General features: G+C 41.0%; 1 protein-coding gene across 3 annotated transcripts; it reads left to right on the top strand.

Annotated features, from left to right (window-relative positions):
- Positions 1-13,498: 13,498 nt before the first annotated feature.
- PNPLA4 (patatin like phospholipase domain containing 4) lies at positions 13,499-62,448 on the top strand. 3 transcript variants are annotated; one of them, XM_030572336.1, is made up of 9 exons: positions 13,499-13,661; positions 15,580-15,917; positions 17,437-17,554; positions 26,694-26,878; positions 33,608-33,702; positions 33,877-34,012; positions 46,228-46,293; positions 54,191-54,343; positions 60,691-62,445. In XM_030572336.1, exons 2-9 carry the CDS (start codon positions 15,759-15,761, stop codon positions 60,820-60,822), a joined length of 1,044 nt encoding a protein of 347 aa, XP_030428196.1. In that variant the 5' UTR covers positions 13,499-13,661; positions 15,580-15,758; the 3' UTR covers positions 60,823-62,445. The 3 variants fall into 3 exon arrangements, with proteins under 3 accessions (XP_030428196.1, XP_030428205.1, XP_030428213.1); XM_030572345.1 differs by lacking the exon at positions 15,580-15,917 and having other exon boundaries at positions 13,500-13,661; positions 60,691-62,446; XM_030572353.1 differs by lacking the exons at positions 13,499-13,661; positions 15,580-15,917; positions 26,694-26,878 and having other exon boundaries at positions 17,506-17,554; positions 60,691-62,448.
- Positions 62,449-72,089: the final 9,641 nt, after the last annotated feature.

Raw genomic sequence — 72,089 nt, 5'->3', positions numbered from 1 at the left:
ATCCTTTTTGTAACAATCTTTTACATGTTTGAAGCCTGTTGGTACTGTCCCTCATCAGTCTTCTGTTGACTACACATGCCCAGTTCTTTCAACTTTTCTTCATGGGTCATGTTTTCTTCACCTCTTACTTTTGTTGATCTTCTCTGGATTCTCTTCAATTTGTTCATATCTTTTTAAAAGTGTGGTGCTCAAAACTGGACACAACACTCCAGCTGAAGCTTTTCCGGTGTTGAGCAGCGTGGAACAATTACTTCCTGCATCTTACTTATGACATTCCTGTTAATGCATTCCAGAATGACATTTGCTTTTTTTCCCAAGATAACTTCACACAGTTGAGACATTCAATCTGTGATCCACTACAAGCTCCAAATCGTGTTCTGCAGTATGACTACCTAGACAGTTATTCCTCATTTTGTATTTGTGCATTTGATTTTTCTTTCCATAGTGTAGCACTTAGCATGTTATTGAATTTCATTTTGATTTCAGATTAATTCTCAAATGTTCCAAGATTGTTTTGAATTCTAATCCTCTCCTCTAAAATTTCAGCACCCCACCCAGCTTGGTATCATTCAGAAATTCTATAAGCATACTCTCCAATCCACCATCCAAGTCATCAAGGAAAATATTGAATACTACTGGACCCAGACAGACCTCACTTGATACATCCTCCCAGTTGGACAGTGAACCATTGATAACTACTCTTTGAGTACAGTCTTTCAAACAGTTTTATATTAATTCGTCTACACTATATTTCCCTAGTTTGCATATGAGAATGTCAGACTGGACAGGGTCAAAAGCCTTAGTGCACTCCAGATATATCAAGTCTACTACTTTCCCCCTATCCACTAGGCTGATAGTAGGGTTCAAGTGAGCTTTGCATTATTGGTCCATAATGCAACACTTCATCATGGAGAAGATAACCCCAAACAATTAAATTTGTATCTCAAAGTTACTGAGAGAATATGTCTGCATGAAGAAAGTAATACACCTTGTAAAAAATAACCCCAACCATCCATACAAAATGATGGGCTCTAAGTTAGCTATTACCTCTCAACTTCAACATCTTTCTTATCTTGGAGAGTTCTCTGAAAACATCCGGTCACTGTGCTTTTTTGACTGCCACAGCAAACAGAACATTAGGAATCATTAGGAAAGGCATAGATTATAAAACAGAAAATATCATAATGCTACTATGTAAATCTATGATATACCCACACCTTAAATACAGAGTACAGTTCTAGTAGCTCCATCTCAAAATAAATATATCCAAATTGCAAAAGATGCGGAGAAGCGCCACACACATGATTAGGGGTATCAAACAGCTTCAACACAAAGAGAGATTTTAAAAGACTGGGAATGTCCAGTTTAGAAAAGAGATGAATAAGGGAGGATATGAGAGAGGTCTAAAAAATTATGAATGGCATTAAGAAAGTGAACAGGGAAGTGTTATTTATGCCTTCATGTAACACAAGAACTCGGGGTTACCTGATGAAATTAATAGGCAGCAAGTTTTTAAAAAATCCACACCGCACAATCAATCTGTGGAGCTTGTTTCCAGGGAATGTTGTGAAGGCCAAAAATATAACTGGGTTCAAAACAGAATTAGATAACTTCACTGAAGAGAGGTTCATCACAGGCTATTAGCCAAGATTTGTCAGAGACGCAGCTCCGTGCTCTGGGTATCACTAAACCTCCAATTGCCAGAAGCTGGAACTGGATGTCAGGGGACGGATCACTAAAAATTTCCGTCATGTTCATTCCCTTTGCAGCATCAAATGCTAGCTAATGTCTGAAACAGGATACTGGGCTAGATGGACCACTGGTCTGACCCAGTATGGCTGTTCTTATGAATGTTTTGTACACTTAGCACATATAAATATTGTTTTGGCCATTTAAAGGCTTCCAAGGGAAGTTACTACCTATAGCTTCAGTGGTTGGTAGCATTATTTATTATTGAATTAATATGAGAAAACAAAACAACCCATTACTCAGCAGTTGGACTAGTCCAGTGGAGTTACCGATATAAAATGCTGTCTCTGCAGGCATGAAGAACAGACACAGACTCTACCCAGGTGATGAATAAACTCCACCAACCAGACACTTTCTTCAAAAAAAAAAAAGAAAGGGTGCCTCCAATCTGCACTTGATGCAAAAGGCTCTTCACTCCATCACACCACTCCTGTGCACCATTTATTCTCAGCCACGTACAGGTATTTGAGTTTAAGATGCAGATACACTGTGCCCAGTTACCACTAAGGACTCCTGCAAAGTTGAGACAATTTCTTGAATCCTGACTACAGCCTTTAATATTATAAACATCAAATCAGTATATATTGGGACACCCTTTGAACTAACTGCTAGGCACATTTGCTAGATGTGACAAAAATGGCAAAACCAAAAATAATCACTGGCTCATGGGCCAGTTGGCAGTGAAGGAAAAAAAAATTCCTAGCCCCAAGTGGTCAAACACAGTTCAAAGTATGCCCTGAAGCATGTGAGAGCCCTGATCCCACATTAGGCAGTAAACTTGGGGAAAAAAATCTTGGAGGATAATGGTACAGTTATAGGGAAGTTAGCTGACAGGATTTTACCTTTTGGTTGTATGTGGCTATAAATGTTGGCACTAGCAGTGCACTCATTGGGCTTGGATGATTTTCTTAGCTAAAATTCATTAATTTTTCTAGCTTAGGGACCACATACATAACTGCCTCATGGAATAACTTAATATAATATCTGAAAAATCACTTAAATGACCCTCTGGTAACCTATACCAAAATGTTAATTTTCAAATTGTCTCCCTCACCACCACCTCTCCATTATCAGTTTAATAAACTTTCCAGAGTGTATTTCAGAAGAGCTCCTGAACTAGGGAAATATAATAAGAATTGATAACCTTTTGGACATTTCTAATGGAAAAGTCAAAACTGATTGACATTTTGAATTTTTGTTCCTATACTTACTAGCTTATAATGAATGTGTACTTAATTCCAAGATATTATTCAATGGAAACATTGAGACACTCTGGCAGTTAGCCCATTAAGGTGTCTGTGCAACAATAGATAATTATATGCGATGAAATTCACCACTATGCAGAGGGCAGCACAAGGACTACACACCATTTAAGCCCTGCTTTTAGGACTTAAATGATGCAGAGGCCTTATGCTAGCTCTCTGCATAAGGGAAAATTTGACTCAGTGATTATGCAAGACACTTCACTCCAGTTGATAATTATGGTTATCAGTTAAGGGTTTCAGATACTGTAAAGGACACCTACAATCAACCAGCCTAAAGGGAAATGCATAATAGAAAAATGAAGTTATGAGTCAATAATGTACAACATTCCTACACTTCCGGTGACAGGCAATTTTATTTCTGTAAAGTACCAGTTATATTCCCTTTCCTTTTCTTCCTCAAAATATTTGTAGATTGTTATCATTTCTCTACCTTCCCCCGCCACCCTTAGGTAAATATTAGGTCTGTCAAGAGATTAAAAAAAATTAATTGCAATTAATTGCATTATCTTTTTAACAAGCATCATCAGCATGGATGAATATCCTCTGGAATGGTTGCCGAAGCATGAAAGGGCATATGAATATTTAGCATATCTGGCACGTAAATACCTTGCAACGCCAGTTACAAAAGAAGCATGTGAATGGCTGTTCTCACTTTCAGATGATGTTGTAAACAAAAAGAAGGCAGCAGTATCTCCCATAAATGTAAACAAACTTGTTTGTCTTAATGATTGGCTGAACAAAAAGTAGGATTTGAGTGGACTTGTAGGCTCTCACTTTTTACATTGTTTTGGTTTTGAGTGCAGTTATGTAACAAAACCCACTACATTTATATGTTGCACTTTCATGATAAAGAGATTGCATATAGTATTTGTATGAAGCGAATTGATAAATACTATTTCTTTTGTTTATCATTTTTACAGTGCAAATATTTGTAATAAAAATCATATAAAATGAGCACTGTACACTTTGTATTGTGTTGTAATTGAAATCGATATATTTGAAAAGTAGAAAAACATCCAAAATATTTAATAAATTTAAATTGGTATTCTATTGTGCAATTAATTGCGATTCAATGTTTTATTTTGTGATTCATTTTTTGAGTTAATCAAATGAATTAACTGTGATTACTCAACAGCTCTAGTAAATATACATTTAGCTTCTTTAAACTTTGGCTTCAAGTCTATCCTTCTAGGCCCCCTACCTCCTATTTTTTTCTGCTCTTCTCTGATTACCAGTTTTGTCTCTCTCATCCTGGCAATGGAGAGCCTAAATCAGAATGCAATGCTCTAGGTTCAATTGGCCTATAGCGAGAAAAAGACAATGACTATGATCATCCGGATCTGTGAAAAGATGTCTTTGCATATGACACTCAAAATTTCATTGAGTTCTTTTGCTGCTGTACTGCATTGTAAATTTGTATCTAATTTTATGTCTATCATGGCACTAGGGCTCTTTGATTTACTGCTTTCTATGATTGTTTTCCAAATTAGTTCCCTCCAGAAGAACAGTATATAGACCAGATCATCAGTCTTAATTCACAGGAATAAAGGATGAACGGTCATTCTGGAGCTTACATTTTAACAAGTTGAACCTCATTTTGTTATTTTTTCCTTTTATCTAATATTTCAGCAGTCCTTTATATTATTCTTCTGACCTCACTCTTGCTGGCAACTCCCAAGTGTGTCATCTGTGAGTTTCACTGGTGTTATATCTCCTCTTGTTGAACATTTACTAAGGAATTAAATAAAACAGGATCAACACTGATCCTTCTAATACCCCACAAGTCGTCTCTTCACATTTTAATACATTACCATAAATCCATATACTTTTTATGGTCCTTCAGTTTATGTATCAGTATTTTAATCCAAGCTAATGTGAATTAATGTTGCAAGACACTGTATTTAATCTTTAACTAAAATCCCAAATCATGTATATTACTTCCACTGTATGTAGATTTACTATGCAGAGTTCATAATAAATAGGAGCTCAGTGGATGACAGAATGTAAATATATTCACTTCTGAATAATATGCCTAACAGTTGTCAGCAAAAAAGATTTTCAAATTAAGTCTTTCCCCACTGATTTTCTCTTTATATCCCTCTTCATTTTCCACTTGACATCTTGAAACTTCTGTATACTTGATGCCAGCTCTTCGTATAAATTTCATTCTTGAGAAATGGAAAAGGTATTGTGACCAAAACTACCCCTTTATTTAGACCCCACATGCTCTTTTACTCATCTTTGTAAAAAAATGCCTTCTGAGATATCATTTGAAAACAACTCGCTTATCAATAATATCATGGTGAAATATATGTAGCAAAATTATATGTAAAGTTATGAATTCCCTGATAAACAGGTCTATCCTAAACACAGGAATGTGTGTTTACTTCAATTTACATATATGTAGTAAATAGGGTCCTCAAGACAAAAGGGGAAGAGATGGCAGGGAAGAGAACAATTTGCATTTTAGCAAACAAGTGCCTGGGGTGAGGGGGAAAGAGCATGGAGCCTCCTTTACCACCATGTCACCTTTCTTCCTGTTTGGATAAATTTTACTCTGAGGGCTAACTTTCAAAGAATCCACTTCAAATGTCCACTGGACTGTAAAAAAGAAAAAGAAGGTTGAAAACCCTGTTATCTCTTTATCATATGAGATGACAAAGGCACTAGCACCTTTGGGCCTCTGGGAGAGATCCTAACCAAGGAGAGGGTCAGTCATCATCTTGCTTGAAGATTACAGGTAAGAAAGGCCATCTTAAAGCCTTGAACCAAAATTTGCTAGATTAAGTTTGAGACTTTTAGGTGCGTGCTTTCACTTTTATTTGCTGGTAACCATTTCTAACTTTCTCTCTTATTCTTGAATTCCCTTGAAATCCTGTCTTCTTTTGTTAATTAACTTGTTTTATTTTTAATCTAAATCAGTCCAGTGCTGTGTTTAAACTGAACTGTTTGATCATTCCACTTAAAGTAACACATTGTTGAATAATGGCTCCTCACAGGGGTAACAAACCTTACTATCTGAACCATCCAGTAGAGGGCTGAACATTGCAGAACATATTTTTGGGAAAATCTAGGACTGGGAGTATGCTGGGAGCTTTCCTCCCCCCCCCCACCTCCTTCATGGATAGCACTTGCCCCTCCCTGCAGCTTCCAGCTGTTTCTCCTGCCTTTGCCTCTCCCTGCCTGATGCAGCTCATAGCTTGCCTGCTTAGCTGTCCCACAGGTGTTATCCCAAAATGTGGACCCAAGGCACCCCAATAGTGGCCTGCCTGTAATTGTAATCCAATTATCAATTTGGCCTGCTTCAATGAGTAACAGGAGGAGTGCCTGCTCTAGAGGAATTGCCAGGGTTTTACCAAGGGTTTGTCTCTGATCCTCAGAGGACTCCCCACAGCAGACTAGTTCTGTTAACCTGTGAGAAGACACGGATACAGCCTTCTGCTCAAAGGATTGACACTTAAGCATAATTCTTCAAAAACGAAATAACATTTGTCATAAACAGATAGCTAAGGGTTAATGTTCTTTTACCTGTAAAGGGTTAACAAAGGGAACCAAACACCTGACCAGAGGACCAATCAGGAAACAAGACTTTTTCAAATCTGGGTGGAGGGAAGTTTTGGGTGTGAGTCCTTTGTTCTTGGTCTGTTCTCTTTCTGGGCTCTGAGAGTTACCACAGGAATCTCCAGGCTTTCTAATCTTCTGTTTCCAAGTTGTAAGTACAAGGATAGTAAGACAATTGGTTTATATTGTTTTTTTTGTATTTACATGTGTGTAGTTGCTGAAATGTGTTAAATTGTGTTCTTTTTGGATAAGGCTGTTTATTCATTTTTTCTTTTAAGCAATTGACCCTGTATATTGTCACCTTGATACAGAGACCATTTTTATGTCCTTTTTCTTTCTTTTTATATAAAGCTTTCTGTTTAAGACCTGCTTGAGTGTTTTTCACTGGTTAAGGCTAAGAAACGAAGGGAGGGGGAAAATCTCTTTGTGCTAGATTTACTAAGCCTGACTTTGCATACCCTCTGGGTGAGTGGGGAGAGAGATTAGATCTCTCGGTACTTGTGTTTCAAGGACTTGAAGCAGGGAGTATCCTAGGGTCCCCAGGGCGGGGAAATCTGGGAGGATGTAAAGAGGATGGAATCCCTTTGTTTAAATTCATGGAGCTTGAATCTGTATATCTCTCCAGGAACCCAGGGAGGGAACCCCTGGAGGGGAAGAGGGAGAAAGGAAGTGAGTTATTTCCCTTTGTGGTGAGACTCAGGGCATCTGAGTCTTGGGGTCCCCCAGGGAAGGTTTTGGGGAGACCAGAGTGTGCTAGACACTGGAATTCTGGCTGGTGGCAGCAATATCAAATCCAAGCTGGAAATTAAGTTTGAAGTTTTCATGCTAGCTTCTCATGTTCTGAACTCTAAGGTTCAGATCTGAGTAGGAGAGTTATGACAACATTTATTCAAAGAAAATAATCAGTTACAATACTCTTAATAATCAAGAAAGAATACACTATAATACATGACACACAGCATAACACAACTGTATTGCATTTAGGAATCATATAATAAGGCAACACAATAGGCTACACAGACCATATAGCAGATACAACGTTGCATAATATGGTACACATTGATTCCCTAATACATGTTTATAAAACCTTATTAGAATGCTATTACATCTATTACAATGTAACACAGATTTTCCATACATGTGTGTAAAGCAACATTACAATGTTATAGCTTAAAGAACTTGCTGAACTTTATTTCGCCCTAATCTTCTGTCTCCTATTGGTCAGTTCAGTCTGAATCCTCCTTTAGATGTCTCTAATATAAAATTATTGTGGTTGCTATTTTGGATTTCTAGCTATAAACTATCATTATTTATTTCTTATCAAAAACCTTAAATCTCTAACTACATTTCTATTCATGTTTAAGCATTATGACACTGTCACCACCTTTGTTTTGTTAATTGGGAGAAGTGATTTCTACAATGTTTTCTGCCCCTCTTTGGCTGTTTAGAGTTGCCTGGCCTGACTGCTTTCCACAGGACTGTTGATTTCCTTACACAGCATAGAGCAGCTATGTATCACAGAGAGGGGGCCAAGCTGCACTATGTGACTGAGCAACCTGGTGGTGGGGGATGGGGACATGACCCTGCATCCCCCACCCCACCCTATGCATCACCTCTGACTTGAGGATAGCTAATGTAACACCATTTTTTTTAAAAGGCTCCAAAGGTGATCCTGGAAATTACAGGCTGGTAGGCCGAACTTCAGTACCAGGTAAAATGGCTGAAACTATAGTATAGAAAAGAATGATCAGACACACAGATGAACACAATTTGTTAGGAAAGAGTCAACACGGCTTTTGTTAATACAAATCATGCCTCATCAATCTGTTAGAATTATTTGAGTGTGTGTGGGGGGATCAACAAAGTAGCGGACAAGAGTGATCCAGTGGATATAGTTTACTTAGACTTTCACAAAGCCTTTGACAAGGTCCCTCACCAAAGCCTCTAAAGCAAAGTAGGAAGTCATGGAATAAGAGGGAAGGTCCTCTCATGGATCAGGGACTGATGAAAAGATAGGAAACAAAAGGTAGGAACAAATGGTCAGTTTTCACAATAGACAGAGGTGAATAGCAGGGTCCCCCAAGGATCTGTACTGGGACAAGTGCTGTTCAATCTAATCATAAATGTCCTGGAAAAAAGGGGTAAACAGTGAAATGCAAAGTTTGTAGATAATATAAAATTACTTCAGAGTCAGTTTTGGACTTACTATCTTAAGAGTTACAATGTAATCTTACAAAACTGGGTGACTGGGTAATAAAATGGCAGATAAAATTCAATGTTGATAAATGCAAAGTAATGCACATTGGAAAACATACTCCCAGCTATACATCCAAAATGATGGAGTCCATATTAGCTGTTATCTCTCAAGAAAGAGATCTTGAAGTCATTGTGGATAATTTTCTGAAAACATCTGCTCAATGTGCAGTGGCAGTCAAAAAGCAGAAAGAGTTAGGAAAGGGATAGATAATAAGACAAAAATATCATAATGCCACTATATAAATCCATGGAACACCAACACCTTGATTACTGCATGCAGTTCTGTTTGCTCCATTTAAAAAAATGATATATAAGAACTAGAAAAAGTAAAGTCGGGCAACAAAAATGTTTAGGGGTATGGAACAGCTTCCAAATGAAGAGAGATTACAGACGGGGACTGTTTATCTTCGAAAAGAGATGACTAAGGAGGGACATGATAGAGGTCTATAAAATAATCAGTGGTAAGGAGAAAGTGAAGAAGGAAGGGTTATTTACTCCTGCAAATAACACAAGAATCAATGAAATTATTAGGCATCAGGTTCAGAAGTACTTCTTCACACAACTCAAAGTCAACCTGTGGAACTCTTTGTCAGAGGATGTTGTGAAGGCCAAAGGTATAACTGGGTTAAAAAGTAATTGGAGAAGTTCATGGAAGATAGGTCCATCAATGACTGTTAGCCAAGATGATCAGGGACTCAACCCCATGGTTTGGATGCCCCTAAGCCTCTCACCAGACTAAACTGAGACTGGAGAATACAGAGCTAGATGGACCACTGGACTGACCCAATGTAGCCACTTATATTTTAAGAATGGGCACATATTTTAAGTGGGAAATATGCCTTTCAAAAACAACCTCAGCTGTTGAAAAATGTGTCAAATTAAACCAAATATAACATTTCTCAAGAAGCTTTTAGCATTTCTCTCAAATAAGAATTTACATTTTTCTAGGCAGTTCAAGTTCATGCTTAATAAATGTATGGTAAATTAATTTTCAACCATTCCTTAAGCATCTCTATTATGTTTAAAATAATTACTCCTTAGGGAATTCTGCAGCACTGCGTGCATGTAGAATTAACAACCCACACAGATTTCTTTGATCCCCTACAGAAAAATGACTTTCTGAAAGGGAAGCAAAGGGAAGCAACAAGAGCAGTCACGCGCCCCTCCCCAGCAGCACAGGCATTTAGGGTGCCCAGAGCAGCCAGTGGAGAGGTAAATCACTGTAAAGTGAGGGACAGGATGTCCGGCCAGGGTCAGGTCAGATGTCCACCCAACCCCTGTGTATCCAGACCCCCCAAACCCAGACCACCCCCACCGAGCCTCACTCCCTGCATCTGGAGTCCCTCAGGATCCAGACCCCCCTGCTGATCCCCAGCCACCTTCACCCGGACTGCCCTCCACCCAGATTTGAAAAAGTCTTGTTCCTGATTGGTCCTCTGGTCAGATGTTTGGTTCCCTTTGTTAACCCTTTACAGGTAAAAGAACATTAACCCTTAGCTATCTGTTTATGACAAATGTTATTTCGTTTTTGAAGAATTATGCTTAAGTGTCAATCCTTTGAGCAGAAGGCTGTATCCGTGTCTTCTCACAGGTTAACAGAACTAGTCTGCTGTGGGGAGTCCTCTGAGGGTCAGAGACAAACCCTTGGTAAAACCCTGGCAATTCCTCTAGAGCAGGCACTCCTCCTGTTACTCATTGAAGCAGGCCAAATTGATAATTGGATTACAATTACAGGCAGGCCACTATTGGGGTGCCTTGGGTCCACATTTTGGGATAACACCTGTGGGACAGCTAAGCAGGCAAGCTATGAGCTGCATCAGGCAGGGAGAGGCAAAGGCAGGAGAAACAGCTGGGAGCTGCAGGGAGGGGCAAGTGCTATCCATGAAGGAGGTGGTGGGGGGGAGGAAAGCTCCCAGCATACTCCCAGTCCTAGATTTTCCCAAAAATATGTTCTGCAATGTTCAGCCCTCTACTGGATGGTTCAGATAGTAAGGTTTGTTACCCCTGTGAGGAGTCATTATTCAACAATGTGTTACTTTAAGTGGAATAATCGAACAGTTCAGTTTAAACACAGCACTGGACTGATTTAGATTAAAAATAAAACAAGTTAATTAACAAAAGAAGACAGGATTTCAAGGGAATTCAAGAATAAGAGAGCAAGTTAGAAATGGTTACCAGCAAATAAAAGTAAAAGCATGTACCTAGCATTCCTCTATTCCTACCTCCTCAAGTTCCCTGCCTTCCACTTTCCCATCCCCCTCTTTTTGAGGGACTTCCTGAAACTCCCTCTAGTCTCCCCCTGGCATGTGCTCCTCATTCACTTTTCCCCCATAGACTCTCCATTTTTCCTTACACGTATTAAAAACATAATGGGAAATCATTGCAAGCATCTCTCATCTGCATATTGCAGATCAAATTTATGTTGGGAGGGGATGGGGCTTGTATAAAATATCACCTGCACCTAAAGTGGCCTCTAAGAAGCCTTGTTTTTGTCATTAACTGATAACAGAATTTAATTAGTTCAGAACAATATTTTAGGGGCTGGGTTGCCTCCAGTTGGTGGGGTGGAGCCAAGGAAACGTTCCTTCACATTACATTATGCAGCAGAGCAATTTAAAAATAAAATTGTACTGAGTGCACTGATTCAAGGCGCGTGTTGGGAGGCTGCTTCCTCTGCGCCAGACTGACTGTCCTCAAAGGGCCAAGGCAGCAGAATAACACAAAAACGGCTGTACCGGGTCAGACCAAAGGTCCCTCTAGCCCAGTATCCTGTCTACCGACAGTGTGACCAATGCCAGGTGCCCCAGAGTAGACCGAATAGGCAATGATCAAGTGATCTCTCTCCTGCCATCCATCTCCATCCTCTGACAGAGGCTAGGGACACCATTCCTTACCCATCCTGGCTAACAGCCATTAATAGACTTAACCACCATGAATTTATCCAGTTCTCTTTTAAACGCTGTTATAGTCCTAGCCTTCACAACCTCCTCAAGCAAGGAGTTCCACAGGTTGACTGTGTGCTGTGTGAAGAACTTCCTTGTATTTGTTTTAAACCTGCTGCAAATTAATTTCATTTGGTAACTCCTAGTTCTTGTATTATGGGAATAAGTAAGTAACTTTTCCTTATCCACTTTCTCCACATCAAGCATGATTTTATATACCTCTATAGTCTCCTGTTTTCCAGCTGAAGAGTCCTAGCCTCTTTAATCTCTCCTCATATGGGACTCGTTCCAAATCCCTAATCATTTTAGTTGCCCGTTTCTGAACCTTTTCTAATGCCAGTATATCTTTCTTGAGATGAGATCACATCTGTACTCAGAATGACTCTACAAAGCTGAGAAAAAACTGCCATGAAGCGGGGAGATTCACTGCCCTGCTGAAGGGGCACAAGTGCGGTGTTTAGATGCTGCTTGTATTATTAGAACTGGGAGCACTGGCTGTTGGGAGCCTGAAAGGACAGGAAACAGGAAGGAAGGGGGAGGAGTTGAGGCAACTGAGTGAGAGTTACAGAGGGTGCAGCAGCAGCTTGGTAAAGAGGTTTCCACTGTAAAAATAAAGTCCCATTGAAGCTTGTTAGTACCTTGCCTGCTTGATACAGCATTTTGGCGATGAGGATGGATCTTCTGCCTCTGAACCCACCTGCACCCTTTCTGCAAAGTCCACGTGAGTCTCCAATTGCTTTTACTGTCTGGATCTATATGTTTGAGACTTACGTGCTTGTAATCAGTGCTACAGAGATTTCTGAAGTAAGAAAGCGTACTCTGCTAATCCACTGCCTTGGCGTAGAAGGGCAGCATATATTTTACACTTTTCCCCTTGCAGATGATAAATATGAGACTGCACTCACTGCATTAAAGAACTTTTTTGTGCTAATTGCTACAGATTTTGCCAGCATGAGCAGAAACCAGGAGAGACTATAATGCAGTATATTGCTTCCCTGGGGAGTCTGATTGTGACTTAAGGAATATGGTAGATGAGATGATTAAAAACCAAGTATTGCGAAAACAACCATGCTTCGTGTAAGAGAACACTTACTTCTAGAAGCACAACTTATACTAGAAAAAGCAATAACTATTGCTACTCAGATTGTCAGCTACAGCTGAAGCCAGACTAATGACCAAAGATACAGGAGGCACAGTCCACCCTGTGACTCCTTTGCAGAAATGTTCACTATTGCTGCAAACAGTTACAAGGGGTAAATTGAAGCACCTTCCCCGCTCTGCACATACATTCTGGGCAGGACACCTGGCACCCAACAGACTGGAACCCCAACCTTAAGCAAGAAGTTTAGGGTGACTCATTCCATTGCCACCCGCTCATGGACTCCACCCTTCCTCGTGGCTGCTGCTGTTTTGCTCAGGCCCGGGGCCTCCAGGGCCTCGCACGTGCTATAGCTCGCGCAGGATCCCAACCAGCCACCCACCCTCTGGGCGAGTGAGGGGAGGGCGGGGGCGCGCACGATTATGCCTAGACCGTCTCCGCCGCAAAAGCCTGCGTGCCTCGTCCCAGCGCCAGCACACTGCACATGCGCGGGGGAGGGGAGACGCGTGAGTGACGTACACTTTTTCATCCGTCCTCGCGCACCATTCCCGTTGTGAGCCGCGCGAGCCTGAGCCGGGCGGAACTGCACAAAGAGGCGGTTAATTCGGCCCCGCCCCTTTATGCGTCACATGCGTGCGACTCGAGCTCCAGAGGCACTCGCCCTCCCAGCGAGTGGGAAGCGAGATCTCGCGAGGTTTCGACAAGGAGAGGGCGTCGCTCGGTTTGTTGGCGCTGAGTTGATAGAACAATAGGCGCGCGAGCGGCGGCCGGCGCGTGCCGGGAGAAGAGGTGCGTGGGTGTGCGAGCTTCCCGAGCGCCCTTTCTCGAACCAAAGCGCTGTGCCTCGCGAGGCCGCCCCGCGCGGGCTCTGACGTTGGAGCCACCACAGCCCCGCCCCCTCATAAACGCTGGGCCTCTAGGCGGACCCGGCAGCGGCTGCTGCGTCCTGCAGGACCGTCATCGAGCCCTGCCTCAGCGTGTGGGGTGGACGGGTCCCCCCGCCCCACGTGTCTATGCTCCCCCCGGGCCCGTGGGGGGGAGAGGTTGCGCCGTGGTTTGGCGGGACTCTGCCCTTACACAGAGCTGGCTTAGCTGCCTTTGCAATGTTAAAGCGCCGCTCAGACTAGGATTAGCCCGTGTCTCTCTCTCTCTCACACACACACACACACACCCACCCCGACGGCTTGCGGCGAAATGGTACCCTGGGCTAACTTCTGTTTTGGTGCTCCTAGCCCCCTTGGGTGTGGTGCCCCCCATTGCCCCAGGCCACCGTGGGCTCCCCACCCTCCCTCGCCCCTAACGCCTGCACCCCCTCTTGCACCCGTGTGGGGAAACTGACCTGCATGCAGGGAGCAGAGCTGCTAGGTCGCCTTGAATGCTGGGCGGGCGGCGGGGAGCAACATCGGGACTCCCTGCATCCAGGTCACTTCCTCACCTGCCTGCCTGAGAGAAAGGCAGAGAGCAGCAGCAGTAGCTCCTGATGCTCGCCTCCCAGCCCAGGTGAGGAAAGTGATCTGGATGCATGGAGCACTTGGTGTTGCTCCTCATTCTCCCCCTCACAGCCCCCTAGGAGGGCATGAAGGAGCACTGGGGGCGGGGCACTGCACTGCACTTTGGGCAGTAACCCATCTCCTCCCAGTCAGCCCTGGTATTGGGTGATACTGTGTAGGTAGTTGTACAGTTTCTATACCATAGTCAGTGCAGGTGTTTGAGGCAATAATAAATTTCTCCAAAATTCTAAAAGTAAGACAAATGTGATTGGACTACATTGGAAGGGGCGCTGATGGGCAGGTGTAGTGACTTTTCCCTCCCATTTAAGCTGCCTTTCACTCCTATTTGAAATTGAGTACATTTCAAGCTGATGGTTTCCTTTTATGGTCATGGATTATCAGGCTCCCACAGTGTTTTATTTGAAGCAGAAATCAAGGCAATCTACCCTCCTAGATTTTTTTTTTTTTTTTTGGACACTTAGCATTAATGAACTTCCAGACAAGGAATGTGTTTTCAGTTCTTCTTTGTAATTGTCTAGAGCTTGTATTTCTAATGACATAGCTGTGTTGGTCTCAGGCGGGGGACCGTGGAGCAGGGACACAGGCCAGTGGCTGCTCTCCGACCCGTACGCCAGACAGGTTGTGGGTCCATGGCATGGCACCCAACAACTGCCCAGGCTCCCCTGCTGGGCTCCAGCTGCCACCTGGCTGAAGGGGGGCAGGGGAAGAAGAGGGGCCAGGGCAGACCTATGGTGAAAAGGGGATGGATCAGGCTCATTCCACTTTCAAAAAGTGGGGAGGCCATGGCCTCCTGAGGCCCCTACTCCTGTTGCAGCACCCCTGGTCCCAGGATATTAGAAAGACAAAGTGGGTGAGGTAATATCTTTTATTGGACCAACTTCTGTTAATGAAAGAGACAAGGTTACACAGAGTTCTTCAGCTTGAAAGCTTCTCTCACCAACAGAAGTTTGCCCCCAAAAAGGTATTACTTCACCCACCTTGTTTCTCTAGAGCTTGTATTGTCACCTGCAAAATATGGCCCAATCCTGCAATCTAATCTGTGCAAGCAGAGTCTTTATGGATCAGTTTGCATGAGATGTTACTGATTACCTTCTACATGGCTCCCATTGTAGTGTCAGGGCCTTAACATATAGCTTTTCTTTTTTTTTTTTTTTTAATCACTCAACTTGGTTTTGGCTTTCTGTGTTTTCCGCCAGGTATTTTAAATATTTTTAGTGGATGATGGAACATCTCTCTTATAATGTCCAGCAATAAACTCATCTGGTGGTGTCTAGCTACCTCGTTCACTAGAAGTCTGTGGCAGTAAAATGATCCTGTTCTGAGCAAATCCATTTATTGTTACACCATCTGGATTCAGGGGCTACTTTGCAGAGAAATGTGGGCCACTAAACGCTTGTGTAGCATCCAAAGGCAATGGCCTCCTTTGAAAGAGGATGGACTGCATGGTAGCATATTTTTTAAAATTCAGCAGTTTTGGACTGGTGTTCTGGGTTACTGCAATCTAAGAGCCACATATGTTAAATCCACATATAATGTAAGTATTTACTTACTTTATTTTTTTCTATAGTGTTATAGGTATTCATAGTGCTCTTTCAACAACGGGACCAGATCCCTTCCTCTAGAGTTTGCTGTTTTAAGGTTTGATGAATTGAGGACTACTGGCATAAGGGATTGGAGGTTTGGACGTTAACTCAGAAAAATGACCAGACTGGGGAGTGGAGGTTGGGAAGTAACAGGATACGTGACTTGCCATATAGGTTTCTTGTTGTTCTAGCTTCTTTAAGAGAAAAATAAAACCTCCGTGTAGTTATAGTGTAGGAAAAATAAGATGATTACTGATGTGGAAGACTAGCTAAAAGAAAGAAATGTTTAGGAGAGACTTCAGGAGGGCATGGACTGAGGTGATTTGTTTTACTGAAGAAGGGATTTAGCCCACGTCCAGACTAACCCGCGGCATCGGCGGGTTAAAATCGATTGCTCGGGGATCGATATATCGCGTCTAGTCTGGACACGATGTATCGATCCCCGAGCGCGCTTACATCGATTCCGGAACTCCATCAACCCGAACGGAGTTCCGGAATTGACATGGAGAGCCGCGGACATCGATGCCGCGCCGTCTGGACGGGTGAGTACCTCGCTGAAGTTGCGTATCTAAAATCGATTTTAATACCCTAGTCTGGACGTGGCCTTAGTCCTCGTGTGTGTGGGGATGAGGCACAAAGACCAGAAAAAGAGGTTAAGGATTTGTTAAGGTAGGATAAGAGCCTAAAACTTGACTATCACTAAGGCCACGTCCAGACTAGGGTATTAAAATCGATTTTAGATACGCAACTTCAGCTACGTGAATAACGTAGCTGAAGTCGAATTTCTAAAATCGAGGTACTCACCCGTCCAGACGGCGCGGCATCGATGTCCGCGGCTCTCCATGTCAATTCCGGAACTCCGTTCGGGTTGATGGAGTTCCGGAATCGATGTAAGCGTGCTCGGGGATCGATACATCGCGTCCAGACTAGGCGCGATATATCGATCCCCGAGCAATCGATTTTAACCCACCGATGCCGCGGGTTAGTCTGGACGTGGGCTATGGAACGTATGCAAGGAGAAAAGCCTAAGGCTCTGGAAACACGACTGAAGCAGTTCACAAGATCATTTATGAAATACAAACTTAATCTTGGTGTTTGCACATCATATTCTACACATAATGCCTGTAAGTGGCATAGCCTATTGCACCTAGTTTTAGACATCCACTTAGATTAGTTTCAGCTTTGAAAGTGTAAATTATTGCATGCTGTTGTTTATTATAAATAATAGCATATAAAATGTTATATATGGTAGTGTGTTTAGACACTGTACAAATATGCAAATGACATGGAGCTTTTATTCACCTTTCTAAGGAAAACATGCCCAGCTAGTTTTAAAGAACACATCATAATTTTTCACCGTATTATTTTAAATACTTCAGAAAAAAATCAGCTGAGATTTTCCTGCAACCATTCCTTTTATTCTTTCCTTCAAAAGATTAACCTTTGATTGTCTTAATGTGGGTGTCCCAGGTACAGAATGAATGGCTGATAATGGACATGGCAACCGCTGTTGTTGCTGAGGAAGTTAAAACAGCCTATGGGAAAGGGCCCAAAGCAACGTACGATGGAAGACAACTCATGATGGAAGGTATTTAATACTTTTATTCTCAGTTAAATCTCAAGTATCTTGTTTTTATCATCAAGTTACTGTATAATATGGATTTAAGTATTTTGGGAAAAAAAGCAACATACAGGGTTTTGTGTTTTTTTTCACGGTGCACTAAATAATAATAATTATGGTTCACTGCAGTACATTCTGCAATTTAAAAAATAAATTTTATTCACCCAATACACTATTGGTCCAAGAAGTTGAAGTCAGCAGAAGTCTTTCTGTATACTTTATTGGGACTTGGCTGATGATTCAGAAGAAGCTTTTTTTTTTATTATTATTAAATATGTGGAGATATTCCTATCTCATAGAACTGGAAGGGACCCCAAAAGGTCATCAAGTCCAGCCCCTGCCTTCACTAGCAGGACCAAGTACTGATTTTGCCCCAGATCCCTAAGTGGCCCCCTAAAGATTGAACTCACAACCCTGAGTTTAGCAGGCCAGTGTTCGAACCACTCCATCCTGGAACAGTCTACTGAATAACTAGGACACAATCAGGTATTATTTTGTAGTCCTTTAGCTTGTATGGTGGTATCATGAAGTGACATAGTAATAGAGTCTTTGTGTGCGCTTTGGGCTCAATCCAAAGCCCATTGAAATCAATGCAAAGACACTCTCTTGACTTCAATAGTTTCTGAATTAGAACCTTTGTGTTTGATACAGCTCACCCACTTGGGGTTTTTGTGGTCCTGAAGATACACCAAAGGCAGACTCTCATAAGTATTTACCCCTATCAGGTTTCTTGATGCTTATTAAATTAATAGTTATTTTACAATCCCTGGAAAGCTGCCTCAGTGTGAGTATAGATTTGTAAATACCTTGCATCTCTTCCTTTTATGCCCTTTCTTATTTTCTCAAGGTAAAGTCCAAGTTAAATTGTAAGCTTGTTTATTGAACTAGCAGTGCATCGTAGCTAACCATCCAGTGTGCTAAAGTAATATTTTAAGGCTTTTCATTTAATGCAAATATTCATATCTTATCTAAACTGCTTGGTAGCTATCATTCAGTATATTTTTGTTCATAAAAATGGCCTATTTGTTGGCAGTTCCTTTTTGTTAATTCTTGTTAAAATTTTTGGTGAAATAAGTTTATAGCAAATGTTAGGCTGTAGATTGTTATTTTTAAAATAGTTTTTTTACTCTTATTTGTGTAACGGTATTTCCCAGAAGCCCAACAGACATAGAGGCCCCATTGTGTTAGCTGCTGTACATACACATAGTAAGACACAGCCCTGCCCTCAAATTTTTAGTGCGAGGTTACAGTCCTGCAGTACATGCAGACTCAATGAGTGAGCAAACATCTTTCATCCACCCACATGTATTACATTGCAGGATGAGGGCCTAAATAGACAAGACAGATTAAGAGAAGAAATACCAACTATATAGAAATTGATTTTTCTTTGGCTCTTTGTTATACTAATTATATTAGACCAGTAAAAACCAGCAGGATCTTATTAAAGGGGACAAGACAAAGATGCCACATTTATTATGATAATTTGATTTATGACTAATAACTAATGTCTTAATTCTTATACACACACACACATTATATCTAATACCTATACACACACAAACACATTCACATTATACCTAATACCTATACACACACACACCCACATTCATAAGGTGTTCTGCAGCTGCTGCATAGTTACCAGTCCTGAAGATAGTTTAAGTTCATGGCTTGATTTTGCATCTTGGGTTCGTAGCTTGTGGCGGCTAACTGGCCAGGAAAGCCGGGCACAAGGCCGAGCTGGATCTCTGTTGGGCAGGCACCGATGTTCTTCCATGTTGGCAGCAGAATGTTAACCAGAGTCTCTCATCTCACTCTTCTTTTTTATAGGCTTTTAGTTTGGATTCAAAGTCTATAGGTCTTGCTGTGTCACGCTGCCTCTGGGTTTAGATTGATCACCCATCAATTGCAGGCGTGACTTTCAGCCTTGAACCTGGCTTTGATCTTCCTTCTGTTGTTCTGTTGTCCTTTTCTTTTTAGGGTGGATGCTTCTTACTTTGTTTAGGGCTGTTGTCTAGGTCTTCAGCCCTTGGTATTTGAACTTTATCTCATCAGGACAGGCTGGGGCTGGAGGTTGATTCCATCATTCATACATACCTCATTCACACATCTAAACTAAACTAATAAGATTACAGCAGGGTTTGCAAAAATGAAGGTTGGAGGAAGCTTTTACAAAATGGAGTGAGTTTTTTAAAATGGGGTTTGAATTACAATATGGAACAGAAGTTACAGTGTAGGCAAGTATAGTGAATGGTGAACAGAAGTTACATTAATAAAGTGAACAATTAAAAACAATTTCATTTATCAGTTCTACATCTTAAAATAATTAAAATATATTTTCAGTTCAGATGAGTTTGCACACATAAGTAGATGCATCTTCACTACTGGTTCCACTTCATTCAGGGTCTCCACAAGTCTTTAAACAGCAGTTCTATGGAACACTTAAGAAGGCTCTTGGGCCAGTAGGAGTTCAAGCAGTTCCTTTATGCTGCTGACATTGAACTCTCTTGTCTGCTTGAGAGCCTTTTATTTGAAGCACTGGAATTCTGAACTAGTGACCACCTTTATTGGTCAGTGGTCCAGTGTAATCAGCAAACAGGCCAGGTAAAATTGTTGCTGTTTTTATAAAGGAAGTTTTACATGGTTGTGGGGGAAGGGTTAGTTCTAAATTTGAATAGGTTTGATACATAGCTTTTTGGGGCAGAGGGAAGGGGACAGAACTTTAAAAAACAAATACTTTAGTCATGACTGTTTTTCATTTTAACTATTCGAGTGCTACAGATTTATAAATACCTTTATTTTTTTGGCTTTCCTCTACCCAGAGCTGTACCCTGTGCCCTTGCCCACCTGTTCAGAATGCCAGATTTGCCATTGCCTAAGGACCGTTTCTCATTAGCTAAGTTAATGCAAAGAGCTGGTATATTGGTGTAAACCTATCCCAAAAATATCCCTTGTACAGAAGCCTCTTGCTTCAAGGCATAGAGTTTTCTCTCTCTGCTCTGTTCTTGCTTCACAGAAGATGCAAGAAGGATTTCGATGCATGAGACATGGGTGAGCCAGAGGTCAGAAAGATTGATTTGAGAGTGGTAGGGTGTGTGTCCTAGGCAAGTTTGTCTCCTTGCCTTTGCAATGGCCCATAAGCATTCTGTATAACCGGGGCACCAGTTAGGGCAGCCCTTGGGCTTGCCCTAGTTTGTGCCATGTGGCGATCTAGCCCCTAGAAGTCTCTGAACGGGGGAGGTGGAGCTATCCTCCCTCTCTTCCCACAAGAGCACTAAGACCTTATCTATGCTACCACTTTACAGCACTGAAACTTTCTCACTCGGGTATGAAAAAACACGCCCCCCCCCCAAGCGCTGGAAAGCGGCAATGTAGGCAGTGCACCAGCGCTGGGAGCTACTCCCCTCACGGAAGCACTTTAACATTGCTAGTGAAGACATACCTTAAGATGAATCTGCACTTAAGTCATGTTTACCTGTTTGTGCATGCCTTAAATGCACAGTTATGTTCTCTTTGAAAACACTGGCAAGCAGCAACTGTCTGATGTTCCCAGATACAACAGTCAATGCCAAATTCAATATAAATTAAACAGGAGAGGTTTACAGACTAAAGAGAAAACAAAAAATGTTTGGTGAAATGTAAATACTTTATCTTGGAAACTAAAATAAAATTCTGAAAGTTGCCACTAAAGTTATGGAGAAATGTAGAGGAAAACAGACTCTCTCATTGAGCTCCATAACAGACCCCAGCTTTTGGTTTTAGTCTGTATCATTTTTTATATTTATTTTTCTACATCCTTGCACTTCAAAAATCATTGATGTCACCATTTCAGTACACGCTAGGCTTAGATTATCTCTTACATACGTAGGTAGTACCAAAAAAACCTTCTGATTTCAGAACAAATCTTAATTTTGCTCTCTCCCTGTTACATTTTCTTCTTAAAATACACTTTCTATGGCATTTATTTTGTCTTTGTATTTTCTCAGCAATTCTGCATAAAATATTCATATATATTCTCCAGTTACTTTTCTCACATATCACTTAATTTGCTTGTTATACAACTAATTGGTTTACAGTATATCTCATCTTTCTTGAAATAGACATCTATTATTTTGTAAATTACAGTTTCGCACTGGTGCTTTGTGGCACAGAGAATAAAGTTCTGTGAATTAAATATGACAGTTATAAATAAGTTAGTTCTGTATAGGAAAAATAGAGATTAAATATATAGATAATTATCACACAGTCTTCTTGATTTCTTCCTGTCATTAAAATCAGAACCAGTAGACAAACAGGATGAAATCATGGTGCCAAAGTCAATTTGAATTTGCCATTAATTTCAGTGGAGCCAGGATTCCATCTATGGTTTCCATATAGGAAATGAGAACAACCGGAGTAGTTAAACTGAAATTGGGCGGGGGGGGGTTGGAGAGGACCCTCAGGGGATTTTTAGTAATGTTGTGTGTTGTTAAATAGCTGCTCCCTCCTGCCAGGGAGGAGGGTTCTGTACAGCAGTAGTCATTGTGGATTAAGTGATCCTTCTGTATATTCCCACACAAAAAAATTAGAGGCAAGATAGGAAGTGTTTTTTTTCAGTGAAATTCTGTTAACACCATCTAAATGATACACTTTTTTTGTAAAGAAAAATCTTACACTTTCAATAGAAAATCTCCCATACATTAATGCTTCATTTCTGTGCTACCTGATGGATGGATGGAAGAGATTCAGCATAGAAGTTTAAGTGAAGTACAGACTTCAATGTATAAAATACATCAAACTGTTTCTTGATAGTGGATTGATGCTTTTTCATAACTTTCAACAGGAACTTTTTAGGTATTTTTAAACCTGTATACAGAGAGGCAATCTTTCTCCTCTTCCTGCTTTAGGGAAAGCCCTTGGCGGGCCAGGCCAATTTGTTTACCTGTCCCATCCGCAGGTCCTGCTGATTGCAGCTCCCACTGGCCGCAGTTTGCTACTGCAGGCCAATAGGGTCTGCTGGAAGCTGCCCACACGGCTTCCTGCAGCCCCCATTGGCCCAGAGCAGCGAACCGTGGCCAGTGGGAGCCCCGATTGGCTGGACCTGTGGACGGGGCAGGTAATCAAACCGGCCTGACCCGCCAGGGACTTTCCCTACACAAGCGGTGACCCCAGTTTGTTAGGGGCTTCTCTTTCAAAATGGTTTATTCTTCTGGTCATTCATCACATCACCATATGAAGCCACCTGAACCTATACAGTACACATGGGCTGTGTTAGAGGCATGCAAACTAAATTTGGGAAAACAAGGAGTCTTAATGCCTAGAGAATTCAAATATTCCTTCAGGTAATGAGGATCAAGCAAATCTGTCCATAGTGACTCTGTAACTGTGACACTGCACCCTATATTCTTCATAGTGATATTATTATAATATAATTATGATGTATTTTATGCAAGATAAGTCATGTGAGATGTCATTGGAAAGGTTATGATCTGCTGAATATGATTATCCTATTTGTATGCACGTATCATTTTTGTACCTGAAGTTAGGAATATTCATCATGTATCTGTATTACAAGAGTGTTTATACCTGGGGAACGCTCACTAGGCTAGAGGTTCTCAGTCTAGATGGTCCATTCAGGTTAATGAGCCATTAGGAGAAAACAATAGGCCTTAGAAGAAGCTTATCTCCAACGTTGGGGCCTTCCTGAGGACACTACAAACAGCCTCTGAGTGATGGCTGCTGTGACACAACAGGGACATGTGACCAGGTCACCTGGTGCTGGTCTGAATCTTGGGGTATCTGTGTTTTTCCACTGACTGGTGTGAGAACCAAGCTTTGAAACAAAGGGTTCCCACCATATGCAAAAGCTCTATAAGGTAGGAGAGTGACATTATCATGGTTCTTCACTGACTCCCCACCTGGAGTGTCTCCTGGAAACACCTGAGGAACCACGACTGAACTGGGGGAACTGCTAGACCAGTCTAAAGGGTTTTTAGTCTGTGAATGGAACACCTGGAGTTTTGAAGCTGTAAGCTAGTGCAGCTTTCCCCTTAAACTGCAGTCTGCTTGTACCCTCACTTAGGGTGAAAATTTGCTATTCATATCTGATCTATGTAGTATATTAAGCTTAGTTTGCGTTTTTTGTTTATTTGCTAGGTAATCTGTTTTGATCTGTTTTGGGATCCCTTTAATCACTTAAAATCTGTCTTTTGTAGTTAATAAACTTAGTTTTGCTTTATTTAAAACCTGTGTGGGGAAGTCATAACTGGGGCAGAAAACTGTTATGTATTCCTTTCCACACTGAGGGAGGGGATGAATTTCATGAGGTTATGCTGTACAGTTTCCTGTGCAGTGCAGGACGGTATTTGGGTTTACGCTCCAGAGGGGGTGCGTGCCTGAATAGCTTGGAAGTTCTCTAGCTGGAGCCTTCCCATGCAGGACCTGGTGGGTGTGTACCTACCTGTATGTGTGCTGGTGAAAGTGCAGGCTGGTCACCGCAGCACAGTGTAAAGGGAGCCTAGGCTGGTGGGTTGGGGGGCTCAGTAGTACCCCAGTTTCAGGTGAAACCCCAGGGGGAATCCATCACAGTAACTTTATGTGAACATATGTTTGAGAAGCACACTGAGGTTTAACAACATTATTATTGTAGTAACATTGGCATGCCTTGGCACCCTCAACTAAATTTACCTTTAAAATACAATATATTCAAAGAGAATTAATTTTATAGCTTTTATTTTTGCATGATTTACAAGTCCAGTCCAAAACACACAGAAGAATTTGCATGAAATAAGTGGATTATATAGAGAAAAATTAAGCTAATATACTGGGTTTTGGTAGTGCGAAGAGGAAGATAATTTACAAAGGAAATTTTAAAGATATAGTTAATTAGAGTAACAAATCTGTTCTCATTTGGCATTCATCTAGACCTTTGTGTTTTAGGAGCTAATAGTATCTTGAGGCTGAGAGAATAACACGAACTATATGGTCTGGCTTTGTTCTCCATCGCCTTTTAACACTCATTTCTTAATCCTTTGCTGAAGGTCTGAAATCATAAGGGTTAGGCCTTCTGTTACATACTTAGCTTATTTTTTGATTGTTTATTTTAACTGTCTTCTGTACAGTATATCGCTTCTATGATCAGCAATAGCAGAATCTTGCAAGTTTCTGGAGGTATGTAAGAAGTTAGATCTTTAGGGTTTTGTCTACTCAAAATGACTTCAGGGAAAAAAAAATTTCTAATATTGCCACAAGTTCAGTTGAGTCCATGGTAACACTGGAGGAAATTTTGTTTTTAAAATTTGCTTGTATAAGCACAGCATTTGAATTTAAGGGATCTAATGATGTTGCTTTGGACACTTGTCCTCCCTAAACCTGAGAGTAGACTCAATCCTGTAAGAGATTTCAAATTCCTTTAAAACCAACGAGGAGTCTGGTGGCACCTTAAAGACTAACAGATTTATTTGGGCATAAGCTTTTGTGGTAAAAAAAAACAACCCTACTTCAGATGCATCATGGGTTTTTTACCCATGAACGCTTATGCTCAAATAAATCTGTTAGTCTTTAAGGTGCCACCAGACTCCTCGTTTCTGTGGATACAGATTAACATGGCTACAACTCTGATACTCAGATTCCTTTGTTACACATTGGGCAATTGAGCTCTAGTTAACTCCATGTTTAATATTTATGTGCTCTAGATGCCATGCTAAGCCATTTTTCCTTAAGGTAGGCAAATGCCTCGATCCTGTAAACACTTATGTACTTGCTTAACTTCACTGCTGTGAGTAGTCCCATTGAAATCAGTGAGCAGCCACATATGTAACCTCCTTTCTCCCAATTCCATTTGAAATTCTAAATCTTATAAGAAATATAAATTAATATAAGGCACCCTGTATCGCATACCTGCACTATTTCTGCAAAAATCCAAAGTAATATATCTGGGCACAACAGGGAAGTTAAAAATTAAATTTCAGCTTAATTTTCCCTTTTTACATTTTGTTAGTTTAAATTAGATCAGGGATCAGCAAACTTTGGCACACGGCCTGTCAGGGAAATCTGCTGGTGGGCTGGAACAGTTTGTTTACCTGCAGCGTCCGCAGGTTTAGCTGATTGCAGCTCCCGCTGGCCGCTGTTCACTGTCCCAGGCCAATGGGGCTGTGGGAAGTGGCATGGGCCGAGGGATATGCTGACTGCCACTTCCCGCAGCCCCAATTGGCCTGGAACAGCGAACTGTGGCCAGTGGGAGCTGCGATTGGCTGAACCTCTGGACTCTGCAGGTAAACAAACCTTTCTGGCCCGCCAGCGGATTTCCCTTATAGGCTGCATGCCAAAGGTTGCCGATCCCTGAATTAGACCCTTAGCTCCTTTAAAGTGCATATGGTGGATTTTGTTTTATATAACTATAGTTTTTCTCTCTTTTGTATCGTCTTATGATTGCAACTATAACGTATTTTCCTTTCTCTGACTAAGAAATGCCTTTTACATAAATTTGTCTTTGCATTATTAGATGCTGATGGTAGCATTTCTAAAGTAAATTAATTCCAATAATGAAAGGGAAAAAAGTGTTTTTCTAAGAGGACTATTTTAGAGTCAGTACTGCACATTTAAAGAGAATATGATGACCAGATGTAATTATCTACAGTTCTGAGCAATTTTAACTTTCTGAGCCAGCAGCAAAATGGGTTTAAACAGTATCAATCCATCAAACAGTTCTGGAAAATGACTAGAATCATTGATTTTTTTTTTAAGTTGTCTTTACTAAGTCTCTAGATATGGGAAGACTTATCTACTCAATATACAGTGTTAAACTTTTTAATTTAACAGAGGAATACAACATTTATAAAAACACTTTATTAATATTTTATTGTGGATAAAAATAGTTTTCCACTTGGAACAATAGAAATGGAGTAGTATTTGACTAAGTAGCATTTTGAATACAATTGCCCTGAAGTTCAAAGATGCTGTGGACCTACAAGCTCCTATTGAATTAATTGGGGGTTGAAGATGCTCATCTCCGTTGAAAACAAGCCAGCTGTTTTTAGATATTGTGCTTGTGTGTGTTATATAGCAAAAAATAAATGTGTTAAAGCATTTAACTGATCCATCTCCTTATGGCAAAATTTTGTTTCCACAGCAAAAATGAAACATCTCAACCTATCATTTGCAGCTTGTGGGTTTCTGGGTATATACCACTTGGGGGCAGCATCTGCTCTTTGCAGACATGGTAAGAAGTTACTGAAGGTTGTGAAGGCTTTTGCAGGAGCTTCTGCAGGATCACTGGTTGCCACAGTTCTGTTAACAATGCCAGAAAACATAGAGGTAATTGAAAAATAACTAATTCATTTAGAATGTAGTGTGGTTTTTTTCAAAAAACAACTTAAATTCCTAAAGTAAGGTTTTTAAGGTGGCACTATTTTTATTTAGTCAACAGTTTTTGGGGTTTTTTTTGTTTTGTTGTTTTTTTTAGTTCTTGTCTAGGAGGAGAGCTCACAACTCTTTGTTTTCCATAACAAAGAAAGTGTGTGTATATTCCTCATACAGTTTTTAAAACACTTGCCAGCTAATAATGTATGTACTCAATTTACATCATAAGATTATGTTTTAGCTGTATAATTTTAAAGTCATATATGGATGAAGATTTGTTGAGATATGTAAAGTCATACATACACGTGTGGACACACATACACTATTTATATCTTGTAGTTTAGGACAGCGGTTCTCAATGGGGGATCTGCAGCCTCCTGGGGGGTCCAGGAGCCAGTTTCAGGGGGTCCATGAGCTCCAAGCCCTGGTTCCCTGTTGAGCAGAAGCCCCGAGCCCATGGGCAGAGGTGGAGGGGAGTTCAGGGGTGCGTTAACCCCCATACTGCAGTGCCTTACTCACAGCAGGGCAGTTCCGGCGGCAGCTCCGCACACCCCTCTTCCTCACCTCCCGAAGCCTCGCCTTCTGGTCAGGTTGGTGATCAGAAGCTGGAGCTGGGCAGTGCAGGGTGGCTGCTGCTCTGACAGGTTTCATGGAGGAGGCAGTGTTGTGGTCCCTCATCTCTTCCTTTTGGTGCCCAGGGCTATGGCTGATCCTCAGCTCCCAGCCCCTTTTGACTGCTTGTGCAACCAGTAAGAGCTGCCTGGGCATGGGGACCTGGTTCTGCAGAGCCTTTGGGGAGCAGTAACCACATGGGGGGGTGGGTCTCCTGGCACAGCCTCTAGCTACCCCTCTCCCTGAGCTCTGCCCTCCACTTGTTTACAGCCCCTAGGATCCCTCTTCCTGCACCCTGAGTGGTTTTCAAAGTTTTTGAGCTGAACCCCTCACCCTTTGAGTTATAATTTTTGGTTGCGCCTCCCCCAACCCAGACAAGCTGGGTGGTCTGCTGAGGTTAGTCGAGGAGTAGAGGTGGCGCTCCCTTTCCGAGCCCTGCTGTGCGGAGCTGTCCCGAGCCCTGCCGGCCCTGCCCCACCGCCACCCCAAATAGAAGTCAAACTACACCTATGCCCGCAGTCCCTGCACAGGGGCCGGAGCCCCAACACCCTTTAGGGCAGAAGCCCAGAGGGGGGCCCCCCAGCGCCTCCAATCCTCACCACCACCACCTGGGCTCTGGAGTTTTTATAACATGTTGGGGTGGGAGGAGAAGGCTCAGAAAGTAAAAGGTTGAGAACCCTGGGTTTAGGAGACAGTATGAGGGAAGTGATGAGTGAGAGAGAAAGTATGAGGGAAGTGGTGAGTGAGATTTGTGCTGGTGATATGATTAATTTATTAAAGTTTGCTATAGAGAAGTAATCAGTTTCTGTCCTAGGCTGGTAGTTACAGCCAACTGCTGACACTGTTCAGTAAACGTGCACTACTGTCCTTTTAAGGAAGGAGATATAAGGAACAGACAGGTGCTTTCTTACCTGACTGATATTAACACACATAATTATAGGCTTTGATTCTCTATTTTGTCCAAGATCTGATTGGGTGGAGCAAAGGGTGGATAAGTGGGGGTATGTTTGCAGGAAGCCGGTTGTTGCTTTCCAATTCAGTGCCACGTGGCCCTGCACAGTTTGGGGCTGTCCCTGTGAACTTATGCCAATGGAGGATGATGCATAGCAGAGCTCTGCTCTGCCATTCCCCTTACCTGTCCCACCCAGGCTCCCCCCCCCACCCTCGAAAAAAAAAATCCCGTCCTCTTTATGTTGGAAGTGAGGCGGGAGACAGGTAGTGAAGCAGCAGAGCTGTCTGGTGGAGAGTTCTCTGCAACAGCAGTTCTCCACTGCTACCTCGGCTGGTTGAAGGCCACTTTGCACTTCTTATGGAGCCAATGTCAGTTAAACCAGGCCAGCCGTAGGTGTTTAACTACTGTGTAGACATACCTAAAAGGGTTTAGTTTTCAATACACATAACTTCCAACAAAGTATTTTGCCTCTCTTATTTCTTTATGAAATGAGTGAAAACAGCATTAAAGAATACCAGACCTTGCTAAACATTGAAATATTTGGCATTTAATATCAATGTGTTAGGCAATGATAAAACATCAATTTTGATATTATCAGGAAAATATTATTTGAGGGATCAGATGGAAAATAAACTCTGTGTCACAATCTCTTGGTTTTCCCATTTTGTCACCACGTTTGTGGCCTGAACAAGGGCTATTTGTCTGACGCTCTAGTCAGCAAAGAGGGGTATGGCATTGGCAGACTACAGAAATCAGATAGATGAAATAGTAAAATTGATATCTTCCTCCTTCTTAAAGAGGGTTTCCTGCCTTTTATTAATAAGATGCACAGGCTAGGGGTCCTGTTGAACTGAGACTGAAAAAGTTGCTCACCAAGGGTGAGTGGAAAACTAGGATGCATAAATTAGCTGAGATTAGCTAGGTCCATTTCTCTCTTCTGTTGACTGGAACTTCTTCCTTCTGGCCTCTTTCCTTTGACTGGTATCAATTTCAATTATCTCACACACCCTGCGTTCAGCCTCTGTTCTCTTTATCCAGTGGGCAGAATAGTGGATACACTTACTTGCCCAGATAGCATTTCTGTTTATACTGGGCTTCTGGGCAATAGGGCTTTTCTCCAGCCTAGCCCTTTTTTATAGGTTAAGATGTAGGAAAAGTGCTCTTTTATTAGAGTAAAGCACATATTACATTGTCTGATTTTAATGAAATTTTGCATGTATGAAATCGTATGAACTAGAGAACACTATTTGAGCTCTCTAGCCTTTCTTTACATTTTTTAAATTAACTTTTTCATCATTCTGTTTCTGTTGCAGTAATGAAAAATTATGTGAGCTCTCCAATGGGCAAAATAATACAATAGAACCTCAGAGTTATGAACACCAGAGTTACGAACTGACCGGTCAAGCACACACCTCATTTGTAACCAGAAGTACGCAGTCAGGCAGCAACAGAGACAAAAAATAAGGCAAATACAGTACAGTACTGTGTTAAGCATAAACTACTAAAAAATAAAGGGAAAGGAGCATTTTTCTTTTTCATAGTAAAGTTTTAAAGCTATATTAAGTTGTAAACTTTTGAAAGAACAACAATAACATTTTGTTCAGAATTACAAACATTTCAGAATTACAAGCAACCTCCATTCCTGAGATGTTCATAACTCTGAGGTTCTACTGTATCTCTTAGGCCTGGTCTACATTGGGGTGGGGGAGGAGGATCGATCTAAGATATGCAACTTCAGCTACGAGAATAGCGTAGCTGAAGTCGACATCTTCGATTGAATTTAAATTACTTACTTTGTGTCCTCGCGGTGCTGAATCGATAGCTGTGGCTCCCCCGTTGACTTTGCTTCCACCTTTCGCACTGCTGGAGTTCAGCAGTTGACGGAAGAGCAATCAGGGATCAATTTATCGTGTGTACACTACACGCAATAAATCAATCCCCGATCTATCGCTAACCTCCCATGTACCCTTAATTCCTGTGGATGTTACCCAAAGACATTTCAGTCTTGTGGATAGAATGTGTTTAATTCAAATGTACTTCTACTGAAATTTCCATTCAACTTTTCTGTCGCTGTAATTCTATATTCTTACCATTAGCAAAAAAATTCCATCTGAGCCAAAACATGAACAAAGAATGTTACAAAGAAAATTCCAACATAGACATATTTGATATCCATAAAAGCAACTTTGTTAGAAAAGTTAGGTGTTTTTTCAAATATGGCTAAGTTAGACAGATCGTAGTTAGGACTCTCTCCCACCCCTGATTTCAGAGCTCTCATGTGGGTTTCTGAATCTGAGGAGAGAGTCCAAAAGTGAGGTGGGCTGTAATTAGTTCTTGGTGAATAATGGATTTTTTCAGTTTGCTGTAAAATTTAAAAAAATAGAATAAAAAAAGTTTCATTTTGTGTTGAACTGAAAATATTTTTTGAAAACTTCCTACAAATCAAAACATTTCAGGAATGTTAAAACAAAACATTTTGACGCCAAAACTTTTCATTTTGACTTTCAGGCTTTTTGATTAAAACAAAGGAAAGGAGGACTAGATTCACAACATGGATTAGTGAAGAAGTGGTGGCTCAGCTCCCTTGTAAGCTTTAGCCCAGTGGTTAGGGCACTCACTTGGGATGTGTGAGGTGCCGAATGTGATTTTCAAAAGTGCCCAAGCAGGTTAGGCACTTAACTTCCACTAGTTTCTGCATCTTTAGGCATATCAATACTAAGTCACTTTTGAAAATGGAACTTAGGCTCCTAAGTCACACTGATGCTTTTAAATATTTTAACTAATATCTCATTATCATAACTTTGAGTGGTTGTGAAAGGGAGATATTCTTTTTGATGGCAAAAGTGAATAATTCTTATTATGAATAGATCCTGTCATACAAAACAATAGCCTATAATACTGAATTCACATAGTGTGTCCATAGTGAAATGTACAGGTGATTTGGAATTGGGAATGCTCTATAGAGACCAGTTTATGTTCGTAATTCCTATCTGATATGTATTTGACCTATGAGAAATAAGTTGGTCTCAGACATCTTAAATTGAAGATTTGTTTCTAGTACAAATCTAGCACAGTTAGCATTAATTCACACATATGTTGCCAATTTATACAGAGAACCTGTAGGGAGACTAAATTTTCCTCTGTCACTTAGGTGAATGCTTAGGTGGGCCAGATTTATGACACATGCAAGGGGTATGGGGAAGTTTTACTGCTGCCAATGGTATATCTCTCTTTTGTGGATAGGAAGGATGCCTTCTGTTTTCAGGGCTGTCAGTCTTTACCTTTTCTCAGCACTGATTTTATAACATGTAACCAAAACAAACAAACAAACAAACATCCCTGTGACCGGATGTCTCCAAATGGTTGATCCAAGTCTTTATTTTTAGTTCATTTATTTATTGCAACAAATTCAGTATTGCATCATGCAGGAAGCTATTAACCAAAGAACTCTAAACTATTTTCTAGACCCACTCTAATGTACAACTGAACACTTGAAATGCATTTCGGTACAACATATTTCTTGAAAACCAGTTTTGAAAACTGGATTGCAGGTTCTTCAAGACACTAGAATCAGAACAGCTCTTTTCACAAAATGGTATAGGAATTCATACAAATACAGTTTTGCTAATCTCAGGCATTCAAAGTCTAAAGTTAGACCGTCTGAAAATCATTTCAAAAGCAAATAAATATTGGGTTCTTTTTATTTGCTTTCTGACAGTTGAGCTTCTAGCATTTTAGGGTTCACATTTCTGAGCTTTGATCTGCAATTATGAGGTTTGGAAACTTCCTTTTTTAAAAAATATATATATTCCCTTTATAACATGACATTAGGACCTGGAACTTTAAGAAAAACACTAGATGTTGCAAGACTTGTCAATAAAGTGGTGAGAGATAGCAGTATATTCAATACTTGCAAGTAAATATGAATTTAATATGTTGTCACAAAAACATATTTACTGTACATAAAGTAATTGTGTTCAGCAGCTTTGGAGAACTGGCCGTTAGTCAGCCCACTGATGGGGTGGGGGTTAGGAGGGGGCAATTGCCCAGGGGTCCAGGCGATTTAAAAAGGCCCAGGGGCCCCTGATGGCCTTTTAAATCGCCCAGGCGGGCTGCAGGGCTCTTAAACACACATGATGTGGTACCGATGGCAGTGAAGGCTGCCAAGCGAGCATGTGGAAGCTCTTGCCATACTGGAAGAACACCCATTGACTGTTCTGCCCTGGGGCCTGGAATTGCTGTCGGTGGGCCTGCCCTTAGTTACATGTAAGATAGACATTATTGGGGTATTTTTACAGGATCAGAATTATGCAAGTCCTGAGGGGTAGGTAGGCTAGGCTCTGTCAAATCTCTTGTGGGTCAGATGCAATATTACCTTTATTCCATTTTAAATTGCTTGCATTTACTGCAGATTGGTTCTCAGAATGTCTTTTATGTGTCCGTTTTGCCTACCCACTTCAGCTGTCATCAGTACTTGTTAATTTTTCCCAGTAACTGCAGAAATTTTGCTTTTGCATCAGTGAGAAAGGAGCCTTTAAATATCTTTTCAGTCTTTGTTTTTATACAGCTGTCTTGAAATATCTCATCTATATTTTTATTGTTTAAGTGAATTTTAAGACGTCACTTTCCATTGAAATGCCCTGATATAAAAACTAACTTCCGCAATGATACATGTCAGTGGATTCCTCGTCTAATGGGTGATATTCATAGAAAATAAACAGCAGACCTTTGGGATTTTTTCTTTCACCTGATATATATCACCCATTTTATATATATATCTCCATCCAAAAGGTATGTTGTTTATTTTCTATGAATATATAAATATATAAAACTTTCTCTTACAATATTTCCCATGTGATGTACACAAGTGAGATGGTGTGGTGTGGAGAAGTAATTCATTTATCTTACCCACATATGCTTTGTCTGTAATGGGACATGAGCAAACATAGACTTCATCAGTTATCTTGTAACTCCTTTTTGGTAAAGTAAGCTCTCATCAATTAATATGCTATGGGTAAAGCATTACACTACAATTATTTATAATTAACATTTTGTGTAATTCAGGTGGACATGGTTTTAATAACTACAGAACCTTTCATACGAAGCATTTTAATTTTCAGGAATGTGAGGTGTTTACCTATAAGTTCGCAGAGGAAATTAGAAAACTGTACTTTGGTGCAGTGACACCAGGTTACGATTTCATGACAAGACTTAGGTACGTATCTTAATGTACTTTTCTAAGTTCAGTTCTATATAAAGCTCGAAAATAGTGAGAAAGTATAGAAGGCTATTTGTACTATGGAAAGCTCAGCTTTCTTCTGTTTCTGAAATATTTATAAGCTGTTCAATAATTAATAGTGAATAATGGTAATCGTTTTCTTTATTATAGGGCAGGTATAGAGTCTTTTCTTCCTTCTAATGCTCATGAGATAGCAGATAATCGTCTCTATGTATCAATCACCAACACTAAAAATGGAAAAAATTATTTGGTTTCAAATTTTGCCTCCAGGGAGGACCTCATTAAGGTAACAAAGTTGCATATCACTTCTGTAAATGAAAATGCATACCTGTCTTCCAAAATCTGTAACATCTTTTTTTTTTAATTAATTGGATTAAATCCTGTTCCTTTTACTCATTTGAGTAATCTCACTGATTTCAGTGGGACGGTGCACGTAACCAAGGCAAGCAAAAATGTAGTGGCACAGCAGCACCACTATAGTTAAGGTTGTGTCACAACTTCTGTTTAAAGGTCAATGTTTTGAAGTCTTCTAAAATCAACATGCTTAATCAGATTCTGTTCAAATGTGGTGTGCCTCATGATGGTGCAGGATAAGGCTAGTTACCCAAATTTGGGCTAGAAGTTCCAGAGATACAAACCCTGAAAAAAACTAGCCATTTTTCAAAAAGTTTCCAGGTACTATGTTTTTGTACAGAGCAGGAGCTCAGACTCTTGATGTGATGCAGATCAAATGGTCGGTCTGTCTGAGTTTTACCCAAAGTTGTGCACAGCACCCACTTAATCTTTGTGAGACCCAAACTGAAAACAGTATTTAAGAAAATGTACATTATTTATGGAATGCATGCAATGATACAGAAAAATACCTACAAGATTTACATTCCTGCCATTTACTCAACTCTAGTACATAAGAATGGCCGTATTGGGTCAGACTAATGGTCCATCTAACACAGTATCAAGTCTCTGTCAGTGGCCAGTGCCAGATGCTTCAGAGGGAATGAACAGAACAGAGCAATTTATCAAGTGATCCATCTCCTGTCATCCAGTGCTATCTTCTGGCAGTCAGAGGTTTAGGGACACCCAGAACATGGGGTTGCATCCCTGCACATATTGGCTAATAGCCATTGAGGAACATATCCTCCATGAATTTACCTAATTCTTTTTTGAACCCAATTATAGTTTTGGCCTTCACAACAACCCATGGCAATGACTTACACAGGTTGACTGTGCATTATGGGAACAAGTTTGTTTTAAACCTGATGCCTCTTAGTTTCATCAGGTGACCCCTAGTTTATGTGTTTTGTAAAGGCATAAATAATAGTTTCCTGTTCACTGTCTTCATACCATTCATGATTTTATACGCATCAAATATATCACTCCTTAATCTTCTTTTTTCTAAAATGAACAGTAACAGTCTTTTTAATCTCTACTTGTATGGAGCTGCTCCATATCCCTAATGATTTCTGTTGCCCTTCTCTGTAGTTTTTCAAATTTTAATATATCTTTTTGGAGATGGGACAACCATAAGTGCACTCATTATTTAGGTGTGGACATACCATGAATTTCTATAGTAGCATTATGATATTTCTGTTTTATTATTTATCACTTTCTCATGGTTCCTAGCAAGTTTAGGTTTTTTGACTAGTGCTGCATATTGAGCGGGTGTTTTCAGAGAACTATTCACAGTGACCGACAAGATCTTTCTTGAGTAGTAACAGCTAATTTAGAGCCGATAATTTTGTATGGGTGGAGGTTCTGTTTGCTCCTCCTTGGTCCTCTTCCTCCTCCTGATCCCGCTACTAGCTAATTGTGATACTCAGAGTATAGGTAAGAGGCTTGGCCCATCAGGTGAGGAAGTGCCTGCCAATGGAAGGGAAGCTCTCTAATATTTCAGAAATACGAGAATAGGGGAAAAAAGTAATTTTCCTGGCAAGTGGCAGGGTCCCATCAGTGTACGCAAAGGACCTGGTGATTGTGAAGGGGTTCACTTGCTGCTCGAGTGCTTTCTTTTGGCCAGGCATGGTACAGCAGCTCTTTCCCCATATGGTACCCCTTCCTGGCAGTCGCTCTGTCAGTGTAGTGGTCTCTGTTCCCACAATTTGGCCTTCCAGTTAGGTCAAGCTTTACTCTACCCTGTCTCGGTTAACAGAATCCAACCTAACTGTAGTCCAGTGACTTTGCAACCAGTTGCTATCTGTTTCTGGACTCTCTGTTCTTTATGCCCCTTACCTCAAGGGCTTTCACCCCAACTTCCTCAATGGCTGGTGGAGGAGCCCTCCCTCTTCTCTAGGCTCCAGTTCACAACCAAAGTCTACTCCCTCAGACTCCTTAGTGCTTCCCTGCACTCTTCTATCCCCTGGAGAGTGATTGCAGACTCTCTTCCTGTAGCCCTCTTCTGGTACAAATTTCCTGGCTTTATAATCACCACCCAGCCCCTCCCGTGCTGGGTTTCATCATCAGTTAAGCCAGGCTGTCTCTCTCAGAAGTTACTGCCAGATATGTTAGTTAGCCTCGGGCCGACAGTAACCCCTTCAGGGCCTGTGTGGGGTACAGCCCCATCACAGAGACTTAACAACCCATCAGTGAGTGTAGTGGTTTAGTAAGCTACCAGGCGGGTCTTAGAAATTCACTCTACCCAGAAATCTAAAACACTGTATTGAATTCCTGCTCCATAAAACATTTCCATTAGGGCTGTCAATTAATTGCAGTTAACTCATGCCATTGACTCAAAAAAATTAATTCCGATAAAAAAAGTAATTGTGATTAATTTCACTGTTAACCAATAGAATACCAGTTGAAATTTATTAAATATTTTTTGATGTTTTTCTGCATTTTCAAGTATATATTACAACACGATGCAAAGTGTACAGTGCTCACTTCATATTATTTTTATTACAAATATTTGCACTGCAAAAATGATAAACAAAAGAAATAGTATTTTTCAGTTCGCCTCATACAAGTACTGTAGTGCAGTCTCTTTATCAAGAAAGTGTAACTTACAAATCTAGAGATTTTGTTACATAACTGCACTCAAAACCAAAACAGTGTATAACTTTAGAGCCTACAAGTCCACACAGTCCTACTTCTTGTTCAGGCTAATCTCTAAGACAAAGGAGTTTGTTTACATTTATGGGAGATACTGCTGCCTTCTTTTTGTTTACAATGCCACCTGAAAGTGAGAACAGGCATTCGCATGGTACTTTTGTAGCCGACATTGCAAGGTATTTACATGCCAGATATGCTAAATATTCATATGCCCTTTCATGCTTCAGCCACCATTCCAGAGGACATGTGTCCATACTGATGATGCTCGTTAAAAAAATAATGCATTAATTAAATTTGTGACTGAACTCCTTGGGGGAAAATTGTATGTCCACTGCTCTGTTTTACCCGCATTCTGCCCTATATTTCATGTCATAGCTGTCTCGGATGATGACCCAGCACGTTTGTTTTAAGAACACTTTCACAGCAAATTTGACAAAACGGAAAGAAAGGTACCAATGTGAGATTTCTAAGAATATCTACAGCACTCGACCCAAGTTTTAATAATCTGAGGTGTCGACCAAAATCTGGGAGGGACGAGGTATGGAGCATGCTTTTAGAAGTCTTAAAAGAGCATCACTCAGATGCGGAAACTACAGTACCCGAACCACCAAAAAAGAAAATCAGCCTTCTGCTGGTGGCATCTGACTCAGATAATGAAAATGAACATGCGTTGGTCCGCACTGCTTTGGATCGTTATCGAGCAGAACACGTTACCAGCGTGGACGCATGTCTTCTGGAACGGTGGTTAAAACATGAAGGGACATATGACTGTTTAGCATATCTGGCACGTAAATATCTTGCAGTGCTGGCTACAACAGTGCCATGAGAATGCCTGTTCTCGCTTTCAGGTGACATTGTAAACAAGAAGCAGGCAGCATTATCTCCTGCGAATTGTAATCAAACTTTTTGTCTGAGCTATTGGCTGAAGTAGGTCTGAGTGAACTTGTAGGTTCTAAAGTTTTACATTGTTTTATTTCTGAATGCAGTTATTTTTTGTACATAATTCTACATTTGTAAGTTCAACTTTTATGATAAAGACATAGGTGAATTGAAAGATACTATTTCTATTGTTTTTTACAGTACAAATATTTGTAATAAAAAATAAATGTAAAGTGAGCAGCGTACACTTTGTATTCTGTGTTGTAATTGAAATCAGTATATTTGAAAAGTAGAAAACATCCAAAATATTTAAATAAATGGTATTCTATTATTGTTTAACAGCGTGATTAATTTGAATTAATTTTTTTAATCACAGTGATTAATTGCGATTAACTTTTTTAATCATTTGACAGCCCTAATTTTCATACATCACCTTCCAGGAGTGGAACAAAAACAAGGACCACAATTAACAAACTTTTGGATTAGAATGCAGACTGTTACTGGTGGCAGAGTAGATTCATATCAACTCCCCCTCCCCAGCCTGGAAATAGAAAATCCAGGGTGAGGCATGGCAAAAGAATGCCTGCTGCATGAAGAATCATGGCCTTCCAAGGAGAAAACAGGATGAAAAAGTACTTAAAGTAGATATTGTTATTGCTATATGGGACAATAATTTGCTACCCAAAGCATACATCTGTAGCATTGGCATTGCCAATACAACAAAAAGTGTAATTGCAAAAATATTCAGCACTCATGCCTGTTAGTCTTTAAGGTTTTGGAAGCTTTAATTGAAAGCCAAGTTTGAAAAAAAAAAAAAAATTCTCCTCTTGTCATCCCTTTTTGAAAGCCAATAGCAGATGGGTGGGAGTTGGTGCTATGCAAATCTCTTACGTAACGCCCTCAACCTAGGGTATAAACAACATGGAATGTAACATTCTCCTCCATAGCAATAATGTTACTGGTCCTAACCTGGAAATCCTACCCTAACAAACCAAAGATTTAACCATGTGGCAATAATAATAAAAAAAACAGGGTTGACTCTTACTGTGCTGCGTATTGGTTCCCTGGGCCTGCTCTGCTTACTCTCCAGGCTGGTCCTTGGGTTCATCCCTAAATACAGTAGGTCCTCATAAAATTGGCCCAAAACGTTTCCTTAACCCATCCTGGTGGGTAGGCTGAGTCAGTGCTTGAAACTTCACAGCATGCTCTTGGAACTGAGAGTACCCTGTGGTCCCAGCTGCCACTGCACCCACCTCTCTGTCCTCCAGCTTCACAATGAGACCCTCTGGAGGCAGGAATATGTTGTGTGAGATGGAGGGCTTTGACCTGGGGGGTGTGGTAAGCATCCTATCAAACTATTCATAGCAGGGAGATCTTTTGGGCTTGTCACCAGACCTGCTCTTTGAGTTCTTGGCCTTGCAGTACAGGATCTTCAGATGCTTGATCCATTCACTGCACTGCACTGCAGTCAGATGGATGCCCTGCTCCACCAGCTTGTGAGATTTTCTTATAAAAATGTATATTCCAAGAGCTCATGTGAAAGTTGTTCTCCTGGATATACTCACAACAGATGTTGACTGTCAGCATTCTAGGGCACTACACATTTTCAACTGGTGGGGCAAGGCTGAGCTGGAAGTTGAGCAGTCCTTGTGGAAAAAGAAGGGTTGAACACCGAAAAAGGATATATAAACAACTGGTAGTGTCCAGTCTGTAGAGGAAACACTGGGAAGGGAAGGAAGTGAGGAGGCTGAAGGGTCAGAAGATATACGGACAGTGAATTTTGGGAATGATGGTGGAGGACTGTGTAAACTGGTCACCTCACAATTGGTACATTCAGACCACAAAGTATACAAATAGAGGGTGGATCACAGGTCAACACATATTGTTACCCAGGCCCCAAGCTGAGCAGGCTAGCTCAATTTCAGTACGCTCCTGGGCACACGTACAAGGGTGTTGAATTTGGATGATAGTGGGGTAGGGATAAAAGTCCACAGCTCGATATTTAAGTCAGGTTATTGGAGGTGTGGTGATGGGAACAGTAGTGAATGTATACTAGGGAGTAAAGACTTAAGGGAGATGTGTACCCAGCTTGCAGTGGGTGGCCTGGATATAATGGGAAGGAGGCTTGTTTGGAAGAGGAAATGTGAATAGATCAGGGGCGAGATTAGGGGGAGGGAGTTGAAGTAGGGTTGGGTTGGGGGCTGGGGAAGGATAGGGGGGACTGACTAGCTCAGTATGCAAATTGTGGGGCGTGATATTTACAGTTGCCTAAATGGCTGCTAGCTACTACCAACAACATATCTTTTCCTGTTCAGAAAACTAGGAAATTCAGTAGCAAAAACTAATACACATACTTTTGCTTTGCTAGCATCGCAGAAGGTGAAAGCTACATTTGTCACTCCTTCTTCAACCCATTTACTTTCACCTACCTGATTTTTTCTAGCATTATTAAAGCACATGCACAAAAAGTTATCTACACCATCTTCCTTTTGGTCCCCTGGAGCTGTCAGTAGCCAAGGGGAAATATTTGCATATACTTCAGGTGCAATAAATGTGTTAGTTTTACCTGCACTAAATGGTAGAGACAGTAGTTGTGCCTGCTTGGTCAAGGTGTGTTTCTGGGACATGAGAATGTGTGGATTACTTTGAGTCATCTGTGATTTTGATATGAAATCTACGCATGCACCCTCTGATGTGAGCAAAGGAAAGATCTGCATGTGTACCTTCAGGATCCAGTATGCATCATTTCAGTGTAGAATTGCCTATGTTATATAATTAGTAGGACAAGGGTCTTACTACAAAGGATATTGTCAGTGGTGAGCTGGGATAGAAGAGCAGTCTAAGCATTTATTATCTGCATGCACTCTGGGTGAAGTGTGTAGTCTGTCCAACATAGCTGTACTGAACTCTAGAGGCAGTAGTGAGATGTGTTTGCGAGATCTGTGGATTACTTTGAGGGATGTGACAGAGTTGTGTTTGTGATATGAGAAGGTCTATGTTTTGCACCCTCTTGTGTCTGAGAAAAGAGAAGAGGTGCATGTATACTTTCAAGGTGCAGTAAATCTCATTTCCATACAGAATTAGGTAGATTATGTCACTAGCAGGGCATGAGGCTTTTATTACAAAAGATATTGTCAGCAATGAAAGGAATATGAGAGGATTGTAATAGTGAAAATGTAATTTTTATACGTACTCACAAGTTGGATCTTGTGAGTACGTATAAAAGAATTGTAAAAGGCATTGTAAATTGTAGACATGTGGATTCCTTCTAGGGTGTTGGCTAAGTATGCGAGGGTACCCCAGAATCTGGAACCGCCTATATATAATAGTGCCAATAGTATGAGGATGTGTTATGTGCATATTGAGGTAATATGCTCAAAGAGGATGGAGGGAAAGTGGTGTGGGCAACCTTTTATTTTTCCTTTTTGTCCTTTAATAGTGATAGATGGAATCATGTGGATGAGTGAAGGGCTTCAAAGGAGGTGAAGAACTCTTGTGGAGTTGGCAGAGTAAAGTTTTGTGTGTTAATGGGGTATATTAGGACACTGCTGAAAGAGGGCAGAGTTAAGTTTGCCTGGGAAACTTTCACTGCATTTCCTGGTTTTCAGAAATCTGCGTTTTGCTCAACTCGGCATTATGCTAGGGGATAACATGCCACCAAGCAACTTTAACTCTGTGTTCACATAGGCTTTTGCTATTGAATTTGGCCCTGTGTTTCTGTAAATTTTGCTAAAAAGAATTCCTTAAACGTATGTATATCCCTTTACTTTCTTCTTAAATATTTGTTTCACGATTTTCTCTTATTCACTGGAACCCACTTAAAAAAAAGAGAGCATATGGTTACCAGTGTTGAAGGTAGATCAGGATAGTAAAGGGAGTTCACTATGTTTGGTCACTGCCTTCATGGGTGTTGGTGTCAGAGTAGCATTGTATCATCTCATGGTAACAGGGCAGAATAAGAGGAAGGGAAGGACATATCTAAAGGAAATTCTTGTGTTCAAACAGACCTATATACCGCCAAAAAAAATGTGCATGTGTATGTCGAGCTCAGAGAGACCACATCTCTGGTGCTTTCCAACATTTTTTTCTAAGGCTTGGTCTACACTACGCGTTTAAACCGATTTTAGCAGCGTTAAACCGATTTAACACTGTACTCGTCCACACTACGAGGCCCTTTATATCGATATAAAGGGCTCTTTAAATCGGTTTCTGTACTCGTCCCCGACGAGAGGAGTAGCGCTAAAATCGGTATTACCATATCGGATTAGGGTTAGTGTGGCTGCAAATCGACGGTATTGGCCTCCAGGTGGTATCCCACAGTGCACCACTGTGACCACTCTGGACAGCAATCTCAGCTCGGATGCAGTGGCCAGGTAAACAGGAAAAGCCCCGTGAAATTTTGACTTTCTTTTCCTGTTTGCCCAGCGTGGAGCTCTGATCAGCATGGGTGGCAGTGCAGTCCCAAATCCAAAAAGAGCTCCAGCATGGACCGTACGGGAGATACTGAATCTGATCGCTGTATGGGGAGACAAATCTGTTCTATCAAAGCTCTGTTACAGAAGACGAAATGCCAAAGCGTTTGAAAAGAAAATCTCCAGGCTACACAGTGCTGCGTGACAAGCCTAACGGGAAGCCAGAGACTCAAACGGACGCTCATGGAGGTAGGGAGGTGGTACTGAGGACTCCAGCTATCCCACAGTCCCCAGCAGTCTCCGAAAAGTACTTGCATTCTTGGCTGAGCTCCCAATGCCTGTAGGTTCAAACACATTGTCCGGTGTGGTTCAGGGAATAGCTCGTCAATTTACTCTCTCCCCCCCCCCCACATGAAAGAAAAGGGAAATAAATCATTTCTTGACTTTTTTCAGTGTCACCCTATGTCTACTGAATGCTGCTGGTAGACGCGATGCTGCAGCAGTGAAGAGCAGTATCCACTCCTCTCCCCTCCCCGGTGGCAGACAGTGCATTAGGACTGGTAACCGTCCTTCTTATCAACCCGTGAGTGCTCCTGGCTGGCTTCAGGTGAGGCTGGCCAGGGGCGCCTGGGTGAAAATAGGAATGACTCCCGGTCATTCCCAGTAGATGGTACAGAACAGCTGGTAACCGTCTTCATCATAGCAACTGGGGGCTGAGCTTCAACCAGCCCCCTCCCTTTCATGTGAAAAGAAAAGATTCTGTACTGCCTGGACTATCATAGCACCGGGAGGCTGCCTTCCCCTCATTTTATGTCACTAAAAACTCTGTGTTTTTTATTCCTGCATTCTTTATTACTTCATGACACAAATGGGGGGGACACTGCCATGGTAGCCCAGGAAGGTTGGGGGAGGAGGGAAGCAACGGGTGGCGTTGTTGCAGGGGCACCCCCTGTGAATGGCATGTAGCTCATCATTTCTGCGGGATCTGACACAGAGCAGCTGTGCTCTCTGATACACTGCTTCTCTAGTACATTTGCCCAATATTCTAGGCAGGACTGACTCTATTTTTAGAAACCATAAAGGAGGGATTGACTCGGGGAGTCATTCCCAGTTTTGCTTTTGCGCCCCCGGCCGATCTCAGCCAGGGGCACCCATGATAGCAGCAGACAGCACAGAAGGACAGATAACCGTCGTCTCATTGCCAAATTACCCTGGCAGCAGACGGTACAGAACGACTGGTAAGCATCTCTGCTATCATGCAAAAGCACATGAATGCTGCTGTGTAGCGCTGGAGTATCGCCTCTGTCCGCGGCATCCAGTACACACACGGTGACTGTAAAAAAAAAAAAAAAAAAAAAAAAAGAAGCTGAATGGGCTCCATGGTTGCCGTGCTATGGCGTCTTCCAGGGCAATCCAGGGGAAAAGGGCGCGAAATGATTGTCTGCCGTTGCTTTCCCGGAGGAAGGAATGACTGACGACATTTACCCAGAACCACCCGCGACAATGATTTTTGCCCCATCAGCCACTGGGCTCTCAACCCAGAATTCTAAGGGGCGGGGGAGACTGCGGGAACTATGGGATAGCTATGGAATAGCTACCCACAGTGCAACGCTCCGGAAATCGACGCTAGCCTCGGACCATGGACGCACACCGCCGAATTAATGTGCTTAGTGTGGCCGCGTGTACTCGACTTTATACAGTCTGTTTTATAAAACCGGTTTATGTAAAATTGGAATAATCCCGTAGTGTAGATGTACCCTAAATGCCATCATGTAGACTTGGTCATGATTGTGAATGTGTGCTGATCTGAAAAAAAATAGGAATGAGGATTCTTGGGGTAGCTGGGGAAGGGGTTCTTCCCCAAAACCTCTTAAAATATTGGATGCAATATTTTAGGCAATATTTGGAAAAAAATTATTCAAAATCAATAGGGAGTGGATGGGCCAACCAGTGGCATGTGTTGGGGGATTCCTTCTTTCCCTGTCTTCCTGAGCATCTGTTAGAGTCAACTGGAGCTGCTGGATGTTCAGCACTTAAAAATCCAGCTACTTGTTTAGATCTTGAAGTACGAATTTAAGTTCCAGTTTTCAAAATCTTGCTAAATCTGTCAGTATTCAAAATTGGTGGACTATTTTTGTTGAAGAAGAAAGCAGAGAACTTCAGCTGTCTGAAACTGAATCTGAGCATGAAAGAGATGGTGCATATGGGCAAAGGAAAATATTTTGATGAGTTTGCTGCCAGTCTACAGTCTTCTTTGGCTGAAGGTTCATATCTACAGTTGGTCAATTCAGTCTATAGTCCAGGAATACTCTTGGATTCCTCAGTGACTCTGAGCTCTCACATAGCAGCAGCCACAAGTAATGCTTTCTGTCACTTCTGGTTGGCTTGGAGTCTCCATTATTCTGGTGGGAAACAGCTGGCCTCAGTTATTGATGCCTTCCTTATCTCTCAGCTAGACTACAGCAATGCAGTATAGTTGGGTGTAAAGCCTTCAGCACTTAGGAAACCCCAACTAGTACAAAACGGTATGGGGCATCTTCTCAGCCTACAGTGAGCATATCAGATGTGTCAGCCACTCTCTTCACTGGATTCTCATAGAATTTTGTGTCAAGTTCAGGGTTTCAGTCCTTCTCCTCAAAGCACTCCATGGTCTGGGCCTGGGATATAAAAAAGATTGTGGTCAATAGCTCCATTCCTATGGCACAATGTAACTCTTGACAGTAAGAGTGAAGTTCGTCTGTGCAGGAAGTAGAACTTTCTTGGGTGACAATTGCATTCTAGGACTGGAATGAAGACTAAGGAACATCACAGACTTCACCACTTTCTGCTGCAAGTGCAAGGCACATTTCCTTTAATTTGTATTCTCTAATATAAACACATAGCAACAAGTATCTTAAAAAAAAAAACCCCAAAAAACCCCTACCAAAACAAGACACTCCACTGCACTTGTTTCTACCCCTGAAGAGCGAATGAGAGACCGGAACATGACAATTGTGTAGTCACATTGCTTAGTGCACTGCTGGAGAGAACTCGGATACTATGGTGATGAGTGCACTATAAAAACCTATGTAGAATAGAGTAGAATAGTTATGTCCTTTGTTCTGGAGAGAGGACAGGTGAACAGCAATCTGTAGTGAATGCATGTTCTCTATTACAGTACCCAATGCTGAAAAGTGTAGAGTCATTTCTCTAGATGTGTGCTGCATTGCAGTGTATTGCTCTAAGCTAGAAAACTACAAACTGTTGCCGTGGGAACTGCTCTGCTCTTGTCATTTTTGACTAGTTATATGCTTGTGTGTCCATAACAGTTGCCCCTGATGATTGTAACCACTGTTAGCAGTGAAAAGGGTTGTAATGGTAAAACATCAATAATTACAAAGAATTGCTTAGTGGAATACAAAGGTATTATTTTTGGCTGCTTTCTTAAATTGAGTTGTACATATGAATGTAATCTTTGTGTATCACTTTTACGAGAGCCAAAATCCAGTTGGTTATGAAGTCTAAACTAATGTAAGTCCAAATAGTAACTTATCGCTGTCATTCTGCGATAGCCCAGCACACAGAAATAAAAGAAAAAGTATTCATTTAGGTGGATGGTATACATACGTGAATTTTTAGGCTATTATTAAAGTGCAATTCCTGTCCCACTCAGAACAAAAAAGATATATTAGAAAGAAAAACACTGTGCCAAAGTATCTGCTAAAGGCCTGTCTTTCGCCAGTTGTAGCTTCACTTTTCAGTATATAACCATGAATAACGCAGTTTGTTTACAATCTACATATACTTAGATTTAAATCTGTATTAAGAAATTGTGAATTTGTGGCAACATGAAAGGATAAAGTAAATCTAAAATTAGTTCTGATTCTTCTAAACCAAACATCATTAAATCAATGACAGAATAATTGATTTGTACCATGTGCACTCTCTGAGATTGCCATTAGTAACTTAACTAAAATAACAGTCCTGAATTCTTAATCACATTTTGACATGCAATACGTAGCAGATATTGAGATGAATATGTTTTTAAATGATTATTTATAGATGGAACTAACATATTGAATAATGATTACTATATTAACTAGTAAAGATTAAATGACACGCAAAAGGAAATATTAATATTTTCACATTCATTTTACTGACACCTTCTTTTATCTTTTCTCCTCTTTAGGTCCTCCTAGCCAGCAGTTTTGTGCCAGTGTATGCAGGAATTAAAGCAGTGGAATATAAAGGAGAGGTAATATTGTGATGTTTGAAGACTTGTGTATTTAATTACAAAAGCACTCTTCATTTGTGACATCAAAATCTCAGATGAATTTGGGGGCTGGGAGGAAGGGAAAATCACAGGTCCATTGTTTTGTTACACACTGATCGTTATTTATTTAAAACTGTAGATGAAAAGACTATTAAAGGAAGTCATTGCAATCCATTCTTTACAAACATAGCAAACACCAGAGACACTATACATTTGGAAATGGTAGTGACCTGAAAGCAGCATTCTTAAAATGTTCATATAATATCCAGTTGTTTATCTAGTCTGATGGGCTGCTAATGATTACAGTAATGTTTGTAGCACAAAAATCTCTAGGTAATTTTTTCCTTCTAAAAATTATAGTTGGACTCAGCTGAGATGTACCAAAATGTTAATGTTACATTTAGTGTTTTTCCTCCCATCAGATCTTTTCAAGAATAAGTTCAAATAAATCATTTTGTGCATCACTGAAATGCATTCATCTTTGGCAATGTAGTATTTGGCAGCCAAGAGAAAATTTGAGTTCATTTCCTAGTTGTTGGAATGATGTATGTAGTAGTGCCTTGTACAATTCAACTCCACTGACATCATATCTGGCACATAAGAGCACCACCCTAGCCAATAACCTGAGTCAGAGGAGACAGACCATGATGAAAGGTCCTCCAGAAATTCAGTAGCAACCTCACTCTTTGCCAGATGGAGTCATTTGGATGTTGATCTTGTTTTCACAATTCAGGGTACAAACGCTGGATGTCAAAAGCACTCTATTACTTGAATGGGACAAAATCTCTTTGTAAATCTAAGGCTATCTCTATACTGCACATCAGTTGTGGCAGCATGTAGGGTATGTGTAGCTACATGCCACAGTGAAAAACAGGCTGTGTCCACATTGTAGTGTGTAGCTACATATATCAGTGAAAGGCTCTGCGAAGAGGAAGGCAGTGGGGAAAGACTCCAGCAATGGGGAGCTGGCAGAGCCTTTCCCCACTGCTGGAGTCTTTCTCTGCTGCCAAAGAAGGCACCAGCAGTGGGGAGACAGCAGGTTGCCAAATTGCTAAAAAGAGCAATGTAGATGGGGAGGCACTGCTTGGGCAACTATAGAACCATGTAGGTTATATACCTGGGTACATATGCACATGCTTCAGGTGTGTCTTTTCTTGCCTAATCAGTCCCTTACCGTCTACACTGCTATTTGTACCCCTGCTAGGTGTCTAGCTTTGTTTATTTTCTACACTAAAAAGTTTGCAGTGTGGATGTACCTTAGTTTTTTTGGTGTTTGGCAAGAAATTGAAAGGATAGGCCATTTCAGTTCAGAATTTACCTGCTGTGGCTCAGGTAACATTGTCCAAGAGGACTTAGATTCCATTCCAGTAAAGGAATATAGTGCTGTCATAACATATTCCCAGATTTGGACCTTAGCGTCCAAAATATGGGTATTAGCATGAAAACCTCCAAGCTTAGTTACCAGCTTGGACCTGGTAAAGCTGCCACCACCCAAAAAATTAGAGTGTTTTGGGGCACTCTGGTCCCCCCAAAAACCTTCCCTGGGGACCCCAAGACCCAAATTCCTTGAGTCTCACAACAAAGGGGAATAAACCATTTCCCTTCCCCCTCCTCCTTCCAGGTGTTCCCTCCCTGGGTTCCTGGAGAGATACACAGAAGCAAGCTCCGTGAATCTAAACAGAGGGATTCCACCCTCCCTATTTCCAGTCCTGGAAATAGGTATCGAGAGAGAGAGCCAAACTCCCCCCCCCCCCCACCTCCCTCCTTCACCCAGAGGGAATGCAAAGTCAGGCTAGTAAATCTAACACACACAGATTTCCCCCTGACTTCTTCCTCCCACCAATTCCCTGGTGAGCTACAGACTCAATTCCCTGGAGTTTCCCACTAAAGAAAAACTCCAACAGGTCTTAAAAAGAAAGCTTTATGTAAAAAGAAAGAAAAAATACATAAAAATGGTCTCTCTGTATTAAGGTGACAAATACAAGGTCAATTGCTTAAAAGAAAGATGAATAAACAGCCTTATTCAAAAGAACACAATTCCAAACACTCCAGCAACTACACACATGTAAATACAAAAGAAAAAAAAACAATAACCCCTATTGTTTTATGGTCTTTGTACTCACAACTTGGAAACAGAAGATTAGAAAGCAGGAGACAGAAAAATCCTTCCCATAGCCGAGAGGGACAGACACAAGACAAGAACAAAGGACACACACACAAACTTCCCTCCACCCAGATTTGAAAAAGTCTTGTTTCCTGATTGGTCCTCTGGTCAGGTGTTTCAGGTTACTCCTTTCCAGGTAAAAGAACATTAACCCTTAGCTATCTGTTTATGACAAGTACCTGTAGTGCCAGTCACTGAAATGTACACAGCTATTGCTTCATGGTCAATTCAGACTTTTATGTAGCTCTGTTCTCTCAATTCAGAAGCTAAATATGTGGACAATTTAGGGAAAATAGTACTTCATTTGTTTAGGAGTACTCAGTCTTCTTCCTGAAACTTGTTGCTGATCCTCTAAAGTGGAGAACAACAGAAGATTATTGCATTTGATGTGGAGGAGAATTTATAGGCAATTAGAGAGTAGGGGGGTCTTTCACTGTCTGTTCCAGAATGCTTAAAGAGTGGATGAGACGTGCAAAAATTTTACTGCTTGGTAATGGTTCTGTGGCTCATGAAGCAAAGCATGTAACTCTTAAAAGATGGCTCTGCAGATGCAGTATATTTAGAGAATTTCATTTACTGGTATATGTAGATTCCATTAAGCCCAGCCCTCATGCTTTACATCCTCAATTTGAGTTTCTGGGTTCGTTTTTATTGCACACTATTTCAGAATTTCCCCTATCTTTGCACTTTGAGCCACTTATAATAATTCAGAAGTTTTTGCATTTTCAATCAGTGTTCATAGCTCTAAAGATACTGTGTAATGGCATGGAAATTACCTGGAACAGCGACTGCGCGACTGCAGTGCTTAAGCCTGTGGAACAAATAATTTGAAATTCAGTCCCTTTTAGAAGTTATGGGTATGGTCTCACAAATGCTGAAGTTTTGGGGAGGGGCATTTTGCAATATAAACAGACTTAGAAAAAAAAAGTTGAAAGTTTGAGTTTTGAAATTACAAAGTTGGAGGATGTTAAACTGTTAGAAAAATGGGAATTTAAAGAAAGTAGGATGTGAGATTTTTTATTAAAAATACAGTACTATAAGTAATACATTATTGGTGACAACCCAATTGTTCTGGTGGACCAGGCAAAAAGAAGACTGTCATAAAAGTCACAGTATGTAGGTGTGTGAGAGAGGGAGCAGTCTTCTGGAATTGTCAAATTTGGAGTTCGCTACAGAGGGAAAGCCAGATTACAGAATCACATGGCTGGTCACAGATAGTGAGCTGGGCCAAGGGCTAAAAAATAGGCTGGCCTACAGCTGAGACCAGTCCACCACGGAGGTAGCTTTGCAGCCAAGTGGTGGAATATGGAGAGCCCCAGAAGAGCTGCTGAACCAGAAGATGTTATAGACAGAGGTAATGCTTGTTATGTGTTGGTCACCTCATTGATTATTGCTAGGGTCTTGCACTGCCTTCCTAATTGAAGGATTAGTTTCACTTCATGTGACAAAGGCCATAAACCATATCCAGGCAGAGTAGAGGTAATAGGCTCTTTTGGAAACCTGTTACAACCGCATTTCCTATGGCTGAACCCCAGAGGTATCTTCGTCATCTGCCATTAAGTTTACAGAAATGTGCACTGTTTTGCACTTGGTAACGGGCACTTATTAATTGCACACATGCCATCAGCTCATTCCTCCAATGAGGACTTAATATCGCTTGTGTTGTTTATAGAAATACAGTTTACAATTAGTAAAATAACAAAGTTTTAAAGTTTTGAAAATTGTTTCAGCCAAGTACAAAATTTGTTGTTTTTTGGGAGGTCAAAGCCTTACTCAGATGTCCCTTTAAGCATATACCAAATTCAGTCTAGTTAAGCAAATGCATGAATTTTGGTGTAGATTTGGTGAGGCATACTCTAGCTGCCAAAACAGGGAAGATAATCTTCTGACCCAAGTTCATATATAAATATAATAATAGTTTAGACATGAATAATTTATTGAAATTGATTGATAAGTTTTGTTTCCCCAAAAAGCTTAACCAGTCAAGATAATGCTAGTTAATGGCAGAAAATTATAAAATGTCCTTGTTTCCACAGCAGGTGCACGGAATAGCAACTATTAACTTCATGGTAACTCAGAACACTGTTAATATAATGAAACAAATTGCTATAATTAAATTGGGAAACATAATATGTTACTGCTACCATTACCATCATGTGGCATAGTTTTTTAATCTGTTTTGAAGACCTGATACTCATCTCCTGTCAGCATTCTGTCATTGATTTTCATAGCCAGAATGTGTGTTCTTTTGTCACTTGAGCTGTGTTATCAAAATTGTCTTAGCATTGGACAAGCAAAGAATAAATGGAGTACTACACCTGTTTTTTAAAAGATTGTTATATGTCAATTGGCTAATATAGTGTTTTTTGATCTTGGGGTTTATCTTTAAATTGATTATTTCAGTTACTAACTTAATAGTTCAGACAGGACTTTTGATGTATACAATCTAATTAGTGTTCAGTTATTTGTTTGAGAAACCTGAAACTACGTCTGAATTTGTATCAGTATGTACAAACTTGATACTGGTTAGCTTTACTTCTGGGAACATTCTGCGGCAAAAAAAAAAAAAAAAAAATTCTGTGCACAGTATTTTGAAATTCTGCAAAATTCTTAATTTTTTTTGTCAAAATAATGCTACGTAATCATGCCAGTTCCAATTATTTTGGTAATTTATTTCAAAATACCTGTCAGCAAGTATGTCTGTAACAATACACAAAAAAAATTCCCTCAGGAATAGAGAGTTAAGAAAAACCCTATGAAAACCTAGTTCCTGTTTCTCTGTTCCCCCCAGAGCCAAGCTGGGGGGGCCAGGCACCCACAACCCTCCCCCCCCAAAGCCCAGCTGTAGGGTGCCTCCTAGCCAGTACACCCAAACCCCCTTCCTCCTCCAGACCCCAGCTGTGCTCCCCCCGACCAGATACCTGCATTCCCTTCCGCCCTTGCTCCCTAGGGATCCAGAGGGAGATACAGGCTGATGCTTGGTCCCAGACTTCCACGGAGTTTCCTGTGTGCCACCCTCTCCTTCCTTCAGGGCATGCTGGGAACTGCAGCTGCCATGAACTCTCTAGCTCCCTCCTCCTCCTCCTCCTGGCAGTGCCTTCTATGTGTAAGCTGGGCTCTGCCAGGTCCAGCAGCCCCTACTGATGGCTAGCAACACTGTAGCTCATTTCTGTGGCAGAAAGGAAATTCTACACACAATTTTAATTTCTGCAACGTTCTGCATTGCGCAGTGGTCAGAATTTCTCCAGAAGTATTTGATTGTGAGTTATAATGTATTTATTCGAGCACTATGACAGTAATAGCTTCATTACACACTTTAGTGGTGTTTTATCTACATACTTTCTGTGATAGGTACCAATGAACTGCTCCTCTGGAAGTAACGAGAAGTCTCATGAATGGGGCAGACAAGTTCTCTTAAGTTGGCTATTTATCTATAACTAGAGTTTGACTGACCACTTCTGCAGTTTTTGTGCAGTGTGCTCTTCACAGCCCTCATAAATAAAACGTGCAAGCAGTACCTTCTGTTGTAGTTACTTGGATTGTTAATTAGCTGAACAAACTGGTCTTTTAAAAATAAATAGTTTAAATAAAAGAAGTGTTATATAAAAGCACTCATGTATGATTAGATAGAAATTTCACCTTGAACAATGGAAATTGGAATTTTAGTTGTATCTTAATTTTCTGCAAAAAGTTCATTTGCATCCATATTTTCACTGGACTACACATTTTTGTTTTGTTTAGAATAATTGTTCTATAATACTGTCATAAACAGGTAAGAGTTGATGCCTCTTTTACCTGTAAAGGGTTAAAAAGTTCACCTAGCCTCGCTGACACCTGACCAGAAGAAACAGTGGGGGAACAAGATGTTTCAAAAGCAACAAGGGAAGTTTCCTTTGTTTAGAGTCAGTTTCAGTTTTGGCCGGAGTGGAAAAGATCAAGGAATCAGCCTCTTATCAGAGTAGTGAGTATTAAGGAAGGAAATAAATATTTCTATGTTTATTTTCTTTTTGTAACTTGTCCTGGCATTAGGGAGATAATCAAATTGGGTATTCTTGTGTGTACTAAGGTTTTTGCCATGGGGAACATCCTCTGTGTTTTGAATCTGTTGTCTGTGAGATCAGCTTGTATGCTATTTCCTAAAGGTTTTTTTTCTTTTACCTTTCTTTTCTTTAATTAAAAACCTTCTTTTTAAGAACCTGATTGATTTCTTCTTGTTTTTAGATCCAAGGGGATTGGATCTGGACTCACCAAGGATTGGTGGGGGAAAAAGGGAGGGGGAATGAGTAATTCTTCCTTTTTTAAAGATCCAAGGGGTTTGGATCGGTGTTCACCAGGGAATTGGTGGAGGAGTCTCTCAAGGCTACCCAGGGAGGGGAAGGTTTTTGGGGGGAAGACAGAGTTTTCCAAATTACTCAAATGTTTGGATGGTGGCAGCATATTGATCTAAACTGATAATTAAGCTTAGGGTTCACATGCAGGTCCCCACATCTATACTCTAAGTTTCAGAGTGGGGGTGGAACCTATGACAAATACCCTGTTAGATCTTAGAGTTGTTATATAGATATATGCATGCATATTTACATAAAACATTTCTATTGTTTATATGTATATACACACACACGTTACATCAACATGCAAAATTGTAAATTATTAGTATTCTAAATCCTGTATAATCTCTGAGGAATCGTGCTTTTGAGGTTTTTATTTTACTGATATTAGTATGTTCTTATTAATCTGTTAACTAAAAAACAAACAAACCAAAATTAGCACCGAGTCAAGATTTAAGACAAGACCAGAGCACCAAGTATATATGAAACATTCACTAATAAAGTAATACATATATATAATGTCACCCAGTGAACAATGAATTCTTTGTGTTGTCCAGACTTTAGAATTTTGGTTTATTTAGTATTAAGGAAAACATGATGTTTCTTTTATAGTGTTTTAAGAACGATAGTATATATTCAACATGCTTTTTAACTTTTTTTTGTTTATGTGATCTAAAGGGATCTGTGACAAAAATTCAGCACTAGAGCTGGGCAAGTGCTTGATTTTTCTGTTTGTTAGCCGTTTTGAAAAACTGAAAAAAAAAATTTGATTCGGGTCGAACTGAATTGAAAACTTGCCAAAAAAATTGGTAAGTAAAAAATAATCTGTTTTGAGTCTCCCACATCATAGATGAATTCCCTAACCACCAGACTACAGAGATATTCTGTCTCTCCTTTTGACCAGTCACTATTCATTGGACCAGAGAAAGTGAGTAAGAATATCGCTGTAGCTTGGTTCAGACACTGATCTACAATGTGGGATGCCCAAATTCAGGTCGCCACTCCAGTGACTACTTCATTGTTTATACATAATAGGAAAGACTATTTGTTATCTGCCCCAGTGTATCCCATAGTCCAGTGGTTAGGGATCATTCCTGTAACGAGGGAGAACAAGTTCAAATCCCTTCTCTACATCAGATCAAGGGGAAATTTAAACTTGCGTTTTCCATATCCCAGTGGGCTGGCAGTTATAAGAGAGAGGCCGTCTCCTCCTCTGTCTAGAAAAATATATTTAGGGAGAAAACTATTCAGTGAATTCATGTCAAATTCATGAATAGTTTCAGGTTGCCCGAAACCTGATTTTCAACTAATAAAATATTCACTATGAAAAATTTGACCCAGCTCTAGTCAGCACATAACACACTCTTGACTTTTTTCCCCCCAGTAGAAATGGATTGATGGTGGCCTTACCAACGGCCTCCCTATTCTGCCTGTGGGACGAACAGTCACTGTTTCTCCTTTCAGTGGTCGATTAGATATCTGTCCACAAGACAAAGGACATGTAGATCTCTATATTAAAGTTGCAAAGCAAGACTTAATGGTGAGTGACTTTTTTTTAACTAATTTTGGTGATAGCATAATTATTTTTATTTTTGCTAGCTGTTTTATGTGATTTTCAACAGCAGCTAAGATACTTTGGTACCCAACTCCCATTGGCTTTTTATGGGAATTGAGTACCTAATCTTTTTCAGGTGTGTTTAAAAAAAAAAGTGTTGGATTTTCAGTTTATAAAATATTCTCAGTGGACACATGTACAGTTTTTAAGAAAAGGCTGCAAACTCCATACTATAGAGCAGTGTTAAAAAAAGAAGAAAAAAAGGAGAAATAGAAGAAGATGAAGTTATTCTATACTAATACAATTCCTCCAGCAAAGGCCTGCGGAAAGATTAGATAGCATGACCTATAACTTCCAAAGTGGAGTAATTATTCCAGAATAAAGAGATTCTTATTCCAGAATAGTGTCAACACAGGGAGCTATTCTGCAGTAACTGTGCCAGTAGGGTTGTCACCTCTGAGGTACAAAAATCCAAGACATCCAGGATGATCCTGATCCCACAAAACTGGACAGCTGGCAGTGTGTACTGAGCATACTTAAAGATTTTCCAGGACAGCCACCTCAAAAAAGGATGAAAAGGGAAAATCTGAACAGGGCAACCTTATATGCTGATTAATTTCCTTGTGTACACAAGGCATAAGGGCCTTCTTCATAGTTTCATAGAGTTTAAGGCCAGAAGAGATTACTAGATCATTTGGTCTGACCTCCTGTGTATCACAGGTCATTAAATTTCACCCAGTTACCCTTGTATAGAAACCAGTAATTTGGAACGACTAAAGCATAAATTGTCTTTGACTAAAGCATATCTTCCAGAAGGGCATTCAGGCTTGATCTGAAGACCTCAAGAGATGGAAAATCCACCATTTCCCTTGGTATTTAGTTCCAGTGGTTAATCACCATCACTGTTAAAAATGTGTGCTTAATTTCTAATTTAAATTTGTCTGACTTCAGCTTCCAACTATTGGTTCTTGTTGTGCCTTACTCCATTAGACTGCAGAGCCCTTTAGTACCCAGTATTTTCTCTCTACACTTATGCATTGTAATGATGTCACTTCTCAATCTTATTTTTGATGAATTAACTAGATTAAGCTTGTTTAGTCTCTCACTGTAAGGCATTTTCTCACACCCTCATAAATTTTGTGGCTGTTTTCTGCACACTCTCCAATATTTCAACATCCTTTTCAAAATGTGGACACAAGAATTGTATGCAGTATTCCAGTATCTCTTGCATCAGTGCTGCATACAGAGGTAAAACTTGTTTATATACCCAAGGATCACATAAACCCTTTTTGCCACAGATGGCACTGGGAGCTCATGTAGAGTTGTTTGTTCTCTTTGATACCTATATCCTTTTCGTACTCACTGATTTCCAAGAGACAGTTCCCAATTCTGTAACTATAGCCTTGTTCCTGGTTCTTTGTTCCTAGATGTATCACCTTGCATTTGGCTGTATTAAAATACATTTGGTTTGAATGGACCCACTTATCAAAAGATCCAGATTGTTCTATATAATTGCTGTTTTCCTCATTACTTACCACCCTGACAGTTTTAGTGTTATATGCAAATTTTATAAGCAGTGATTTTATATTTACCTCCAGCTCATTGATGAAATGTTGAATAGTGTCTGGACTAGTACTTATCCCTGCAAAACCTCACTAGAAATATCCCATTCAACATGAATTCCCCATTGACAACTATTTTATGAGATATATGTCAGTTACTCAGTTCTTATCCATTCAATGTGTTCTTCAATGATAGTTTGTGGTGCTAATTTTTAATCAGAACGTGGGGCGGTATTAAGTCAAACACATTACAAGTTGAAATATATTGGATCTATGCCAGGGATCGGCAACCTTTGGCATGCAATTTGCCAAAGTAAGCCGCCAGGCAGGCCGGGCCTGTTTATTTACCTGCCCTGTCTGCAGGTTCGGATGATCGCAGCTCCCACTGGCTGCAGTTTGCCGCTCCAGGCCAATGGGGGAAAATGCAGCCAGCAAATGCCTCGGCCCATGCTGCTTCCCGTAGCCCACGTTGGTCTGGGACAGCAAACCGCGGCCAGTGAGAGCCGCGAGCGGCCGAACCTGCAGACACAGCAGGTAAACAACCGGCCCGGCCTGCCAGGGGGCTTACCCTAGCAGGACGCATGCCAAAGGTTGCCAATCCCTGGTCTATGCAATTAACTTTATCAACCAAACTTGTAAGCTTCTCGAAGAATGAAATCAGGTTTTTTTGATAATACATGCTTTCTGTAAAACCATGTAGACTGGCATTTTTTATATTCCTATCCTTTAATGCTTTATCAATTGAATATTATATCTGATTTTCCATTATTTTGGCTGGGATTTATGTCAGGTTAACTAACTACAGTTACCTGTCCACTTACCCTTTTTGAGTATTGGCACAACATTAGCACTCTTCCAGTTTTGTGGAATTTTCCTACTGTTCCAAGACTTATAAAAAAATTGACATCAGCGGGCCAGAGATCTCCTTAGTTAACTCTTCAGGACACATTGGTGGAAGTTATCTGAGTCTGCTGATTGAAAAATATTGTTTCCTTGTAGATGATGTTTGACTAACTTCCTTTGTTAGTAATGGGCTGGAAAGTACATCATCCGCATCTGAAATGAATACTTCATCTCCTTTTTTTCCCAAAATATAGGGCAGAAATATTTATGGAACTTTTCTGCATCATTATTAACAATTTTACCTTCTCCATCTGTTAATAAGGGATTATGGGGTAGTATACCATTTGAGAGATTTCTTTTGTTCCTAATAATACTGCAAGCCAAACCAGTGAAGGATTTGTCATCGATTGCCCGTAATGCTTGTGCCTGAAATGCTCTGATGCTGTTGCTCAGCCTGGACACCGGCAGCCTGCAGACAGGCCCTGCACTGAGTGTCTGTGATAAGCATCTCTGAACCAGCAACTCTGATTCCAGCAGCCTGCTTGTTAAACCCTAGCCACAGTCCAGTATACGCCAGCTCTGGCTATATCTTGCAAGATGACCCAAATACTCCTCTCCAGTCTCAGTTTTTCCCAAAAGTATGTGCTCTGCAATGTGTAGTTCTTCCCTGGACCATTCAGTGGAATAATAAGGTTTGTTTGTTCTTCTAAAGAGACAAAATGCACAGCTTTATGACTTTAACAGGGGCTAGTAATCATTTTGTTTCAAACACAGCACCGGGTTGGTATAGCTTGAAAGTAAAACAAGTTTATTAACAAAAGTATATAGAATTTTAAGTGAGTTCAAGTACAAAAGATAGTGTTAGAAATGGTTCCAACCAAATAAAAGTGAAAAATGCTTTCTAGTGTGTAACCTACAGCCTTTGTTCAAGGTAGTTTTCTTATCAACCTTCCAGCAAGATGGCTGACCACTCCTCTGGTCAAGATGTCCAAGTTTATAGTGCTTGTTTCCTTTGTCATCTTAGGAGGTCTTTGCGTCTCTCTTTTATAATCTACTGAACTTTAGAAATGGACTCTTCTGAAGGTTACCTCCCCACACCCAAAGTAAAGCTCATTTAGGCTGTGAGGAAGGAGACATGGTTTCTGCTAATGAAGAACTTTCCATGGTTTCTTCCTCCACTGGCGTTTGCTAAAATGCAAATGACATGTGATTGCTTATTGACTCTGATGACCTCTGGAGGCATCAGGTTGTCCTTTGTCTGGGAAAAACTTGTTTACTTGTCTGGTAAACACCTTTTCTACATTTCCTTCATATTTGTATAGCCCCTTGGGCATTTACCGTAAATACACCACTCAAAAATATTAATTATCAGTGTGGTGTTAGTTTTCCAATTACATGACACCTATCAGATACTTTATTATTAATGAATTGGGGCACCTTGAGTGGATGCTGGTAGGGTCACATGTACTTATGCTCCTTATTGTCCTTAACCTTTCCATCCTTTTTTTCTCCTTGAGGTCTTTAGCTTCCCTTATCAATTATCTATTACTGTTTATTTCCCTTTTTTCCATTTGTTTTATATTTGGGTTTTTTATTTCTTATTGCTCCCTTCACTTTGCTAATGAACCAGGATGGGCTTTCAGACAAAATTGTATTCTTTCTTGTTTATGAAATTATGACTTTTTTTGACATCTAATGAGATCTTCTTTGAGAACTCACAATTTTCATTCAGATTTTTCTGTCTAAATTTTTTCTCCCAATCCATTTTATTTATAATATTCCTCATCTTTGGGAAATTAACTCTTTTGGAGCACCAGATGTGTCTGGGATTGTCCTCTGTTTGCCCTTTATTGAATGTAGTCATGTCACAATCATTGATCCCTAGGCAAATACCAACTTCTAGTCCAATGATTGTTTTTCCATCATAATGGGGTCCAAAATAAAGTTAACTCCTTTTGGATGCAATACTTCTGTGTTAGGAAATTGTCTATAATTTTTAGACACTGTGATAATTTTTTTCTATTGGTTGCTTGATTCTTCCAGTGTACGTTGCTGATATTAAAGTCCCCCCTCACAACACAATTTTTCCTTCCTCATAGTAAAGACGGGTGCTTAAGGAAGTAACTAATCCTGCTCTCTGGTTTGATTCAATGGTCTGTAACAGACTCCCATGAATACACTCTCCTGGGCTTTATTAGTTAGCACATTGATTCATATGTATTCAAGTTCCTATGCTTCTGAGTTACAAATAACTCTAAAACAAGTAATGGTATCTTTAATATCACACCCCAATTCTTTCACCCATTCTGTGCTTCCTAAACCAGGGATTTTAACATTCCAGTCATGCAAATCATCCCACTGTTTCAGTAGTGCCAATTATATTAAATTTATTCTCATCAATGTAAACTTCCAATTGCTCTTGCTTGTTGTCCAGACTCCTACTACAGAACAGCTGAAAAAGGTTGTCTTCATATTCTATGACACATCAGTTCTGTTTATTTATGATGCACTGGATTTGAGTTTCTACCGCCTTTGCTGCCTCCTCCTCCTATGTGGCCCTCCTAGCTGGTCCAGTTAGTTTCCAATTGGGAAGATTAGCTCCCTGCTTGTGAGATGGAGGCTGTCTTGTTTCTATAGTCCTCTCTCCCAGAGCAATGTGGCTCAGTGTTCCACAAATCCAAGCCAGGCATTTAGTCAACAGTTCACAGTATTTTCTGCCTTTTTACTTGTGAAGAGAATGAGAAACTTGAGTCATATGCAGTATGACAGTTTTTTTCCTATGCAGATGACCAGCACAAGGACTTTGCACCACCAAAGTCCTAATTAAGCACTTAAAATAGGTCTTAATTGGGAGTTCAGTGGTGTGCTAGTCTTCTGTACAAGAGTGAAATCACCCTGAGATACAATAAACCAATGGAAAGATTCAGGGACATGGATGAAGTGATGAGAGAGATTACTTTGGCAGTGGCATTTTGAACTAATGGAGGGAGGGAGTGCTGAGAACAGACAGGAAAAGGTTGCATTATTCAAGGTAAGATGATTAGAATATGGACAAGATTTCAGCAGTAGGAATGGTTTGGAAAGATTATTTTGTAAGTGGAATTAACATGTATATGCTATCTGCCACACATTACTTGGCTACTATTTGCACCATGTATCCATATAGAAAATAAGTTGATATCGGCCAACTGAGTCATCTAGCTGAGTCTTGGTTGTATAAGCAAAGTTTGGTGCCTCCATACATGATGAAGAGTTTATTTGGAGGGCCCTCTATTTTCAGCATCTGTGGAATTTGACACAGAAGTTACTTCCTGCCCCACAGTTGTGCTCCAGAATCTCAGGTGTCACTTAAAACAGTCTCAGTTACAGACACAACCTTGAAAGTGTTAACCAAGTAAACAGATGTAGTGATGGGTGTCCGAATCTGCAGTCAACCTGAAACAATTGTTCTGAGAATTTTGAATTGCCCTATTCAACTCAGACAAGGCTCCAGACACTTGGTGATTCCATAGTTGCAAAATCTGATTTTATTTCAAATAAAAGGTAATTATTCTTCTATAATTATATTGCACCATTTGTGAAGTGTGTAAGAAATAAAATATATTAAATGAGTTAATCATTTAAACTAATAAATGTCTAATATCTTATGCATTGTAATTTTATTTATTATTGGATTAAATTACCTACAAATAAAATAGTTTTAATGAAATAATCTAAAATGTAAGGAGGGAGAGCAAATCTATAGCCAGACAGTCATTACACTATCAGGATGATCAACTGGTGTCTTGAATACTCCTTAGATTTTGGAAACATCATCTATCTATCCTAAAGTGGGGTAAGAGAGATGAAGATACAAAGAAAACAAGAAGATCAAATACAATAGTTGGTCCTGACAGTTGCCTAACTTAAAATACTTCTCTGTTGCAGTTGTCTGTGGCCAACCTGGTAAGACTTAATCAAGCTTTATTCCCACCAAGCCAGGAGAAGATGGAATCACTGTACCAAAATGGATTTGATGATGCTGTACATTTTCTACTAAAGGAAAACTGGTTTGAATAGATTATGTGCATGGTAAATTAACAAAGTCTGATAGCTGTCAAAACAAAGTACGTGTGTCACACAGAACCCAAGATATTGCTGCCATGATTTTTGTTTATTAAAATACAAATGCCAGAGGTATTGCATCTGTCAGGAAAATATACAGGCACTTTGGCTGAAATTTGTCAGCATGTCAAAATGGAAAACTGTACTTACTTGGTAAAAGGATCTGCTGTTTCAAATAGATGTAATAGTAAAATCTATTAAAATTAAGAGAAGGTTGTCATTTAGGATGTACGGTGCAGACTAGTGTATTATTTCATGAAATACTGAAAATGTGGTTGCTGACATCAATTACATCTGAGATACTCATTCAAGTTGTGTCCTAAAATTTGCACTGTATCTAATTCTTAAGCTTTGAATAGTTGTGTACTTTCTCTGTTAATCTTATTTTTGTGCACAGTAATTGACTGGTTGTAATGCTTCAAGCATGAACTCTAATTACAAAGAGATTGTGAGAAACAAAACAATATAATTGCATTTCTTTAATTATAATACATGTGCTTTTTCACCGTTAGAACTTTTAATCCTTTAAATCAGTCCCAGGACTTTTAAAATCCTGAAATACCCATCCGTTTCAAAATTTAAGAATATTTTTTTCTGTAAAATATGTTGGAAAGAAGATTGCACCAGATATAATTATTTATTTATGCAGTGGTTCTTTGTCTACTAAATTTTAATAAACTAATTTATGTTTGGAATTTTGTCAGGTATTTATTTTGTTGTAAATGTCTCAGTACTATGGTGTTATACTTCATTGATCCATTTTGGACAAATGATCAATATTTTTTAAAAGTTTGCATAAATGCATTATTTCCCCCCCTCGCTAAGGGCGTAACCTGCACCATTGAAGCTAATAGAAGTTTTTCCATTTACTTAAATGGGAGCAAGATGAAGTCCCAAGGGCATAAGAGGTCCCTAATAACTTTTTAGTGAATATTTTACAGAAATTAAGTGGCAACATTTTTAAGACCTAATCTGAAATGTTAGCATTTAGAGATTCAAATCATACATTTCCAACTATAGTCTAGTCCAATATCTATCCATATCTTTAAAATACTATTTGACATGAGGCTATTTAAAGAAATCTAAACTGATTTTGGCAGAAATTCTTTGAAAAGCTCTGACAGTTGTTTTTTTCAGTAAAATCTATTCTGTTAGGGTTGGCAGAGACATAATGCCAGTTCCTGAGGGTCTCAACTCCCATTGGAGTTAATTGGAATTCAGGTAGCCCAATAACTTTCAGATTCTGAAGGCTTTTCTGTTGACTTCACTGGTTGAAGGATCAAGCCTTATAGCCTTTATATTATGAAATGGTCACAAGTCTTTTTTATATTTATGTATGCATTTTCAGTAACATTCCTTGTTCTTTAAAAAATCTGGCTTGGATCATTTATATAAAATTATATAAATTTTATATAATGTTCAAATGAACAATGGCAAGTATCCTGCGGTCTATGTAATGAAAAATATATAGAAGAGAATTTGAAAGCATCTACTACAGTTTATAAACCAAGACTTAGCAAAGAAAATACTTCACAATCCCAGAATTTATGTTGAAACTTAGACTAATTGAGACTGGAGACTGTAAATAATAAATTAATATCTGGAAGGATGTATACATAATGTGATTCAAGTGCTTTTTGTGTTGCATCATTTATAGCACAACAAAATTACTGTAACTAGAGATAAAATGCCATTTCCTTGAACACCAGCTTAAAAATAAATCCAAATGTAAATGTTGCTTACATGTTCTTTAAAGCAACACATTTTTCCCTTTCTAGGTGTGGAAAGGTCCCATGGATATTATGTAATTGACTCATTTAGTTTGTGATCCACTATAACCCCCATATCTTTTTCTGCAATACTCCTTCCTAGGCAGTCATTTCCCATTTTATATCTGTGCAGTTGATTATTCCTTCCTTATGTAAAGTAATCATATTTATTTCAGACCACTTCTCCAGTTTTCCAAAATAATTTTGAAATCTAATCCTGTCCTTCAAAGTGCTTGCAATCCTCTCAGCTTGGTATCATCCTCAAACGCAGTAAGTGTAGTCTCTATGCCATTATCCAAATCATATATGAAGATCTTGAATGGAACCTGATCCAGGACAGGTCCCTGTGAGATTCCACTTGATACACCCTTACAGTTTGACTATGAACTATTGATAACTAGTCTGAGTATGGTTTTCCAACTAGTGGTGCACCCACCTTAAAATAGGTTCTTAGCTACATTTCCCTAGTTTGCTTATGAGAAGGTCATTTAAGATGGTATCAAAAGCCTTACTAAAATCGAGTTACAGACATCATTTCATGATTACTGTCATCCAAGGTGCCTTCCACCTTTTAAAGTGCACTTTTCCCATTCAAAAATATTTTTGGTGACCTTTATGTGCAGAGCAATAGTGCTGAAATGGGTGAAGCAGAACATTCGAATTTGGCAGGTAAACAGCCATTACTGAATCATTGAATATTCCAGTTACAATTGCTTTTGATTCACTCTTTGTTTATAGCTAGTTGATTAGGTAGGAGTTTTTAGCACTTTTGACAACATTCCTCTTACAGTTTGACAACATTCTACTGCTTAACCTAGCAAGAATGTAAATTTGTGCTCAGATACAGGAGCCAGGAGATTCTGAATTCTAGTGACTGGTCCTAATAATTCACTGTCTTTCACAACCTCTGTTTACTGAAGCCTCACACTGCTCCCTAGGATATAGGCTAATATTCCCTTCCCTCCATTTTTAATAGATAAATATAACAGGTCATTGGTCCTGGGACGTGTACATATAAAAAAAAGTGCTCTGTCTGAAGGCTTTGACTGACGAGTCAGGTGACCATGGTTCATGTGACTGCTTGGAGGCAGCACTATAAGAGGAGGAGCCTGTTCAGTCAGAGACGGAGACAGGCTGGGGTTTGGAGCTTTTGTCCTCCATGTCCAGGCAGTGGAAAGTCTACTAGGAGATACATGCAGAAAGAATGGGAGAGGCTTTGGAAAAGTCCAAGAAGCAGATCCAGGGTTTTAGCAAAGAACTATAGAGTCTATGGAACATTTGACACAGAGTTGAATTCTTTTGTTAAATAAAGAAGACTATGGAGAAAGACAGAAATTGCTGGGAGCTTTAATTGATACCCTGGCCTGTAGTTGATCCAACAATAAATTTATAAGAGAAGATGTTATGTTATGTGGCCAAAGTTACACAGAAAAGTTATGGTAGAATTCGAAATGAGACTCAGATCTGAGATTATAGGCCCTTGTCTCAACCAATATGGCATTATTTAAAATAATAATAATTGCATTATATGTGTGCATTTAGTTGTTCAGGTAAATCACTAACAAAACTCCTATTGACTTCAATGGGCCTAGGACTTCACCCAATGTGTTTAAAGTGCTGAACAGTGATGTCTTTATAATATTGTTTTAAAAATATTTAAAATATAAAACTGTCATCTCACCATTAATATTTAATTCAAAAATATGTATCATTTGAATATATCAAGAATTAAATTTGAAATAGATTATTTAGAGATAGGCTTTTATATGTAACTGAAGGCTCTTAGAATGAGTTGTTTTTGCAAGGGAGACTTTTTTTTCCTCCTCCCCTGCCCCCCCCCGGTAACTCTGCTGAAGTTTCCTGGATTTCATTAAGAGAATGGTGAGCAATTTTCTTTAACTTTTAAATTTAAATATAGTTTCAAGATAGGATCTGGTCTTACTGAACGGTAGTTTGTGTCACTTTAAATCCAGATTTCTCATTACATGTCTGTTTATAATATGTTTCAAACATAGTTCCACAAGGACAAAAGCACTGACACTCTCTTCTGTTTTTCTCTCATTTTGTTTTCTTTGTGTTAAGGTGAGATCATACAAAACTAAAGTGAACTGACTGTAAACTATTAAACAAAAGAAGTTGATTTAATGGCTTCTAGCCTATGAGATTAGAAAATAAAATGTTTAACCAATGGAAGAAAGAAATATAAAAGTAGGAAAGCTAGCACTCAGGGGAATACGTGCAAGTCTTATTGTGGTATCTAATCTACAGACTCAGATAGTTTCAGGAGTTTTCCAGGATAGACAGCTACAGAGAAGAATCCATAAAAGAATGGAAGAGGGAAATGATTAATGGTTTGTTAGTTGTGGTGCTTAGATTAGGGTGGGGGGCAATGAAAAGAGATGGGAATAGAGAGGAAAGGGAGCGAGGATTTGTGAAGGGCTTTGAAGATGAGGACAATCTAGATGTGACATGGTCAAAGATTTTAGTGTGGGAATAGATTGATATTTTAGTTATAGCAGAGGAAATCCTATACTGATCCTGTTGGTGAGGAGGTAGAGAAGGGAGTGAACAGCTTTATTTTCTTTTCTAGCCTTTGGGTCAGGAAGGATATGCAAGTTGCTGAGGGTAATAGAGAAGAGAGGATTTTGGATAGAAGTAGAGAAGTTCAGTTTAACCATATGGAGTGTGACAAAGTTCCTCCTCTGCCTTGGTGGGTCCTGCACTTTCTGGCAGATTTGCTCATCCCAGACATTCACGGCAGCCCTCCATTTGGGCCATTTGCTAGAGGCTCACACCTGCCATTCACTCAGCTAACCTCAGCACTGGCCAGCATGGGGGAAAACAGAACAATTGCTGCAGTCTCTGTGTCCCACCTAGTGGGTTAGGGACAGGCCAGATCCCTTTCCAAGTAGACATTCCCCTCTGGTGTGTCTCACAGACCAGGTCAACTCCTCCTGTGACAGATAGGGAGATGGGGGGAACCCAGTCCCACCCTCTACATCAGACTCCAGCCCAAGGCCCTGTGGATAGATACTGTATCAGCTACATGACAGCTACAACTCCCTGGGCTACTTCCCCATCTCCCCAGCACCTTCTTTATCACTGCAGGACCTTCCTCCTGAAGCCTGAAAATGCTTGTACTCCTCAGTTCTCCAGCAGCACACCACCTCAGTCCTTGCATGCTCCCCACTAACTGATGGGGGGTCCTTTTAGAACCAGGTGTCCTGATTAACTTGCCTGCTATAATTAATTCTAGTAAGTTCTTAATTGGCTCCAGATGTTTTAATTAGCTTGCCTGTCTTAACTGGTTCTAGCAGGTTCCTGATTGTTCTAGGGTAGCCCCTGCCCTGGTCACTCAGAGAACAGAAACCTCTTCCTTTAGTGGCTAGAGGGAGAGGGCTGCTGCTAGGCCCTGGGCTTTCGCTGCCGCTCCAGCTACTCCCTTGTCTGGACCAGTCCTCCTTCCTGCCCACCACCATTTCTCTGCTACCTGGTTGCTGGCTGGCTGGTGGACTCCCCAGTTGCTGCTGCTCCTGCTGGCCCGCTCCCCAGAGGAGGGCAGTGAAGGACCCCAGCCCCAACCATTGCTGCTGCTGTGGGCCCTACTACCACTACTACCTAAGAAGGGTCTCTCCTGCCTGGCCACCAGACTGCTCACAAGAGCTGCTGCTGCTGTTTTTGCTGCCTGGGAGCTGCTGGAGCCTTGAGGAGGAGTAGGAGGGCTGTTTGCTGCTGGGAGAGCACACAGAGACTCTGCAGACCCCCGTGGAGTGGGGCTTCTAAGACTGAGTAACTTTCAAACTGTACTCTTGTGGTGGGGGTCTTGACTGTGTCTGTGAGGATATAGGGGGTGTAGTGTGGAGTCTGCCCCCTGGTCCATCCGTGCTCCATCTGCCCATTTACCATCTGCCTCAGCTGCTTGCTTGCTTACACTGCTCTACAGCCAAAATGCTTCTGAAATAAATGTAGTCCAACTTTACTAATTCTGGGTCACTGAGAACGAAAATGATGCTTAAAATTGTTGATTGGCTCTAGTTTTCAAGATATGCTATTGGGTCAGTATATACGACCCTTGACTTGGGAATGGTGGAGGATAAGTGAGTTATAAAGGGAAAGGATCTCAGTTTAAACCAGAAATGACTAAAATACATCTTTGACTGGATCTATGAATAAATCTATGACTGGGTTTGGACAGTACTTGCTTTTGAGGCAAAACAATGAATGATGCAATGTGAAGCTGGTATTGCGCCGTACATGATATGAATTGCATCATGTTATTCCTAGAAATCATGGATGATGCAATCATAACGAAGCTTACGTCACTCTGCTGAACAAATTGCCCTATATCAGCTCTAGAAATCATACAGTGTCGTGCTCTCTTATTTGTCAGTGTTTGATTTTGCAAAGGGACACATTTCTGTTTAGGCAAAGTGAGCAGAGATGCCTCGTACTTGTGTGAACAGTGCAGATAACTTCTGCTATATTTGTGGTGAAGTGACTTTTGCATCACAAAAGCACAGTCTAACCACTGTGGTTAAGAAAGCCTATCACCTTTATTTTGGCTACAAAATTGGAGATCAGGACAAGAGGTGGGCCCCACACATATGCTGCAACACTTGTGCAACAAATCTTCGCCAGTGGTTGAACAGGAAAAGGAAATCTATGCCTTTTGCAATGCCAATGATTTGGAGAGAGCCAACAGATCATCCCAGCAATTGTTACTTCTGCATGGTGCCTCCAGTTGGGAAAGGTGTGTCAAAGAAGAAAAAGTGGACTGTGCATTATCCAAACATTCCATCAATTATACGCCCAGTACCCCATGGAGAAGGACTGCCGGTTCCTGATGTACCAGAATCATTCTCACTTAAGTCGGACGAGAAAGAGGAAGAAGATGAAACTTCTGGTCCTGAACCATCAATGTCACAGGACCCACATTTTCTCCCATCCTCCTCCTCTGAACCACACTTCATAACACAAGGTGAACTGAATGACCTTGTCAGGGACTTGGAACTACCCAAGAGTAAGGCAGAGCTGTTGGGCTCCAGACTACAGCAGTGGAATCTCCTGGCAGGTGATGTTAGGGTTTCCATGTTCCATGGCCGTCAAAAGGATCTTGTCCCATTCTTCTTCATGGAAGGTGATCTTGTAGCCTGCAACAACATCGATGGTGTGATGGCAGCCCTCAACATCGTTCATGATCCAGATGAGTGGAGACTGTTCATTGATTCATCGAAGACGAGTCTTAAAACTGTTTTGCTGCATAATGGCAATGTTTTGCCATCAATTCCAGTTGGTCATGCAGTCCATATGAAGGAAACCTATGACAACATGAAACAACTTTTGAGGTGCATAAACTATGACCAACATCAGTGGCAGCTTTGTGGCGATTTGAAGGTTGTTGCTTTCTTGCTTGGTCTGCAGACTGGATACACAAAGTACTGCTGTTTTCTCTGCGAATGGGATAGTCATGCAAGAGATTCCCACTACATCAAGAAAGATTGGCCACTCCGACAGTCATTGGAGCCTGGGAGGAAAAGTGTTCAGCATCCACCACTTGTTGAATCAAGGAAGATTTTGTTACCACCCTTACACATCAAGCTGGGTCTGATGAAGAACTTTGTCAAGGCCATTGACAAAACACAAGCAGCTTTCAAGTACCTCCGTGGAAAATTTCCAAGGTTAAGTGAAGCTAAGATAAAGGAAGGTGTCTTTGTTGGTCCTCAGATTCGTGAACTTCTTCGAGATGATACATTTGACCATGCACTGCGTGGCAAGGAAAAGACGGCATGGAAAGCCTTCCAGTTAGTGGCAATAAATTTTCTCAGAAACAACAAGGCAGACAACTACAGGTTGTTGGTGGAAAACCTCCTCAAGGCATACAAAAGCTTTGGTTGCAACATGTCACTAAAGATACATGTTTTGCACTCTCATCTAGATTTTTTCCATCGAACTGCGGAGCAGTGAGCAACGAGCATGGCAAGCGATTTCACCAGGACATTGCAACAATGGAGAAACACTATCAGGGCAAATGGAGCCCATCAACGCTTGCAGACTATTGCTGGACAGTGACAAGAGATGATCCATTTAATGAATGCAAGAGACAAGCCAAGAAGCGCCGAGTAGACACTGAATAGGACTAAACTATGTACAGAATAGTGTTTTGCCTTTTGTTTCATAATAAATTTTATTTATATAACCGTTTTGCTGATTTTTAAAGTGTTACATAAACAGGACAGGTGAAATATTATCATGTAAAGCAACCATAAACACATGAAAAGACCTAGGTTTACAATTTATGATTAAAACTCTACTATCTACACAATATACATAGACATAAAATGTAAAAACTTAAATATCTTAGAAACAGTAGCCAATCCGTTGTTTTAATTGTCATATTTGAATTCAGCACATCAAAATACATAATAAATATCACATTTTATCTCTGAAGCAGATGACTTCTCAAAAATTGTAGACCAGTATTACTTCCCATGCCCTGTATCCACTGCTTGGGCTTGAAGCAGCAGCCAGCAAACACTGACTTTTGCAAGTGCATGTGGGCGCAAGTGCCCTACTTCCTCCTTCCCCCTCCCCCCCCCCCGGACTGATCACCCTCCTTCCCACAGCAGACGCCCACCTTTCTCCAAAATGTATGGGAAGGTGGTCTTCTTCCTGACATCGGAGGCTGCCACCCAGGAAACAGTAGAAATTGGCCTGGCGGTGGGGGGCATGTTTGTCCCCCTGGAGTCACTGGAAGACCTGAGTGTCCGAGTGGTCCTGAACTCCATCCCTCTGTTCCTACCTAATGCCACCCTGCTACCTTCCCTCTCTACCCTAGGGAAATCCCTCTCCTTAGTCAGTCCTCTCTCACTGGGCTGCAAAGACCTCGCCATCCATCATGTCCTCTCGTTCCGCCAGCAAGTGCAGCTTCAACTGCTGCCGGTGTAGAGTAATGGAGAGGTGCTCAAGAGGTCCTTTCTGGTCTCCTACTAGGAGGCCCGCTAGCGCATGCATCATTTTCCCCAGTCCTCCACCACTCCTGCTCGGGCCCTAGGGGCATCTCCCCAGTGCACTCAGATGAGCGAGAGAGCCCTGCCTCTGCTGCGTGCAGTTTGGCAGGGCCTGTGAAGGAGAGTGTAGTGGAAGTGCCACCCAGCGTGAGAGGCCCTGCCCCATGAGGAGTTTTCCCTCCCTCGTGCCACTCCATTGCTACCTCTCTGAGTCCCCATGCCATCGCCCTTGCCCCCTGGTCCAATCCCTGCCAGCCAGCCCACAGATGACAACATGGAAGGCTGGGTCCTTGTACAGAGGAAGCGGGGCAAGCGGAAGGCTCTGGCTCAGCTCCTCTGAGTTAGAGGATGCAGAGCCCCCCGTAAGACCACGAAGTGGGCCATAGACACCGAACCTTCTGCCTTGCCCCCAAGTGAGTTCCATCCACCGGAGCCAGCTGGGGAAGACGTGACAGCAATGGGGAGCAGCACTGCCCCTCTTCTGGAGTCCCTCCTTTGGGGGGTGTCTGATGGAGCCCCTCCCGCTCCCTTGCTACCTAAGGCCCCTGCAAACTCCTAGCCGAGCATCCATTTGGGTTCTGGCAGAGTGGTCCCTGAGGCAGTGAGTGACTTTTCTATATTTGAAGAGATCGAGGCCCTGGGTCTGACCCTGGTCACACAGGGAGAGGAGAACCGTTTGACAGCGGGCCTCAGTCTGGGCGACCTTAAACCGTCCCCCTTCCTTCTCATGATTGCTGCTCCCGCTCTCACTTCTGGGCAGCCCCTGGACTCTTCCACCTGCCCAGCCATGCATGACACCTTGCTGAAGGCCACCGAACCCATCGAGGTGACGGCCAGTGCCATGTGGCCAGGGGCACCCCTCGCTGATGCGGGGCAGCCTACCTACTTTCCGGGTGGGAGCCCCACTGCTGATTCTCCATCCATAGATGCTGTGGCTGCAGCACCCGCTATGGAGCAAGAGCCCAGCATCATCGAGGGCTCCCTTCCCATTTCCCTGACATGTGGCCCTGGCCAAGAGGTGCCACACCCTGGTAGCTTAGCTGCTGGGACTCACAATCCTGATTCCACTCCTCTTCTTGGTCCCACCCCTGATGCTGATCCCATCCCCCTCCCCTCCACCTCCCATGCTGCCGCCATCCTGTGGTTGTCTCATTCCCCTTGCCAGTGAATAACCCCCAGGGCGCGGCCTTCATGTTCTCTTGTCTCAACCCCATAGGGGCTGCTAGTTTCCCCTGCTGTCCCCCCCACTGACCTGGAGTCTGAGGCAGGCTGCGTGGTGACGGCACATCGGGCACCACACCAGGAGTTCGCCCACTGTTTGCCCATCTTGGTAGGCCACAGGGCTTCGACAGGGGCCCAACTAGAGGACAGGCAGGGGCCTGTGACCTCACCCCCAGTAGGCTATGGGAGTTTCTCCAGGATGCCTTTGGGTCCTGGAACAAGGTGCAGCTTGCTCTTCAGCTCTAGGGGGACTTTCACCAAATCTTCTGCACCATTTTGGGGGAGGATAAAGATACTGGGAGGCTGGCCACTTCAGCCTACCAGTGGATCCGCTGCTTTCATGACTCCCTGCTTACTTACGGGGTCAGTCACAGTTTGCCATGTGGTCCAACAGTGGCCGCGAGTGTCCCTGTTGGCGATGATCCCCCCCAGCCCTCCATATGGCATCCATCGCCTTCACTACACTAAACACCTGGGGCTGTGTCACGTTATTGACTTGAACTGGGAGTGTATAGAACATGGTTGCAACCAGTCCTGTTGCAACCAGTCCTAGCATCAAATCTTATATAAAGGGGGTCAAATGAGATGTCTATGACAAGGTTATGGTTTGCTGGTTATAATTACTCTATCTGTATGCATATATCATTTTTGTATTTAAAGTTTAAGTATTGGCTCTATACTGTCTGTATTTCAAAATTATGCTGTACTTCAAAATTATGCTGTACCAGACAAGTTGGTGTCAGCTCTGCCTAGTCTGCTTGCTGGCCCATTAAGGACCATCAGCTATACAATTGACCCACTGAGAGAAGGCAGATATGCCTTGTAACTCAGCAAACTATGCAGGAACTTGCCTATGTGACTCCAGACTCCATTTTGCTGTAATTTTCCACAGTAAGGACAAAGAGGGGTTCTTACATCTGGAAAAGACTATAAAAGGATGATGCCTCATCTGCATCTTGTCTTCAATCCTGCTTCATACCTCTGGAGGGACTTTGCTACAAACTGAAGCTCTGAACAAAGGACTCTTGACCCATCCCAGCTGACCCATCTCCAGAGACTTGATTTGAACCTGCAGTTTATTTTATCACTGGTACAAGCCTGAACCAAGACTTTGCCATTACTGTATGTAATTGATTCCATTTAACCATTTCTAGCTCTCATCTATATCTTTTTTTTCCTTTTATGAATAAACCTTTAGATTTTAGATTCTAAAGGATTAGCAACA

The sequence above is a fragment of the Gopherus evgoodei genome, chromosome 1 (genome assembly GCF_007399415.2).
Source record: "Gopherus evgoodei ecotype Sinaloan lineage chromosome 1, rGopEvg1_v1.p, whole genome shotgun sequence".
NCBI classification, from domain to species: Eukaryota; Metazoa; Chordata; order Testudines; family Testudinidae; genus Gopherus; species Gopherus evgoodei.
The sequence above is the reverse complement of the archived record's forward strand: the minus strand, read 5'-3'. Positions and strand labels throughout refer to the sequence as shown.

What these genes read in the sequence shown, in the direction of transcription:
- PNPLA4 (XM_030572336.1), top strand. Translation starts at nt 15,759, where the DNA reads ATGTGGGCCACTAAACGCTTGTGTAGCATCCAAAGGCAATGGCCTCCT. An exon ending in ATGTTAAATCCACATATAAT is followed by an intron (nt 15,918 to 17,436) that starts GTAAGTATTTAC and finishes TGGGTGTCCCAG; the next exon opens with GTACAGAATGAATGGCTGAT. An exon ending in TTGCAAAGCAAGACTTAATG is followed by an intron (nt 54,344 to 60,690) that starts GTGAGTGACTTT and finishes TCTCTGTTGCAG; the next exon opens with TTGTCTGTGGCCAACCTGGT.